The 72089-nt window shown below is 40.6% G+C and overlaps 1 protein-coding gene across 2 annotated transcripts; it reads left to right on the plus strand.

Moving 5' to 3' along the window:
- The first annotated feature begins 13897 nt into the window (after positions 1-13897).
- Positions 13898-59009, plus strand: lrrtm4l1 (leucine rich repeat transmembrane neuronal 4 like 1). 2 transcript variants are annotated; one of them, XR_004213064.1, is made up of 3 exons: positions 13898-14569; positions 34241-35938; positions 57655-57735. XR_004213064.1 is itself a non-coding variant. In XM_031855843.1 (3 exons), exons 1-3 carry the CDS (start codon positions 14566-14568, stop codon positions 57718-57720), a joined length of 1701 nt encoding a protein of 566 aa, XP_031711703.1. In that variant the 5' UTR covers positions 13898-14565; the 3' UTR covers positions 57721-59009. The 2 variants fall into 2 exon arrangements, 1 of the variants encoding a protein (XP_031711703.1); XM_031855843.1 differs by having other exon boundaries at positions 34241-35871; positions 57655-59009.
- Positions 59010-72089: the final 13080 nt, after the last annotated feature.

Raw genomic sequence — 72089 nt, forward strand, 5'->3', positions numbered from 1 at the left:
AAAGTATTCAGACCCCTTTAAATTTTTCACTCTTTGTTTCATTGCAGCCATTTGCTAAAATCAAAAAAGTTCATTTTATTTCTCATTAATGTACACTCAGCACCCCATCTTGACAGAAAAAAACAGAAAAACAAGAAAAACTGAAATATCACATGGTCATAAGTATTCAGACCCTTTGCTGTGACACTCATATTTAACTCACATGCTGTCCATTTCTTCTGATCCTCCTTGAGATGGTTCTACTCCTTCATTGGAGTCCAGCTGTGTTTAATTAAACTGATTGGACTTGATTAGGAAAGGCACACACCTGTCTATATAAGACCTTACAGCTCACAGTGCATGTCAGAGCAAATGAGAATCATGAGGTCGAAGGAACTGCCCAAGGAGCTCAGAGACAGAATTGTGGCAAGGCACAGATCTGGCCAAGGTTACAAAAGAATTTCTGCAGCACTCAAAGTTCCTAAGAGCACTGTGGCCTCCATAATCCTTAAATGGAAGAAGTTTGGGGCGACCAGAACTCTTCCTAGACCTGGCCGTCTAGCCAAACTGAGCAATCGTGGAAGAAGAGGTAAAGAGAGAAATAAGATTCTCTGGTCTGATGAGACCAAGATTGAACTTTTTGGTGTTAATTCTAAGCGGTATGTGTGGAGAAAACCAGGCACTGCTCATCACCTGCCCAATACAATCCCAACAGTGAAACATGGTGGTGGCAGCATCATGCTATGGGGGTGTTTTTCAGCTGCAGGGACAGGACGACTGGTTGCAATTGAAGGAAAGATGAATGCGGCCAAGTACAGAGATATCCTGGAAGAAAACCTCTTCCAGAGTGCTCTGGACCTCAGACTGGGACGAAGGTTCACCTTCCAGCAAGACAATGACCCTAAGCACACAGCTAAAATAACAAAGGAGTGGCTTCGGAACAACTCTGTGACCATTCTTGACTGGCCCAGCCAGAGCCCTGACCTAAACCCAATTGAGCATCTCTGGAGAGACCTGAAAATGGCTGTCCACCAACGTTCACCATCCAACCTGACGGAACTGGAGAGGATCTGCAAGGAAGAATGGCAGAGGATCCCCAAATCCAGGTGTGAAAAACTTGTTGCATCATTCCCAAGAAGACTCATGGCTGGACTAGCTCAAAAGGGTGCTTCTACTCAATACTGAGCAAAGGGTCTGAATACTTATGACCATGTGATATTTCAGTTTTTCTTTTTTAATAAATTTGCAAAAATTTCTACATTTCTGTTTTTTTCTGTCCAGATGGGGTGCTGAGTGTACATTAATGAGAAATAAAATGAACTTTTTTGATTTTAGCAAATGGCTGCAATGAAACAGAGTGAAAAACTTAAAGGGGTCTGAATACTTTCCGTATATACTGTACATAAAGGTTTGGCCTGTCTTAAGTTGTCAAATTGATTTAGTGCTGCTAAAACCACCCACGTAATGCGGCATGTAAGCAGTTTAAGTCGAATGCATTTTCTGGTTTCTGTCGATGTATTGTATATCTAAATAACTGAATGTGACAAAAATAAAATCTTACATTGAACACAAATGCTTGGTTTCATCCTCCAGTATGGTACCCTCCAGTAAACCTAATAAAGAATATAAAGCACACACGTAGACAAAGTGCGGACAATTGGCCTCTATTCAGTTGCTATACTGTTTACTAAAGGTGGAGAGTGTTTGTGTGTGGACGGAGGAAAACAACACCGAGCAAATTCATTTTTGCTGCTTCTCGGTTGCTGGTTCGCCTCTTATGTCTGGCACTGCACACGTTCATGACCGCAACCTAGCAACCAAATCTGCAGCTTATGCCTGCACATCATGAGCGGGACTCTCACTTAGAGACACACTGTGCAAAAATAGGAAGCAGCCCTGACTAAGACTCCTGCTGCATGTGAATACTGACGTGTATCCTGTGATTGACATTTCATTTTGAATCGTTAAATGACACGCTCGCTTATCGTTTCTCAACACGCAGTGGAAGGTTTTTGATGCACGGTGAAAGTGAATATAGCTTTCTAGCTGACCTTAATTTAAACAGCAAAAACAGCTGTTCCCTCCAAGTGCTTAAGTACACTTAGACTGTTTGCCGCGAGAGAGCCATACAAATGTACATTGATGACTGTCTGTTAGATTGATGAGAAATTACTTCTTTTCTCTTAGTCTTTCCCTGCGTTTCTCTCTGTCTCAGCTCGTTGAAACACGCACGCAAGCGCGCACACACACACACACACACATATACACACACACACACACACACACACACACACTGAAGATTCTATTAAGATTACCCTGTATGAAATGGTACAAATTGAAAAACTGAAACTTCCTCTCCAGCTCCAAATACAGTACACAAAGCGAGAGGTTCTGCTTTTATCAGTTCGCTGAAAAGGAAGTCCTTGATTCCTTATCTTCAACAAATTCAAAAAGAAATAAATAAAAGAAATCACATCAGCAATCTCTGAGTATCTGCCAACAAACTATGACAGTAGATGACACTGGTGCATTTATGGAATGAGCAGCATCTTATAACCCTTACATTTATCATTTAGTAAGTATAGTCAGGTTCAAAACGTGTATAATTGGCCAAAATATATACTATATGTATTTTTTTTTCGTGATGTAAATATGTTGCTTTTTAAAATGTTAGGAGAGCAAAAAGTAGACAAAAGCTTTCAAATGTTCGTGGGCAGTATCATAAATAATCTGTCAAGCAGTAATACATGAGGATTACATTAATCGTTTCATCTTTGTGTTTGAGTTTGCATCATTATGGATTTGAATTTGAATTTGTCTCAAACAGCACATAAACATCAGCAAAATGTGTTTTTTACAATTCTAATATATAGTTAATACACTACAATTATGCTTGGTGTTTGTGTTCTTAAATTGAGCCTATAGGTTCCACTGTATAATCCAGAGAACATATATATATTTCTGTGGTAACTACATTGTTTGAATTGGATCAGGTGAGTTTTTGTTTGTGTTGAGCAGCTTAATGCTAATCCATATCCTGGGCACATTTGGCAGTACCTGCTCTTCCTCTGTCATCTCCATCACCGTCTCTCTTTCTTTTTCTCTGGTTCTCCTCATCTTGTCCCGTGTCTCTCCACTTCCCAAAACGTGAAGAAAGTAAACGCATGTCGGCTGCGTAGGGGAGGAAGCGAAACTAACACGCACACAGGCAATGTGAAAAGATGAGCAAGTCCGACATCTTGGCGTTGTGCAATATCGTTGCCGAACCAAAGTCAACTTATTTTTAGTCATAAAAATACTGAAGTCCGATCAATGGTGGGTACGGCCATGGTCATTAGTTGTACGGCAAGTCCTACACTGTAGTTTGAATCAACATCTACATCCTGTGTCATTTGCAGTAAAGCATAGGGTAGAGTATAGGATATAGGATATGGTTAATGTTTATGAAACAAGTGAAAGGACAAGATGAGCATGAGCAACCTGTGCTTTCATCCATAGCCGAATACAACTGTTGCCGGCACTGAAACTCAAAAGGGCAGAGAACTCAAGCTAAACACTGCCAAGAGGCTTTGATCTGACACGGTTTTCCATCTCTTGAGTGCAGAGTATGAGCTACTTTTTTTTTCTCAACAGTGCCAACCAGCTTTTTGTGTGGTTCTTATGTTTTCTTTTTTCAGTAACTCTGTCTGTACGTCACCTTTTTCAACAGTCCGTTCTGTTCCGTACTTTCTGACAATCAGTGATGGGGCTTTGAAGGGTCCGGAGGTCAAGTGTCAAAGTCGGCAAGCTATATTTTTCACTGTGCTACAAATCACCCACCCTCCTGCGCCGAGATGATCGTAAATGATTGTACATTAGCAAAGGATTTCTTGAGCGTCTATAAATACGAACATCGGTTTGTTCCATACCTTTTGACTGCCAGAGGCAGTGGCAGAGCTGTAGCCAGGCCACATGTTCAACCATGATCCACCAGCTGCCATGGGGATAGTGGTATGTTAGCATGCCATCTATTCTTAAATGCACATCTAAATCTGTTGGAGCCTTGTACATACTCATCCTTATCTCAGTTTAAGCTGGTGGGGATTTTTCGTTGTCTCTACTCTCTCACCAGCTTCGAGAAAAAATATGATAAAGGGAAATACTTGCTAAATTCAGAAAATCACTCTAACTTATGATAAATGTGTTCAATTCAACATATGTTAAATCTGATTTATATATGTCAATGTGTATATCAAATTTGTATATACAGGACGTATACACACGTGTGATCTGAGGTTCGACAATCGGTAGAAGCCTCCTTTCAGGCACCCTGGAATAAACTTTCCTCCACTGTCTCCGACCTGCATGCGACACTGGAGAGACGTGTCGGCTGTGATCGATATATCTGCCTATCCAATTGATCGGGTAGGACTTTCAGTCACTTTCGCCTCTTGAGTCCACTGGCAAAGGCTGGAAGGGTCATTTCCCTGCAGCCACGGTAGCAATGGAGTACACTGTAAATCAGTTAGAGCCGTGTGCTGATTCGACGATTCCGAAAGAAAAGTAACCTGGGCGTTCAGGTCTTTTACTGATGGGCCTTGTGGGAAAGTCGCCTGCGATCACCGAGATGTGTATCCATATGTTTGCTTTGAGAAATGACATTACACACTAATTTGTGATGAAGCACTGAAACCATTTTGTCTGTCAGTGTTGTGTATTGATAAAACTTCACTGGGTAGGATGAGTGGTGCTTATTATGATAATGTGACCTTATCTGCTTCACCGACCTCTGAGCATAATGTTGAATAATTGATATGCGTGCTCACAATTTATGTCAAATCTAACATGCACTGTTTAGTGGTTAAGATTAGGCCTGAAGCCTCAGCTTGTATTTCTAAAGTGATTTACAAGAAAACGACATCACTCATACTTGACTTTGCATTGTCTTAGATTACATGTCTCTAAAGTTATACAACCACAATGTTTCATGTCTTTTCAACATCTGATATAAACTCTAGCATTGTTTAACATTTGTTAATCAGAGAGTCCGGCCTAATAAAGTATTTTATTCTCTTCATCTTACTGTATTTATGGCAGCCTTGTGAGGCGAGTGAGAAAGAAGCAATTCTGATTCTGTCCAATTTCTAAATGTGACCTAAATTGCTGTCTTTCCTGTGTTTATGACTTAAGAACAGGCGGGAAAAAAAGCTTTGGATGGGATAATATTTCTAACTTCATAATAAGAGATTACCAGTGGCATTTGTTTTTTTAACGCTTCACTTTTAAACTTTTGTCTTCACCAGTTATCACAGATGAAAATTATGCTGGCAACAACAACAAAACAAATCACCTGCCAATATTTTTTCCCCCGACCTGTTTCATTGAAAAAATTGATGAACTTTGAAAAATGATGCTGGCAAAACCTTTGTTCACCTGTTTACAATTTAGAACAGAGTTAGAAAATGGTTCACTAGAATCTTGTTTCTCTCATGCCTCTCAGGGCTTTCATATACATGTGTTGCTCCCTTTACCTAAATCCTTGCTATGCGTTTTTTTATTTTGTGTCTGACTTGGATAAATTGTCCAATTCTTAGCAGCATTTCACCATTTATCTTCATGAATGAATGAGTGATTCAAACATTTCATTAGTAGGTATTCATCTGGATACACCAGCAACAATCATGTATTCTGATAATTATGCAGTATTATATTATTAACCTCCCGCTGTATGTTCTAACCATTATCTGAGTTTATCTTGATCCTATTTAGGGCATGCTGTTCCGACAAGGAGGCACAAGAAAAGGATTAAATGACGGAATAAGATGCTGAAATAGAACAAAATAAATTGCATTCTGTATTTGTAAGCTTGTACAAAATGGCAAAAAATTACTTGTGTCACAAAAAAACAGTAGATATGTCGCGTCGCAGACATCACTTTTCCTTTTGGGACAATATGAGTTAATGGAACTTTCTGTCTGTAAATCCATTACACACAACATGGGGAGTAAGACAATACCCAGCTATCACCTCTGTGCTGTAAAACGTCTCCTTGCAGAACTTCAATAAGCTTTGATATGAGCTACTATTGATTTTTGCTGCAGTTTGAGTCCTCTCATGAATCATGAGATGTCATGAACCATGTCATTTTCACCAGTCAATTATAAGTGCTTTTAGTAGGTGCAATATGGCAGTTTAAGGTCACGCAGTTGAATTAGTGATTTTCCTTTTGTCCTAATGCAGATCTAATGTAGCGGCACGCCACTCAGAGTTGCAGCTAGCTTATATCATCATCTCAGAAATATGACAAAAGTGAGGTATTACACAGAGCTGGTGGCCCTGAACCTAAAGGTCCAGTATGTAGGTGTTGATGGCATTTAGCTGTGAGGTTTCAGAATGCATCCAACTGAACACACCTACGCTCACCCGCCGCTTTTTCGTGACTGCGGTGACGTGAGCTGCTGAGTGGAAAACCCTGGCCATGCCGTGGTGTCTTTCACGACTTTTGCCTCGCTCAGATATATAATAATACCACCTTAGGACCTTGAGATTCAGATGTCTGGCGTTAACAGGGTTTTGCACTCGGCAGCTCGTGTTACCAGAGTTCCACAAGCTTGTCGGAGAACTTACGGTGCCTTTCGAGTAACGTAAAATAAAGGAATGAATCTTCAGAGCCAGTGTTTGGTTTGTCCGTTCTGGGCTACCTTAGAAACATGGCGGTGCGACAGTGCAGACTCCGGGAAAAGGACCCTCTCCCTATGTAGAGATAAAGGACTCATTCTAAGCTAACAAAACACCATTCTTAGCTTGAGGTAATTATACACTAATAAATACATAGTTATTAATATAACATAACATTTCTGCTAATGGGGCCCCCAAAATCCTACACGCTGGACCTTTAAGCACAGATCAACTATGGAGACCAAAAGACTTTGATCAAGACTTTGGATATTGCATTCAGGGAAATAGTGACCAATTAAATTAGCTCTAAAGCTCAATGGATTGTTTCTTTAGAAGAATCGTTAACCATATTAGAAAATGTTCTTTGTGGAGAGTCATTAGCTTGGTTTATTTAAAAGACTTCAATGAGGGGAAACAGCTGTCTAAATTCAGTCAACAGATGAGCAATACTACAAACACCTGTAAATCTCACTAAGGAACACATTTCATATCTTTTGTTGAATCTGTACACATCTGTGTGTATATAAGGAGTGACCTGCCGTCACTATTTCTTCTCAGTCAGCGATCAGTCACAAATACTTCCTGGAGTCTTATTCACAGTGTTGCCAGGCAACCAGTGATCATGACAATGTCCCTATAAGTGTGGATCATCCACAGACCTCTCTGTCAACCATATTCCGATGAAAACTGCTCAGCAGATTTTTTTTTTTTTTCCGGTAAAACATCTTCCCAGTACAAACACAAGAATACCACTTGTAAATCCTTCGGTCCTAAAAGTTGTGAAATGAACCAATGTATTCCCATTCCTCCATTCATGTGAATGAGACCAACAACAAGGCTGGACCTTTGAATGAGAAGAGGGGTTAAAAAACCAAAAAGCAAGTGCACATCGGCCCCATAATGAATCCGGGTATTGTCTTCTGAATTTTATACTCGGAATTCAACTTTCACATGGAAGGAGTGATGCCTCCGACGATGCATCCAGTTCTCTTTAACCATCCATGATATTAATACATGTAGCGAGTCAGCTGGTTGATGAACACAAGGGGCATGTCAGTGATCACAGCATTGTGAGCTCAATGTAGAGATGCTCTTATCTCTGCTGCCTCTTGAAGAGTTTTTTCTCCCCGTTGAATGTTGGTGGGAATAATGGTGTCTAACAAGCCTTTGCACTTTGATGATGTGAGACTGACAGCAACTGTTTCATGTTTCAGAGAGCTGAGAAATGTTATTCAATCAAACTCGTTTTTGGTGAGTTTAAAATATATATATCATGTTTTCTCCTGATCTGTATTTTTCTGCATTATATGGAACAGAATACACAACTATTTATAGCCTAGAAATGTACTTTGCATTGCCAATATATTTCAGGTGAAATGTAACAATGGAACATCAGTTCAAAGTCTGGGTTCTGCATTAAAAATCAAAATGCAGCTCATTGTCTTCTTCAGACTCTCCCATGATCATTTTCAGACAGTAATGATTCACATCAGCAGGGGTGTAGTGATAAAGAAAGATGGCTGCCCAGTTGAGACATTTAACATCTGTTATTCATTTTGTTGTCCCAGATATGACCAAATGTTTTTACCCCCTGACATAAACTTGCAACCGATTCCAGAGAATCAGGAACAGATCCTTACCCTAATCACACCGAAGCTACAGAGCACTGAAAAATGTTGAGAGGTTTGATGTCAACTTTAATCCTCAAAGAAATAAATGTCATGAGAGAAAAGCTATTTTTCTTGCCATTCTTCTTGCAGCTTTTTGTACTTTAAAGTAAGAACATGGGGAACAGCATCATGCATAATGATAGAGCAGCAGCTTGCACACAATTTGCGAGATGGTTTCATCATACACACCTATAGGGGGGGGGGGACTTTGAAGGTAATCTCAACAAAAATAAAGCCATTAGCCAATATCTTCATCACAATGCTGTCTTAAATCCACTTACATATTAGGAAAAGTCAAGTCACAGACAATATTATCACATGTGGAAGCCAGTTATGTATGTAAATATATTTTCTGAATTTCCTCAGTGTGCCCATACAGTGTGAACATAAAACGTGAACATAAGTTTAATTATGAAACCACATCAACATTCCAATTCCCAACAGGTCTGTTATTATATTTCGTCTATATAGGCAACATGCCTTGCAATATTTCAAAAAAATGTTTTTCTCCCATCATCCTGACAATGTGAGATATAAGATTATATTATATATGAGAGCACTATAAAAGAAAGTTGCCGTCTGAATAAAAACAGCCTCATCTGATTTGAAATCATTCACCCCTCCAACCTTCCACCAGTCTTCTTCATCAGTAATAAACTTAAAAAATTCTGTGAGGAAAGCAATGAGTACCAGCCAATCAGAGGCAGAGTAGGGCGGGTCTCCCTGGAAAACGGGTGGGGAAAGAAATCCTTCAAACTACCGTTAATAACAGGCCGCATTACTGCCAATGGCTGTGAAAGAGGTTGACTTGGCAGGTGGATGAGACTTGCATGATTATTGCAGTGCCGTTGGCTAAGCAACAGTGTGCCAATGGTGGCACACAAGGTTTCCCACTCCTGTTTTAAGAAATTATTTACGCACGTGCTGACATAAGATGCTTTTCTCAGTTTAGTCTGGGTTAACTTCTCCAGACATAATAGTGATACGAATAAAAGCAGATTTCTGTTTAAAGTAACATCTAAAATAGCACAGACAAACTGAATGTTCTTTTTTTTTTTTCAATTGTTGGACCTAATAATGGTCGTAACATATCCAGCCAAGGTCTGTTCACTTAAATCACAAAAGTAAACATAGCCGAGGTGAATGGGGTTGTGTGTGTGGTACTCGGCACACAAAAAAACCCTTTCTCAGAAACAGTTTCCTGGTTTAAATGCTGTGAAGCTAGAAAAAGAAAATGTCATTCACCTCAAGGCAAGGCCGGTCAAGAAGGCAGCGCCATTCAGACACAGAGGAATCCAAAGTGCTTTACAGGCTGGGCTCGAAGTACATTTTGAGAATTTGGCAACAAATTCTTGGCCTCTGGTTGCCATCAGTGGCAACCACTGTTTAACATATGAAACATAGGGACAGCAAAAAGCTAAACATGAACAATCAAAATAATTCTGTCTCAATTTCCATCAGAAGTGATTCATTTGTTCTGTCATAGTCTGTTTGACAGACTAGCGCTAGAGCAAGAAAAAATTGACGCACCAAAAAGAACCAAAATTCCACCAGTTCTGCTCCGAAATGTTTATCCGTAAACCACTAGCAGCATGTGCTAAGATTAACACACACAAAAAACAATGATCAACCTACTTATGTGAATAGAAATACATATAAACATGCGTACGTACATTTGACAATATCACTCAGATGTGCCAATCACCGAGACAAAGGAAAGAGAAACCGCTACCCAACTCCTCATCCCGGCTACTCTCAAGCAGCTTTTAGATGCAAAAGCAGAACGGTATACAATAGTTACAGAAGTAATTGCCACTTATATTGTCATACAGCTGAATTAATTGAAACTCCTCCTAATGCATATTTTTATGATTCTATTCATCTCAGATTTTCCCTTTCATAACATTGAGAAATGCTTTTCAGTTTTATAGTCTATAGTTTTATCATTTTGACTTGTTGCCTTTTTGGAAATTGCTTGTTCAGCGGTTGTTACGGTATAATAACAAAAGAATGTGTGAATGAAATGTTCCTTCTGTTTATAATGAAAACAGTTTGGGCAAAGTGCTATATCAGTCCTCATGAGGAGGATTGATTCTCTCTTTGTCTCTCTCTAATGATATATTAGTAAATATTAACAGTGTACAGTCACATATGTGAATATGACAAGATATTTCACTTTTTCTTTGGACGGATGTAGATTCTGCTCGCCTTTTTAAAGTTGATAACAATATTAAGTCCAGCAATTTTTGTTATTCTTTTTCTAAAATAGTTGGGTAGTTAAAATGAGAACACTTTTTTTCTTCAGTAATACGACTTCCACCACTTGTAGCATACTTTTCGAAGGTAACATGTTTTGTTTGATACTTTTCATGCATAAAATGGGACCTTTGCCAGCGTTGTCATGCACCAAATTGCACCATTAATACCGTAGGTGGGATCACTGCTGACTTAAGGCCTGAGACCATTTAGTGCTTTATAGACATGGAATAGGACTTTGGGGACTATCCTCTCACACACAGGAAGCCAGTACAGTCAGTGATTCAAGGGTGTGCTCTACTTCCTTGGTTTTCGGTGAGGACTGTGGCAGCAGTGTTCTGGACGAGCTGCAGCTGGAAATAAATACATGAACAAGTTTTTCTGTATCCTGTTCAGATAGAAATCCTTTTAATCTTGCTATGTTATTTAAGGTTGTAGGAGGCTGATGTTGTAATTGTCTTGATGTGGCTGTTGAAATTTAGCTCCGCGTCCATAACTACACCACAATGTCTGGCTCGATTTCTACATTTCAGTGTCAGGGACTCTAGGTGAACGCTGACTCTCTCTTCTTTGGTTATCGTTTTGCGATAACCAAAACTGTCCTCACAGCAAGTTCTTCAAATTAAATAACAAAATAAATTGTTGTTAACTGCCCTGCAGATTTTTTTATTAATCTACGCAGAAAAACAAAGAGTATCGGTCATTTCACCAAATGCTGACATGTTTATGTCTAAGTGACGAAGCCCCCTAGCGGCTGTGGGAAGTATGTCTCTTGTCCATCGGGAGCAAAGGTGTGTATTGTTGTTATGGAGCCACAAATTCTGCAGAGGGAGAGTGCCGCTTGTTTTCTGCTTCACGCTGACAATCATTGTTCTTTTACAAACCATGTTCCCTTACCTGAATAACATGGTAATTATTGTAAGCACAGCAACAGAGGTTCCTCTAACCCAAACATATTGCCCATACCATGTAACTTTTGGTTCTAAACCCTTCAACCACAGCTCCACGACAACATGACAGTATTCCCTCCTTTGCTCCCAAAGGACAAGAGCCATAATTACTACGGCTGCTAGGGGGCTTTGTCACTTGAACAAATGTCGCTTTTGAGAATTTAATGAAATTCTTGGGAGGACAGTCTCGCATGCCTCATTTTTTCTTACACACTCAATGTGTAGCATTAAAGAAGCTATTCCCACAAAGACTCTCCACTAATCTGCCTTCCCGGCTCATCGGAATGGCATCACCTGTCCTTTCCACTGTGCTACCACTGTTCCGCCTCATCTGTCGTGGGGCCCTTCCTCCTTGTATTTACCTGACATCTCTGTGCTGACACCGCACTTTGTCGCAGTTCAACCCTCCTCCTCCTCCTCCTCCTCCTCACCAACAGCATCAAGGCCCCGTCTCTGGTCAAGGAGGAGGAGGAGTAGGCGGAGAAGCGAAGGGGAGGGGGAGGGATACCAATAGCGCTGCTGATTTACGGCCCTGCCTCCTTGTGACAGCGGCTCCAGGCAACGGGGCCACCGTCAGACTCCGTGTGCTTGTTACATTAATTTCTTGTCGCCCCTTGTCCAAAGCGTCTTCCCTGACTGAGCTGCACTGCACTAAATGTTATCGCTATCACTGTTAATGCTATCACTATGTTATCGTTAAAATATGTGCGAAATTCCGGAAAATGCAGCCGGAGCTGCTTCACAATAGCATCACCCCATCGCAAAGCAAAGAGCTGAGGGGCTGAGTCCCGCACACACCTGGAGGAGTTTGTAGGAGAAATGCTCGGCTCGTTAGGAAACATCCATCCAAAAATAAAGACGTGTCGTTGTTTGTGTGTGACTGGCCAAAACAAACAGAACAGGTCTGACGGCCAAAAGAGCTCTGAGCTCGATGAAAGACTATAGTGACTACACACTATAGTGGCTACACACAGGCAAATACTGCAGCTGTTTTGCCCGCAGCAGGAACACACACAAAAAACAACTAGGTTGGAAGGATGGGTTTTGTATCTCTGTGGCTCAGTTTGTATTGACGTCTTTTCGGGTCTTCTTGTTACATGTCCTGCTGTCACATGCGCACACTGATTGTGTAAATTTGAGATTGAAGTCAAAGTAGAGATTGAAGTCAAAGGCTCGAGAAAGGGGTTTCTTTCGTCAAGGATCTTTAAGAAATGCTTTGAATTGTAATCAGTCTGCCTTTCCGATAAGTGGCCTAAACCTTTCTGGCGTGTGGCAGAAAATTTCATGAAATGAATGATCGTGGACAAGGGAGCGTAACACCGACACCGCGAGGGATTGCTGAAATTGTCATTCCAGATCCGCAGGCTCTAATGTGCTGCTATTACACCCTCCGCGTTTTATTCTCAGTGTGAAACTCAAAGCCTGACTAAAGACGGAGTTTATCGTCTGCACTTGTTCACTTCGAACATCGTACTTTCAATGCCATGCCGCCATCAAACTTTCACTAAGTCACTAAATGGTGTCTGCCAATTCTGGAGCCATTTCTTATAATAGGCACATGTTTATAATTGATAGTCTTTAGACCAAATTCAAAGAAGGATTAGACTTGTATAAGCTTTGTGATCAATAAGTCATAACCACAAAAATATCAAGGCACACTGCTTTGCAAAAATTAAAAAAGGCTTTAAAAAAATGGAACAAGTGACAGCTGGCGGATATACCAAGGCCGCCAGGCAATTGCAATGCAGGGTAGCAATGGATGATAGAAAAAGGTGCAGTCAAGCAGTATAGGTGTGCAATTACAGCAAGGAGCAAAGTATCAAAATATCTTTAAGGTTAGCAAGTCCAACATTGCGTTTTCACAAACATTCACACACACTTTTATTGTTGCTCAAAAAAAATGTAATCATACAAAATCGAAAAACGTATTGGGAGTTGAAACAACCTCAAAGGCATGCTCCCTAATGAGGGAGACACTGAAATGCTTCACTACAGTATACATTTTTTTAATGTCTCAAAATGCATGTCCAGCAGTATCCCTGCTCTAACAGCACTCTTGTATTTAGCCTTGCCATCCGCAATAATTATGCAACAAGATGTGGGATCGGGCCGGCTACCCACTCATGCTATAATGATGCCCACATAGAGCCATCAGCATATCCTCCACAACACCTGCACAATAGACTTCCATAGGAACAGCATGGTAAAACGGGGGAGACGGCATCCTGCATTGGGTTGTTTGTGTTGGCGGTGATAGAGACGGCAAAAAAATAAAAGGCAGATCTACACAAAACAAAACCCAATAAAATCTCACATTTGACCAAAAAATGCCTGCAGCTGTTAAACACTGCATCGAATGCTTTCTCCCTCATGCCTTTTTTTTTTCCCTTTCTCCCACATGCGCGCGCCTGCACACGCTCGCACACGTTCCCCACGCAGCCGGGCGCGCGCACACGCAGACCTGCTCGCTAATGCACAGCACAGCACAGGAGCCCCGGACAGTGCCAGTGCCTGCCCGTGAACGCAGCCTGTCGTCTCTACCGCTCCACTGGATGTTTGCGCAGAGGACACCTACCTCCGCCGGTGACTGCACCGATCCACGCAGCAAAATCCACCTCGTGTCCACCTCCTAACTTTTGCAAATTGTGACGTTTTGTTGGTTTCTTTGTATTTTTCTTGTATAGTTTGTTTTGTAGCAGGGCACCTGTTCCAAGACTCTGTTTGCATCGGGAGAAAAAACCCTGTAGAGCCGTGCGTTTGACATCCAACTTGGCACTTGATGGATATTTGTGAGTGACGGGTTTGGAAAGTTGCCCTGCGTCAGGGAGCATGGGCGCAAAGTTTAAAAGCGGTTTCCTCTCTTTTTAATTAAAATCGAGAGACAGTTTTTATTTATTTATATGAAGGCAGGTGAGTCACCCCTCGCGTGAGAGACGCGCAGAGCTCGGGGCTCTCTAGGTACGAAAGGAAAGGAAAGGCGACGCGGTGGAAGTCGTGCTCTGTGCGGCGGATTGCGCCACGGAGGACGGAGGGGAACGGGCCGATGAGACATCATGGGTAAGTAAGTGGAGGATTGTGTCGTTTTGACACGATTGCCGCCAGGGATTGACGAACAATCAGTTCCGCAAATCATGACTATTGTTAGTTGAGCGCAGTCCTTGCAATGACATTATGGGTTGTTTTTTCTCCTCTGGCGCATCTGTGAGTGTGTTGGATTTTCAGAAAATCCCCCCAAAATATTTTCGCGGCTTATTCTTGCGCTGCAAACTGACATCTCCAGTGTCTCAGAGTAGCACTTTTGCTCCATTTTCCTTCAAATATTCCCTGAGAATTATTTTTATTTTATTTTTTAATTTGCATTCAAGAGCATCTCGAATCACCACTGAGAGGTTCTCCATCTCTACTCGCGAATAAAAAAACAAAACAAATAGCCTGCTGCAGGAGGGAGTGCTGGTGCCTCTGAAAATCAAGGGGGAGGAGGGAGACAATAATGCTCTCACCTTTTACGATGTGGAAGAGATGTAGCCCATTATCTTAATCAGTCGACTTGGGTCTGTCTAGTCTAGGCTCCAGTGAATGCACAATGTGTTGAAGCTGAACAATAGCTCCTGATCTGTCAGGTGACATCCTTGTTGTTATTGAAGCAACTTTATACCCTAAAATCCCAAACCGACTTTAAAGGGCAGAGATGTGATGATTCTGTTGTTTGTGGCCTCCCCCTCATCTCCCCCTTCAGCGCTCTGACATGTTTTGACTCCATTCTATTCCCCCCCTCCCTTTTCTCCTGAAAGCTCAGGGCATCTACAATCTCATCCCACACTGCCTATCACCTCCACCATTTTACTGACTCTTGGTGCTCCAAAGCTAAACGCACCGCTCAACCTCACAAACCCACACTTCTCTTCAGTGTTTCATTTTTTTCAATTATTTTTTTGTGTGGGGGGGGGGGGGGGTGCTCAAAGAGAACAGTGGGTGTTCACAATTGTCACTCTCTATGCGATGAAACAGCGCTGACTTTCGGGCACTCTGCAGCTGTTCGAACACAAAGCCGCACGATTGCTTCGTGTCCTTTCTTTCAGTGGAACTTTTGTTGTTGAATATCTCAGGGAAAGACTGATATTGTTATACGCCCGCACACACGCGCACACACTCGTGATGGGTGGCGAGATGCGGAGAGAGACGTTTTGAAACTACACCATTCATTTTCATTCTGTCTGTCTCGACTACTCGCTTCATTTCTGCTGCTGTTTTGTTTCTTTTTCTTTTTCAAATTGACTGAAAAGCTGAGACATTCTGGAGAGATGCCTGCTGCCCAAACATCTGTGCAGAAATGTGGCACTTACCCAAGTAATGAGCAGCTTAGTGCAACTAATGAGCACATGCTAATGCAGTTTTAATTATGTCATCACAATTACTATAAGCCCAAATAAGAGGCTGCATTTGTTAGGATATCAACACTTCTAACTGAAGCTCTCTCACAGTATCCACTCCATCTTCATCCATCGACATTGGTTTCCACCGATTAAATGGGAGCGAAAACTTCATACCGTCTTCAGTGGTGATGTTTTTTTTTCCTCCCTGAATTCGCCAATAAAACATGACAACACAATTTGGTTATCACAATCGTTATCACAGAAGGGCACCATCAGCTTTGGCTATGTTTGAGAGGATAGCAGCTAGAGGTTTTTTTTTTCAATATTAATAAATACTTTTCTGACTAAATGAGAATAATGCCCATTGGAATTTCCCCCAAATTACTTGCTTTGCCCAATCAACAATTCACACCACCAGGATATTCAATATAAAGTGGTACAACACAGAGCAAAGCAGCGAATCCTCACACTTGAGAGGCTAGAGCACGTTTGGCATTTTTGCTTGACAAAACACTGCATCTGTTGGTTGGCAATTCATTAAATTGACTGGTCATTACAAAACTTGTAAGAAGTAATGTGGTGTTATTTTTCAAAATTGATAACAAGTAAGGAGAAGCATAATTTTGACTGACAAGCCCAGCTCTGATACTGTGTGTGCTGATCACATATTTGTGGCCCAAGCTGTGAAATTTACCTTCAGCCCTATACCTACCACAACAACGGAACTGTGCACATGATGCAAAGAGGGCTACATTTCCAGCTGGCAGAAAGTAAGGGCAGGGAAAAGCAATACAGGAGTCATTGTGAACAACACAGGGGGCTCAATAGTCTCCGGTCTGACTGTACACACTCGTCTGCTGCGGTCGTACTGCTTGGGTAAGAGCAACAGGGCAATTACGCTCAAATAACCTTCAATTTATTCGATAATCCATCAGCTTCCTAGGGCAGACAGAGACAGTAATTGCCCCAAGACCACAAGCCAGGAAAAGCTAAGCTGAATTACTATGGACAAAATAACAAACCTGTGGGCACTTTTTTTTCTTCAAGCTTATAGTGCAGATAATTAGAAGATGTTATTCACAGGTTTCCCACTGGCACAAAATGATGTACTTTTCATGCCAATTTTAGACCATTATGCAGTGTTAGACAATAGATGTGGATGTAGTTTCTCAGCTCTATAAGTTTATCATTAGTAAAACTGCCAAGTCGTAATTAAATCAACGAATTAGATTAACACTTTTTTGTTGAAGGACAAGGTCTCTCTAATCTACAGATTAAAGCAGCAGCTAGAATGTGGTTGGTTTTAGGGGCTTCCTCCAGAGCCATGCAATGTATGAAGACAAAGCCTGCGTATGCTTGAATTTAAGACTAAGGGGGAAGCTAGTTCATGGATGAACAGTGTTTGGTCAATGTGATAAATTGTGGTCAGATTGTTACAGGGATATGTGATAAATGCTCTTCTGAATTTTTATGTAGCGGTTAACAGTAATAATTGTTCTCCGACTACCACTGAAATAGCATATCATATGGCATGGTTAGGCTATATTCGAGACAAATAACCGAGGACTGCTTCAATTTATTTTAATTCAACAATATTAGCGTGCTATTTTTAACAATTTGTTGTTCTGGATTACTCACATGTCGCGTGATTGTGTAATTAATGTTACTTTTTTTAACAAACTAGACCTAGGTTGCATCCCAACACAATTCTGATCCTACCCACAGCTTTAAATGTTGGTCTTATAGTAAACAGAGCAAGATAACATTACTGCTTCGGCTTCCAGACCGTGGTTCGGGAAGCACAGGGGAGACTTTGTTTTGCCTCCGGGGCCAAAGCTGATGCTCACTTCGGTGAGCTGCAGCATTTATTCATGGACAAACACTGAACATTTACTGCTCCTTGACAACTTTACTGTTAATCTCCTCTCTGCTCTGATCGCCAACAGCTGTCTGCTCCGAGCGCGTTCACCGTCACGCCCCCCCCCCCCTCTCTCTCTGTGCCGCTCGACCACACAGCAACGCCCACACTATATGCTACTCTTATGACATACGCATAGGCCTGTGTCATCCCCCTACAAATGAAGGTTTGAAACACATATGCAAGAAAACAAACGTGTGGGAGAGCAACAAATATTGCGTAGTTATTGAAGAAGTGGATTGAATGATTCATCACCGAGGCAAAGACGTCACTTGCGAGGAACACCGTCGCGCCTATCCATTTTGAAAGAGCAACGACCAATGGGGAAACTCCAAGTCGACCGGCCAATGACGTAACTTCGTCGCTCACTCACTCGCACACTCAGCGACAGACTTTTGAGTTGACACTGCAGGGCTGGCTCCTGCTTCGCCGTGGTCCAGTGAAAACAGAGAGAAGAAAACCTAACTAACCTTGAACAGGCTTCAGCTGTAGCTCCTCTTCAGATAGCTACAGCCATCAATAAGGATTATTCTGTCAGTGTGAGGCATGTTTCCTCATTCCGAGCCTGACTGGAAGCCCCCATCAGGCACTTTCTTGCTGCAGTTTAGTAATATTCACTTCACCACTACCCACACACGCCATCAAACCATCATAACACAGCATGTCACATCGAACTCTTTCCCTATATACCTCAAGGTCTTTCATTTCAAGTGTATTTGTCCCCGTCGTCGTGCAGCGAGCCAGACTGTCTTGAACTGCAACATTTCCTCAAAGTTTCTTCTTTACTTTTTTGTTTTATCTTTAAAATTCTGCGAAGATACTTCCCCAAGTAAGGTGTCCTGCACATTGAGCCCATGCGGTGAAATATGGGCAGAGACACATAACTGAGAACAAAGCCTGGCAGTAAGCTGTGGGAGCTGAGCATGCACAAAAAAGAAGACGATGCAACAAGAAGCACATGATAAGGTATTGTGTTTATTTGTACGCCCCCAGAGGACACTACAGCCCACGTTTGCTTGTCATGGTCTTCCAGCCTCAAAGATAAAAAAGACAATGTGTCAGTCTCTTCCAAAACAACGCATATGACCTTGTGGTTAAGTTTAGGCCCCTAAACAACTTGGTTAAGGTTGGGGGGGGGGAGAGATTTTGGCCATGGTTAGAAGAAACCAACACACTGTTGGTACAGTAGATGACGACATGTTGACAGTGTTTTCTGGTGTCAAAGTCACATTGTAAAAAATACTTCCGCCTTCATTTCTCAGTCATTATTCCCTCAATAAGAAGAGGCCGGTTGTCAAAAAAGCCCCTGAAAAGTTACATTTTGTTGTAATTCTCTGTCATATAAATATCAATGACAAAATAACCAATGCTCAAAGTTAAGGTTCTGAAAACAACATCCTCATTGTTTATGCAATGTGACACAGCTGATCTGCTTGATCGGGACGCGGTGTGATTTGATTCGATTTGATTGACAGTGGCATGGCAACACTGCCTTGGACGGCAGCGGGATTCTCAGAATGTCACGGGATTCGGCGAGAATCGCGGGATTACATATCACAGGAAAATCCATCTTGTCAGGCTTCAAGAAATGCATTTGTGTCCGGCAAGCCAGTGCGCTGACCAATCAGCATCCCGGGGGGAGCTGCTGCCAGCTACAGCTGTGGCTTAGGTGTGTGTGCGGCGACAGGAGAGGCCACTGTTTGCTCAAAACAACAATGGCTATAGATTCTTCAAAAGTGTCAGTTATATCCCAACTGAAGGCTTTTCTTGATAGAAAAAATGATGTACCGACTCACTTCGGTAAGAGTTTGATTGACAGGTGGGTCATCCAGTAAGCCGCCACATATACCTTTTACTAGTGGACTGCTCTGAGTTCAGTGCTATTCATCGCCTGACAGACATCATCTGACAATAGCTCCTGTGCAGTCGCACTACGTTAAGCAGTGGTCAGTGATGCCGGTTACTTGGTTTCACTTTCACCCATAATCAGCCTACATATAGTTACTTTCTTCTTCACTGAGACTGACCAATCAAAGCTCAGTTTTGGGAAGGGAAGAGATACAAGATGAGGGAACCCAGAGAAAGAGAAAGAGAGAAGGTGATGGAGATGGAGTGAGGAGGACCAGGTACTGCCCACTGGGCCCAGGACAGGTTCTGTTCAACACAAACAAAATCTCACCTGATCCAATTTGAACTGTTATTGACACAGAAATACATGTGTATTTGGTTTATACTGTGGAACCTACAGGCTCACTAAAACACACATGTACCGTTTGATACACATTTCTATAAAAATAATGCAAACTCGAGCACAAAGATAAAATAAAGAGGGTGTATTTTATTTCACTAAATTATTTTCAATAAACTTTCACAGGAGGGCAAGTGAGGAGTCAGTGAGAGAGAGACGGTAGGTGAAAGCACAAGGTGAGAGAGAGAGAGCAAAGAGTTAAGGACTAAGAGAGAAACGATCAGAACTAATGTAATGTTGAAGGCAGAAAGACGAGAGGATACAAGAGAGAGAGGGAGCACGTTATGGAAAGTAGAGAAACAGAGACACTGTCAACATTCATTTTCTGATGTTTTGTGATCATTTTTTAGCTTCATCTGTATTTTCAGATTGTAGTGGGGATCATTCATTGCAACATTTAACCTTATGTTCATGTATTACTGCTGACAGGTCATTTATGCTACTGCCCACTGAAATGCTTTCAAAGCTATTGTTGTACCACTTTTGTTGTCCAAACATCCTAAAAGGTGACATTTAGGTCAGGGAAATCAAAAAAAAAAATATATATGGGGAAGGGGGCATGTCCCCAACCCCATTAAGCTCAGTTTCTGGACCCTGGTATATCTGAATCCCTGCATATGGCCAAACCAATAACTGTCATCATACTTTGACCCAAATATTGCTGCATCCTAATCGCTGCTAGGCTGCACGTGCCATCAGCTTTTTTTCCAGCAGAAACCCCGCTCCCTTCAAACCAGTGAGAGAGTTTAGACAAAGACACATGTGAAATAACCTTAACTGTGCTGACTTTGTCAAAAAACAAATGGGAGTTCATGTAAAGCCCCTCATAGCTCACAGTAAGAGGCTGATCTATAAATGAAGTCTACAGGGCTTTCAAACAAATGACTGTTGCTTTCATTTTGCTGATGAGGTTCAGTTTCACTCTGTAACATGTGAAGCCCCAGAAGGAACATGGAGACAAATATAGATCTCAAAAAAAGTTTCAACACACAGCTTAATGTTCTTTTAAGTTGATCGGACATCTGGGAAACAAAGTCAAAACAATAGTAACATGTTTGTTATGTACCTATGGTACTGTGATTAAGGTTCAGATTAGGAGGAATATTTTGATATATAATCTGTGTCGTTTTTTAGGGATACACCGATATTGATTTTGGATATCGGGCCAAAATCAATATTTTCCTCAAATGGTTGAATAAGGTGTCAGTGACTATGGGGCGGATCTATTAAATGTATCGATCATCAATCAATCCATTATCTGTAGGATTCAGGATTGCAGGATCACTCAATGTTGCCCAATACGGGGTGGAGCCCATCCCAACGCAAGCAGGGTACACCTTAGACAGCTCGCGGGGCTATCACAGCGCTGACACATATTGAGAACCATTCACTCTCACAGTTACATCTACATGCAGGAGGAAGCAGGAGAACGCCAGGAAAACCCCATGCTGACACGGTGAAAATATCCAAACTCCACAGAGAAGGCTGGCCCCTCTTGCTGTGAGGCGGTAGTGCTTAACAATATACCATATTAAACAATTTATGCTGCATTAAAAAGGAAACTTAGGACAGCAATGTTTAAATAATACCTCAACACTTCAATGTGTTTTTAAACTATAAACCTCCTTAGCCCAGCAGCTCTATACTATAGCAGTAAGAGCTGTACAATGAATACAATGGCATCAGTGCCAATGGAAGCAAAATAAACCCTTTTTAGGGCCACCCACTTTCTCTAAATAGCAGTTTCCTCTCAGCCGGTCTGCTAATGCTCCCACTGAGTATTTTTCATCTTCACAGTACATGCTCCCCAAACAAAACAGCGGCTTGCCTCTGCACAAACAAAGCAGTAGACAAACCCAGTCATTTCATCACATTTTTCATAAGTAACAATCCTCCTTATTAACATGCATTACTGACCTTAAAGTGTTATCAACCTCTTCCCGCTAATCGGAGCGAGTTAGTGGTGATGTCCCGGCCCCGACCTGTGTCAAACTCAGGGTTTGACCTCGGAGTCAAACGCTGACGCTGTCATGCATCTCCCTTTCGAGCCGCTAGCCTAAATCTCTCTCAAGATGCCATCTGTCAAGACAGCGCAGAATGCTGGTTCAACCTGGTGAAACGTAGGGCGCAATGCGTCACAATGTGCACTGCACCCAATGCAAACTGTTGTGAAAGGCCCATGAGTGACATATGCGTGCTGTCAGTCTGGTCGAGAATCGTTTCCCTCGATTGGCTCTCCCCTTTTCCTCATCAGAATGAGGCAGAAATGTCTCACCAATGAGGCAGAAATGTCTCACCAACATTGCCCAGTGTGCCCTTTGTCTCAGTATGTTCTATGCACAGAATTATGCAGACACAGCAGCTGTTCATTGAGTGCAAAATCGCCATCTCACAAGCCTACGCTGCAGGGGGAATGGAGCCTCCGTTGGCCACCCAGCCGTACTCCAAGAGACTTTTATCCAAGCCGCACCCTCCGAGGCTGAACAATAAAGCCAACGCAGAATTGCCAAAACTGCAGTTCATCAAATGGCCACTTGAGGCTGGCTCCAAAAGTGAGTCAGTCCTCATAGAACCCCAGGATAAATTGCATAGCCTATGTGATTTGGCAAGTCAGTTAGGTATTGTAACTCTAGAGTCTATGAGTATAGGAGTAGCCCTCTAAGCTGTGGGCCGCTTTGGCTCGATCTGTGCCAGCTGAAAAGAAATGCTTGTTTAATTTTGAAACAGAACTATGGGCGGGATGGCTGTTTTGTGTTACAAGTGCGAATCTAAGGGAGGTCTCTGTTGAGCACAAAGGCGCGACAAGAAATATTCATGACTGCTCATGTGCACTGGGCTAAACCCAATAGCAACAGTTCTCAGAGAGCTACGCCTATATTCATAGAACCTGGAGTAACAATTCCTAAATAACGTGATTGGGTATTGGCCAATACCCAAAGTCCAGGTAATCTATTTGTATAGACTGAACATTACAGTATGTATGTTTATTGTTCAGTTATCTTTAAGATCATAACTGGATTTGCACCAAAATGTAAAAAAAAAGTTATTTTCTATGATGATTTCCTGGCCAACCCTTCCACAGCCAGGGTCAGTGTGAAGGCCTTTTAAAAGCTCAAATAATTAAGAAATGACACATACAGAAAGTTTTTGTAAAGCTTACGTATATATACAGTGTATATAAAATGGCATTAAGTGCTGAATTCTTACTAAAGGTAGATATTGTTTTTCACAATCCTGAATGGGTCCACTTTTGACCTTTACTGATTACCAGCATACCACACACACACACACACACACACACACACACACACACACACACACACACACACACACACACACACACAGTCATCATCCATGATGTATACTCCTCAGCCTTTACAACAGGCTTACTTCTCAGTGGCCAGCTTAGACATTTTGGTTTGTGCTGATCTTTTGACACCAGCTCTCATATCGATCAATGCAGCTCTCTGCCTCTCTCCACAGATTTCTAAACCAATAATGTGTGTGCGTGCATTTGTGTGTATGTGTGTGTCAGTGGCGGGCCGTCAGGGCCTGCAAGGCCTTCTCTGCTGGCCTAAACAGAATCACAAAGCTATATCTATTTTATAATTTAATATTTTTTCTTAAATACACTACATGTATTATAATTTATAAAAATATTTTTCCCATTATCTTATTTTCTCATTGCACAGCTACTGTCTTCCTCAGTTGCTCTGCTTCCAGTGCAGCTTGTTTTAAGTAGAGCTTTCATCCAATCAGATGTCACCTCTGTGTCTCTAGGTAAGAACAGAGGCAGAGGCCTGCACACTCTCACCTCTCAGCCAGTGCAGATTAAAGTAAATGGGGACGATATTGTTGATTGTCATAGTGTTCAACCAATCACATCTTTAGTTTGACATGTTGGGCGTATTCTTTGACGTGTCAGCACCTGCTAGCCGGCCTATAATGACGTCAGCATTACATGCCGCTCAGTGTCCATGTGTAGTTTTACCGCGAGGTGCAGAGTGTGCTGTGATTGGTCAGTGGGCGAGCACGTGACTATCGTGAAACGAAACTTAACAGCCAGCAGAGGCTGATGGGTAGTGAATCCCATCACGTGATGCAGCTCAGCCAATCAAATGTGGGCATTCTGACCCGAGTAAGATGCAGCACACACCATGACAGAGGAGACTGAGACGAGGAAAGACATTGCAGAGCAGTACATTCAACACTCGGGTTGTGAAAGTAAAATCCTATGTTAATCTCTTTGTGTTGTGGCTTGTCATTAAGGCATGATGGTGGATCCCACAGCCAGACCAGCTGAGAACATATTTTCCTGAATTTAGGCTTTTGAATTTTCTAAATGCTCTAGCATTATTCAAGCGACTCGTACCCAACAGTTTACTATGAAGATGTACATAGTTACAGCATTAAAAATGAATAATAGCTGTGGTGCCATCATGTGGTTATAAGGTGGTGTTTCAGCTGCAGGACAGCAGTGAAGGCCCAGGTATAAAATGCACGGCCCGCCACTGGTGTGTATAGATCCATAGGAAAGCCAGTGTCAGTAAAGTTCCTGATATGTGTTGTATTATTGGCTTGTAAAGAGTTTCGGCTGTCACATTTTGACACGCTGAGTCTGGATATTAAGCAGTGTGGGTGTAAAACTTTAGATTTATAGGGTGCAGCTGCTAGAGCAGCAAAGTATCTTCCTCATGCTGCTGTAAGAGGCACACTGTATTATGTAAGCAAATATAAATATATAAGATAACTAAAAGTCAGACCTCACCCCAATTAGACCTCTTAAATGCCACCATATTCAAATAGCTTCCATTAGACTTTAATCACTTTGAGGGGAAGGAATCGTTAAGTGTTGTATCTTTACAGCAAAGGAATGAAGCTACTGCCAGTGTCTGAGGAAGATAAGCAGCACACTAGCTGGATAAAGACGCAGATATCAAGCCAAAAATAAAATCGCTTTACTGTTTCATAAATGTAATTATCTTTTGCTGCAGTTTTTCTATCTTTGATAGATCTTCATCAGGCATGAACTTCCTGTTAGATCAAAACACTGCAGCAAGAGATAATTAAAGTTTTAATGGGGATATAAAGAAGTGTCTAGATTGAACTTTTGCTCTGACCTCTCTTAAGTGCAACATCTTTTATTTTTATGTTTTATGTTTGTCTACTCTGAAACGTGATGTTTTCATGTTTATATTTAAATATTCTACACAAACATGCTTAAACAGATCTACGATTATTGGATATTCATGGAGATCTTGTCCCCTAAAATGATATCCGGTTTAATAAAAATGAAAAAAAAAAATAAACTTAATATCTTTCGGCTCGGTCAGACACTTTAGAGAGAACATTTAATCGATTAATAAAAAAATAAAAAAAATAGTCGTCAGTTATCGTAGTAAGTCATTTACCTTGACTTGTTATCAGAAGCATGCTCTACTGAGAAAATACAATTTACAGATAAAATACTGAATTACGGAAGGAAGAAATCCCCCTGTTTTTTTCTAAAATCATTTTTTATTATGTTTCTCATTAACATGATTTTTATATATCACGGTTACCGTCAAAAGCCACCTGCTGTGTGGTTACTACAAGTTAATCCATGCCTGCCAATAGCAATTGAGAATTCACAGTGGTCTTGGTATGTAGAATTATAGACATCTCAGTCAATAGACATGGCGGCCAGCTTGGCTGCACTACACTTACAGTGAGAAGTTGATGCACGTTACAGGCAGTCTCTCTTAAATACGAATTCTATAAACCCTATGTTGCTAATCCCATTGATCTGCATGTATGTGCAGCTCCAGTTGTAGTAAGACTTAGCAAATCAATACACCTAATCATGGCATTAGATCTTTAAGTGGTAATAATTTAGGCCTCTCTCTTTTTCCTATAAAAGGGCCCAGCAGGCAAAGCTAGAGCAATCTGTCTGTCTTCATTCCCCTTTTACACTTTTATTCTTGAGTAGGTCATAGACTCGCCAGACCTCAATTACTACATCCCTCGGGAATCCAGACAGAATAACTGAGCTCCCAAAATCAACTGTTCATTTCATTTCAAATTTTAATGGCTGCTGCCCCATTTAAGTTGTACTTCGCCATTTCTACTGAGATATTAACCAGCCGCGTTCTACTATTTTATCATAAATCGGGCCGTTTCACACTGGTTCTTGCTTTTGCTGAGTTCAAATTACAGCTGACTCCAATTTTCAAATTAAAGGGTGTAAAATAATTGGTTTTAAGTGTGTAGAAGGTACTCCATTTCAATATTGGAAAGGCAGTGTGTCCAATTTATCAGTGTTGCACGGTGGGCTACGTGACTGGTAATGTGTCACATACTTCAGTGCCCTGAATGTATTTTTAATCCTATGTGCCTTAAATCTGAGTGAGCACACTCAATAATGTAATATGTCACACATGCTGTTGTGTCCTACAGTTCTGCTTACCTAAGAGCTTAGATCGCACTTCACACAGTTTAAAACCCTTGGCTTCCGTTGTCAGAGGGGAAGGCAGGATGTTGGTTTGGAAGAATTACCAAATCTCTATCTGAGGCAAGTTATGTAAAAATACAGATTATATATCATACAGCCTCTTAGTTCTGTTGTTATCAGTCTCTCCCTAAGAAGGCAACATGTATACATTTTGTACAGTTTTAGGGAAAGGACATATACACAAGCAAGTATATACAATCAAGTATAGTATAGTACATAATGTCTTAAGTAAATATACAAAGAAATATAGCATGCCTGCAATAAATTCATAAAAACGTTGACTGTACAATTCTGCCCGTCTATAACCTTGAATAGCTTCTACAAAGAAATGCTTAATTGTAACGTGTATAACCTGTACTACAGTAGACCATTTAATAAGAAATATTTTGTTTTCTTGCGCACTTTTCATTTCTTTGAAGTGCCCCATCGTGCGGCCTTAGCCCTGCTGGCCAACCCACCCAGGCACTCTGGGTAATAGCCTCTGCATCAGTGATCAGAGCGCCGTGCATTCAAATGAAATATCAACTTTGTCGCACCGCCAAGGAAGACGACAGCTGAATCTGTTGGGCCTGCCAGAATCCACTCTTTCCCTCGGGGGGGGGGGCGCAGGGGAGCAGTCTCATTGGAAGTTGACCTTAGGTGAGGTAATCGGGGATAAGATATATTTTATTAAATGATATAATGATTCAACATTTGCTGTTTTGTACATTTGCAAGTCCAGTTCAGTTGACATTTAGTGTCCAACTGCTCCCAGTTAGTGAGCAGTTTAGCCCAGAGGGAAACTGGGGCACAGAGCCTGTTCTTTAATGGATATATTCATTGGCTGCAATTGCATCTTCATGAGATGCAAATTGTGTTGAAGCATTGTTCGCCGCACGCAATAAAGATAAAGCAATGTGCCCCAGTTTTCTTGAAACACAACCACCCATCTTGTCCTTCTCCGAGAGCTCTGTTCTACTGGATCAAGTGCAATACACTGGGCTTTTGCCAACAAGGTTCTAACTTAAGTCAGTTTAAGAATAAAAGGTTTTTCTGTTGCATTGGGTGGAATGCAGGCATCGGGTTTTGACATGGGAGAACAATGCATGGAATGAAAAAACCTGTCTCTGGTCCCTTCTAAATCAATTTTGATTCTTTATTTTTTATTTTACTGTCATACATGAGTCTGTCAATGTGGTTTGGGGTCGCAGCACTAAATTGGTGCTCTTAAATACAGTATTTGGAAGATGACAACAACACTTTTTTGGTTAGGTGTAATAGGAGGATACCCTGATGGAAAAAAAGAGACTCTGTAGGCTCAATCCATAGATGTTCTGTGACAGATATTAATCAATGCAGAATGATAGCATTAACAGCATTATTAGACTGCCAGCCTACCACACTAACCCCATCCACTGCCATTGAATACTTAAAAAGAAGTGGAAAAAAACAGAATTGGGACTTGAAAGTTATTAGAAACAGATTTATCTTTGTGATAAATACTTCCGTATTGCTGCACTGCAAGTTGCTCAAATCTCCAAGATTTAACTTCTGCGAGATATGAAATTTCCAAAACCCTCCGGCTCTGATTGGTCATGCTCTACTAAGAAGAGAGAGCCAGGTAAACAGATGTGTGTAGCGTACCACATGAGATCAAATCTCTCCTGCTGGGAACTGATAGCAATGCCTGCCGAACCATGGTTGCAGCATTATATTCATATTTAATGTTCCTACCTTGCGGTCTTTTCCTGCAGTGACACAGATGTAGGGATGTAGATCTCTGTGGAGTTAGCCGTAATGGCCGTTCCAGGTGGCTATTTTCTCTGTTTGCTGTCGGTCAGACTCAGAGACAAGCGTTTGAAATGATTCATGTATATTTGGAAAGCTGTAGGAGGCTTGCACAGCTTGCCCCGATACACTGTATGCTGTTCTGCGGGAGTCCTCGTTTCTTGCTTCCGACTGACTGGGTAATCAATCTGTACTAAAGTGGAAGTCTCTCTTCATTCTGCTCTGTATAATGTCCCCTGGGAACCCGCTGTACACATGTCCAGTTAGTTGTTATTACTCGTCTGTCTACGTAGAATTCCATTGCTGAACCAATGTGTGCTAATTAAAGATAATGTCTTGCGGAGGCTTCAATGAGCCAGTGTCTGAAGGTTGTGGCTTGCTATCACAGCGTACAGCTTGGAGTTTTTTTTTTACCATCTAAACTATGTGCACACCCCCTTCTCAGTTTGATCCCTAATGTAGTTTTAGTGATATGACATAATGAGGTTTCCCTAAGAGCTCCACAATGGACACATGACTACTATGTGTGGTGCTGTGGATGCTTCAGTTCACAGAGTTCCTAATGGAGGTGATCGGTATGGCACTCCATCTGTTTGGGGCACTCAAGGAATTTATTTCTTTGCCATATGTTAACATAGCGTGCATCTACATACATGCTTATGGTCTTTTCAAAATAAACTTCTGTCCCCACAGGAAGTTAGAGTTAGGTAACAAAACCACTTAGTTAGGTTTCGGAAAGTGCAAAAAACTAGCAACTCACGTGACTAACAACACTATCAACTCACGTGACTGGTTTATTCAGCTTTGGCGAAGCTATGCACTCTTTGAGTGCTTTGTTGTAGTCACATTGCAAATGTAATTAGGGCCGAGCACACATACCCTCTATCCTATTTAATGTTGCACATTAGCTAGAAACGTACAACTAGGTTGCCACCTTCAACTTTCATCCATGTAATTCCAATCAATATGACCTGACCTGTGCTTCTTTGGTAACGTTGTGGCTCAAAACAAACCCTGCCTGTACCGAGGTGTAGCATAGTGACACACCGGAAGCTTGTGATAATTGTAGATCATTTGTGACAGTGCATGTTTGCTACCCATTTTAGCAAGAAATTGTACCAGTGATGTGTGACACCCAACAATTTGTGGTGTAATGATGCATAATAATGTGTTCTGCACACTATCTGCCACAGCGGAGGATTTCTTTTAGTTACAACAGCAGGTCAGCACACAGAACAATTGACAAGTCATTTTCTGAACATAAAACACACATTATTTGATACATTTTGAATTTGCATTTCCATATTGAAGTCCCTCCGTCTGTTTATCTTTAACAATCTCTGTCTGTTTGTCCACCAAGTTCTGGAAAGCAATATGTCTCTCCAAAACTTATCTATACAGAGTTGCACATTCTGCCAGTAAAATGATCAGTTTCTGTATTTGTATTCATCTCATTCACTTGCTATCATTTTATTAACCTTGTCAAAAGTCAAACTTCTTATGCATATACCAAATCAAAGCATTTGTGTGTGTGCTCTTGTACTTCTATTTTTGTGAGGACCAATTTGAGTGTTAGACCTTGAGAGTGAGGACATTTTATTCAATCCCTAACAAGACCAAGAGCTGTTGTTTCGGGGTTAGGACTTAGTTTAATGGCTGGGGTTGGTATTACGTTTAGGTTAAGGTTAGGATCAAGGCTTTTAGGGTACAAATGTGTGTGTGTTGTACACGTAGTCAACTCCTTCCAAATCAAATGGAAGCTAACATGGTGGTCAGCTAACATCAGGTCAACAGTTCACTAGTTATATTCGAATATGCATGAATTGATGCTAATGTTTAATCATAACTAATTTGATTTCCTTGATCTGTCAATATTAGGGATCGTTAGGATTTTATCGATACTAGTACTATTATCGATACTGCTTATCGGTTCTTTTTGTGTATTTTGTGAGAAAAAGAAGACAATTAAAAAAGAATCAACATTGATTTATTATTCATATGTAAACAAATAGTCTTTCTTAAATGGCAACAGCAGAAATGTTTAAATAACTATTGTTGACTATACTATTTTAATGCCAACAACAAATATACTCCTACAGGGAGGAATATACAGTAAATGGAGTTGAGAGCCATGGCCATCTCCCTACAGTAAAGAAACAAGCATTGTTAAGGTGTGTTGACTGGTGTGGTAGTGGGACTAGCAGCTTCAAAATAACTTACTATATACTACTAATATACTAATAACAGTAATTTATAACAACACAGCTGCTCCCCTTATTAATAACTATGTCTCAAACAACTCAATATACACTGACAGACTTATTAGTTGTCAAATCCCTTTGACTCCACTGTTGAGAAGGGGTGCACGCCTTCAACAATAAAGCTGTTACTGGGTAACAGCCCTCTGACACTTGTTCACCCTCTCCTGTGCCATCTTCCCTGTAGCTGCTCGCATGAAGGGAATTGGGCTGAGGAAGGGGGGAATGGGCCTGATCATGGCTGCAACTTCACCTGACAATCTACAAGAATTTCCCAAATCCCTAAAATACAATCGCAGCTAAACAATTCGCGAACCTATTAGCTTTCATTTATTATGTCTGTGCATATTATCAAACTATGGCATCGCTAACTTTACCTGCAGAGGGCAAGGATGGACGGCGGCTCGACAAACAGTAGAAAACTGAGCATTTCTGCACAGTTGTGTTCTGCTTGTTGGCCAAATGTTTTGATAAACTGCTGGTATTAACTCACACACTTTTCAGGGTTTTATTGCATTTGAGACGACAGTTATCAGCATCTACTGTCGTGCAATGTAGCCGCACTTTCAATCATTTTCTTCTCTCTGCCATGATGTGTGTCTCACGCTGTACTGAGCCGGAGTCGGTGTGGGTGTGTGTGTCTCCGCCCCTCGTGCAAAGACAGGCACAGAAACAGAGAGAGGAGGTTTTCAACACTGCTTTTTTACACATATACCTCACACCATAACTTCTAAAGTACCGATAGCAGAACCGTTAACTCCGGACCTTACCGATACTCCGTGTATAAACTACTGTCTTATCGGTTCCCGTTTAGAACCGGGTATAGGGGGGGATCCCTAGTCAATATGTGTTTTCTCATATTTGCAACCCATGTGTATGAGAATGGATAGATGGAGGTATTTTTTGTTCATGTATAATATATGTAGAGACTTGTAACCTAAATCTTGTGCAATACCAGCACTTTAAAAACAAAACTCAACTCACTAAAAACAGGAGGGAAAAAATGGAAGGCCACCCACCATTAAAAAGCTCATAAAAATACTACAATATGCTGAATATGAATATCTTGCAATGTAATTACATCTAGCATTACCTCTACTCCTGTTGCCAATGCATATGGAACTCTTAATAGTCCCCACTTAAGGAAATCATTTTTCTATCTCTCTCTGAGATATAGCAATCACGCACACAATTATGATCTTAGTAATTCAACAAATGATAGTTCTCCCAACACTCAAATTACGAATTGCCTGTGGCAGCAATTATTATTAAAAACCACCAGACCTTTAAACCTCCTATAAAATAAACTAATTAGATATGAGCTGTAACTACTACTTTATACATCTCCACAATGAAACATTTCATTCCCACCCTCACCTTACCCTACTCAGAACCATTGTCATTTTAGCCTTGCCAAACAAAAACTGAAACCCTTCCTCCCTTTATGCCTTTTTAGATGAGCTTCTCATTGTTAATTTTCAAATCTAGCTATTAACAGCAAAGCAGCTGCCGCAAAACCGAACAGAGAGCAGATAGGTGCCTGGGGGGAGGTAAAAGTATATTTGAAAGCAGCGTTGTCCTGAGATATGAATATCCTTAGTCAGAGCATTATTCAGTGTGAGACCAGATGAGAGCCCTCGGTCAAGGATGTGTGTCCTTGACATATAGTGCAGTCAGAATGTATTAGGTCAGTGACACATCCTGTAACTGTTGGCTCTGTACTGCAAAATGAAGAATTTGAAATTTGAAAAGGATATTTTGGGTTAAAAGGGCCAACTGTCAGCTATCATTTGAAGTGTTTTGCATCAGGTTACTGATATGGACAGTCAAAAACATTCCACTCTTTGGCTATAGAAAATCTTTGATTGCCTTGCCTGTATCGAGGATTGTTGTACAGCTGCATTGTCCTATAATTGTAGGACTACTATAAAAAGGCGCCATACGCCCTCGATTGTTCACACAGTATAAGTAACCTTGAGTGTAAAGGTTAAGGTTGCCATTGATCCAGATGGAAATATATATATATATATATATATATATATATATATATATATATATATATATATATTCAAAGACTTAATGCTGGTTCCTTCAAGAGTGAGAAATAGAAATCAAGACTGTCATATCAGACAGAACAAATCTTGAGTGGAAGGGTATGGCACCCATCAAACCTTTATATTTCTCCAAATTTGATGGTCTGTGTCAAGGTCCTGGAATCTTGACCCTTAATGGATTTTGAGACTCAGCTACTGCTATTACCCAAGTCTCCTTTTGTATTAAACTTCTGTATATACCATTATATGCAGGATGGTGAAAACCTCTTAAAATGGGGAAAAAAAGGAGTTGAAGAGTGCTGGCAACTCTGAAAGAAAAGTAAGAAATATATGGCCAGTTTCACATTTTTTAAGGGACAGCTCAACCCAAAAACCTCTTACCTGTAGTGCTGTTTGTAAATCTAGATTGTTTTGGTCTGAGTTGCCTAGTTTTGGAGATATCAGCCACAGAGGTGTCTGCCTTCTCTCCAATATAATGGAACAAGAAAGCAATCGGCTTGAGGTGGTAAAAGCAGAAAAAAAGATATATTTAAAACTCAACCGCAATGTTCTTTTTAGAAATTATGATCTGGTTACTCAAGATAATCCACAGACCTGGTTGTGAGCAATTTCATGTATAGGAACTATTTCTGTTCCACCGAACTACAGCCGCCAACTGTGTAACTGCACAGAAACGTGCATCTATACCTGCACCACGTCACAGCTCAGCGATGCCATTAATGTTTACATCTTACAAGCTGGATAATATGCAATTCGAGCACCACAAGCCAAATGCCATCTTGTTCTGTTATATTCAAGACATGGCAGACATTTCTAAGGCCGATACCTCCAGCACTTGGCAACTCACACCAGAACAATCTAGATTGATGAATAGCACTACAGTTAAGAGGAAAATATTTATCAAAATGTATGTATGTATTTATGTATGAAAACCTTCCCTGTAAAATCAACATAGGGGTCAAAGAGTTCTTGCTGTGGCAAATGTTCAAAACTGAATGTGGAGGGCTGGTGCTTATCCTGAAAAAACAGTACTTTCATATGATCCTCTAAAACTTCTAGACTGCTAGTTGGTTTTGTGTCCTTGACAAGTCTGGGTTCAGAATATTAATATGTTTGAGGAGAGCAACATCCTCAATAAGTGCACTTTTGCAGAAACCAGCATTGTGACCCATAATCGAAGGACGACTAAAAAGCGTGGTAGGGAAGTATGTATTGTGATTCTTGCTATGGCTGCGTTCAGAATGAGTACCAGTATTGAAGCAAAACAATTCTCACACTGCAGCCATTATTCAATTTGCATTACCGCAGAAGTAATTTTCCAAAAGTCAATATTTTGCAGAAAGCATTCATGATGTTCTTCTGAAGATCATTCTTTCATTTAAATCACCTGAGAGCCATTCCTCTATTTGTTTCATATGCTTCTGGTACTATGTAACAATAGGCTTTAAATTATTTTTCACTCCCCAAATCTGTTGGAAAAGTTGTGAATCCTTTTTACTTCACAGACGATACTGACTTTTTTATTTGTACATGGCTTGTTTGCATATAACATCTGAAAATTTGACGACAGTAAAATCCTTAAATTGCCCTCTTTCTTCTGTGTCTTATATTCTCTTATAGGTCCATTGCTGTGTTATGGAAGACTGAAACACCTCCTCTTTCCTCTTCTCCTCCTCTTGCGGGCTCCCCTGTTGTTCAGCTTTGGTGAACGCACCTGTCCCAATAGCTGCCGATGTGAGGGGAAAACCGTCCATTGTGATTCAGCTGGCTTCTTAGATGTCCCAGAAAACATCTCGGTAGGCTGCCAAGGCCTCTCTCTGCGCTATAATGAACTGCACACCCTGCTGCCATATCAATTTGCTCACCTCAGCCAGCTTCTCTGGATATACTTGGACCATAATCAGATTTCAGCTGTTGACAGTCGAGCATTCCAGGGGGTCCGCAGGCTTAAAGAGCTGATACTGAGCTCCAACAGAATCACATCCCTACACAACTCAACATTCCATGGAATTCCCAATCTTCGCAGTCTGGACTTGTCCTACAACAAACTGGAAATCCTGCAGCCAGGTCAATTCCATGGCTTGCGAAAATTACAAAACCTACACCTACGCTCAAATGGTCTCTCCAACATCCCAATTCGAGCATTCCTGGAATGCCGAAGTTTGGAGTTTCTGGATTTGGGCTACAATCGAATCAAGGCTCTTACCCGCACCACCTTTTTGGGGCTGCAGAAGCTGATGGAGTTGCATCTGGAGCACAACCAGTTCTCACGGATCAATTTTTTTCTGTTTCCACGATTAGCCAACCTAAGATCACTCTATCTGCAGTGGAACCGCATTAGGGTGGTCAACCAGGGCCTTCCATGGACTTGGTATACAGTGCAGAAACTTGATCTGTCTGGAAATGAAATCCAGACCCTGGACCCAGCTGTGTTTCACTGCTTGCCCAACCTTCAAGTCCTCAACCTGGAATCCAACAAACTGTCTAATGTGTCTCAAGAGGCGGTGTCAGCATGGATCTCCCTGACCTCTATCAGCCTAGCAGGGAACATGTGGGATTGTGGAACTGGCATATGCCCACTTGTGGCTTGGTTGAGGAATTTCCGGGGTAGTAAAGACACCACTATAATATGCAGCAGCCCAAAATTTCTCCAGGGAGAAAAAATTATGGAAGCCACGAGGAGCCATGGTATTTGTGAGGAAACTGATTACGTTCTGACTGAAACACCTTCACCGATGTCAGATCTCATTTCTGAAGCCACTGGTGAACCAACCTTTGCCCCTACTAGCGGCTCTCCATCTATGCCACCAGCCAGCACCTTTGGTCCTGTCCCACCGTTCAGACCTCGACCGATTCCTCATCCTACCCTGCCTGGGCATATGAGCAAAGACCCAAGAGACTCAGTTGCTCGCACTCGACCCACTCCTATACCACCCCCAGAGATGGAGCACATGACTCTGCACAAAGTGGTGGTGGGCAGCGTGGCACTCTTCTTCACCATGTCCCTAATCTTGACAATTATCTATGTGTTCTGGCGGCGCTATCCAGGAGCAACCAGGTTGCTGCAGCAGCGATCCATGGTGGGGCGGAGGCGTCGCAAAAAGAGTCCAGAGCCAGAGCAGAATCTGAGCTCCCAGCTCCAAGAGTATTACATGAGCTACAACCCTGCAGCCACACCAGAGGCATTGGATGTGCTAGGCAATGGCACTGGTTCCTGCACATGCACAATTTCTGGCTCCAGGGAGTGTGAGGTATGATTCATCGCCTCAGCCCTAAAAATCAAAAATCAAAATCAAAATACAAAGGCTCAACAGAGAGGTAAATCCTTTATCAAGTATGCCCTTTAAAAAGACACTGTTGATTCACAGTTAAGCATATTTGACTCTTTGCTCATAACACACTTGACTTAAAATGTTAGATGTGTCCAATTATTCAGGTTTCACTTTTAAAACAAGTGGAAAACAGAAAATTACTAATCCGATTCAGGGAAAGCAATCTACAAAATGGGTTCAGAGGACCACTGTCTAACATTAGTACTAAATTGTTGTGTTCTCTGAGGTTAATTGAGTGTGGTTTTAACATGGTTTTCATCTCTGTATCAAATTTGTATTGCCAAGCTACTCTTTTGCAAATGTTCTTTGTGGTATGTTGACTTCAATGGACCATGAATAATTGGACGCTATCTAACTAATTTGACACTGCATCAGCATGGCATGGCTGATATGCTATTTGTTTGCTGTGTGTTTGTACTGTGTGTGTGTGTGTGTGTGTGTTTAGGGGAGTTTTGAGGGTGGTCTACAGACCTTAGACTCTCTGGAAATGTGTATGTTATATACCAATGCAAACCTCTAAAGTGCCATAACTTTTGTCAGTCTCTAAGACACAACATCATCATTTTTGCAAAATTCACAGCAGTGGTGGATGAAGTGAACTGTAATGGTTTTGATCAGGATTTGACAGTGTCGTTATCATATGGCTAAGTGAGATATTTAGCTTGAGAGGCAATTGATGCAACTGAAAAGCTGCTGTTAACTTGTTCACTATAAGGTTGAACATCAATCACAGGTGACTATGGTGTGTATGGTTTTGTCTGTGGATGTGCACTGTAACTGCCCTTTATGTTCCCTGAGCTGTGTGGGAAGATTTATGGTAATCTGTACAGAGGAGAGGCACTACAGTAATCCCAAAGCGTATGATATGTCTTAACTGTGGATCCCTCTGCTATGATAAGGAGTATATTTATAAACCAGGGTAATTACAGTCACGTGTCTTTGTTTGATCTCAGGAAGCATGGTTTAGGTGCACACCTAAGACAGATTTATTCATGGGTGCTATAGAGTTTAAAGGTTCAATAACAAAAAAAATAAGTAGTTTCGTAAGATGTGAAGAGAAGTAACAAAACAAATCTGACACCACGGGGTATATTACCACCTCAAACTGTAACTTCTCCCTAGTTACAGGAAGTTAACATAGCTTTGAAAGAGACTCGATGTGCAAAGCCTTAAATCTTGCATATTCTGAACTTTGGGCTCAAAATGTATTATATCATTAGAGTAAAGGTACGGAAATGTATACAAATGTCGATAAGACAATTATTTGCAACTTTCACAAACTTTTTGAAATGAAAAGTAAAGATTCCTTGTGATGTTTAGTATTAATGGAATTCCCTGTGCTGCATAATACAGTAATCATACTCCTTTTTTTAAATCCTACACATTGCGCAAGCCAAATTATTGTTGTTACTGTACCTTACTGAAGTCTTTCCTTCACCGAAAAAAAAATGTTAAAAGTTGTTATTATTATCTTCGACAGTTTATTACGTGCAGCACAGGATATATGATTTAGCTGTGGGGTCATCATCTTTAATGCATAGGAAAAGTAAAATGGATGCAAAGCATGTCATCCCACTTTGTGAGAGTCATACATCTCTTGATATTCACAGTGGAGCAGAGCTAGCTTTTATCTTTTTGCATTGACTATAAACATTTTCCCAAGCTCCTTCTTGCAGTTACGGCAATTATTGCTTGTGTCCTGTGTTCAGAAAAAAGCTTGACAGCCACAACAAAGTGGGTTTACTTACTTCCTTATGATAAAAGCGAACATTTGGAGCTATAGAGGAATTGTAGTGATTGTGCTGGATTATGATTTTATGTTGACCATAAGCAATTTTGAAAAGGCAATGTTAAATAACATTATTGTGAGACCAAATTGATTCCTGTTTTATTCTGCCTCACTGAGAGATTTGACTCCTTCCATGTACCTTCCTATTTTCAACTGTGACGCATGGCACGGTATAGAAGTTTTGATTTTTAATGTTTGCTGAGCAACTTGCAAGTTTGTGCTGAGTAAGAAGAAAAAAAATCACATTTTGATGTATTTTTAACGAGAAAGAAATACATTGACATTTTTACATATAATCCTTTTGAAGCTGTTGCCATGCTCTATTATAAGTATAATATAGTATGTCATAAGCAAATCCACATTATGACGGACCGATTTATTTTGGGTCCGGCTGCAAACCTGATGTGACAGTCATGCATCTGGAGTCAATATGCAGCTTGACGACACGATGCCACATAACAAAAGAGGTGTTCCGATTCTCTCCTCCAACACTGCAAGTATTTCTGTAGCAATCAGCGTGATTGTATTGTCTCTCTCTCTACATAATCCAAATCTCCTCATCTGAAAAACAATCTCTCCTTTTCAACATCACTGACAGGTGTTCTCCGGTAGTTTCTTGCTGGGTGGGTCTCTACACTGTTGCTTATTTCAGGTGTTTAATAATTGAGAAGCGGGCGTAAGCTGGGTTTAGTTTGATGAAAGGGCCATCTTGCTGGCCAGCACAGCCGACTGTGCTTTTCATTATGGGTCTGTGCAGCGCCAGCAGTCTCTGTGGATGGCAATGTGGAAGAACAAAAGGCAACACAACACATTCACCCTGCTGAAGGATTCAATGAGGTATTGTCATGATCGGCATAGAATGGTATCAGAGCCCAGCAGGAAAAGAGTTTGAAGAGAACAGTCTGTTTCACTTTGGGGCTGGATACTCGAAACCTCAAAGCCCCCTCAAACCCAGAAGGGGATATCTACTCCAGCTGATTTGGTCTTTCGCTCATGTAAACGTTTGATGCAGTTATGCTGGGAGTTTGCTGAGATCGCCAGAATCCATTCACTCATACCAAATTCTCATCATATTGTACGAATGTAAATGTGAGCAGTTGAATGGGAAATGCAGTTAAGGTCGTCTCGCGTAGGAGTAAGTCGGAATATCTCACAGCTACAACATCTCCACTTTGAGAAAAGAACTACAGAAGGCTCTGAACACTAATAAAATCAGCTAATTAAAATGTGGCCTGCACTGGTTATATCTATTAGGGCTGGACAATTAAGTATTTCAATATTCAAGTGCAATTTTCAATTCGCCAGAGCCACAATTGTAATTGTAAATTACATAATTAGCAGTGCTCTTAGAAGTGGGGGTGAGGGAAAAAGCTGATATATATATTTGAGTTGGGATGTTTGTCTTGTTCGAGTCTGAATCAAGAGATTCCAAAAGTAGCGTTGGTAATCTCCAAAGCAGGCCAGTGGTTGAGCACACTTTGGATTTACGACCTCGAAAGTAGCTTTGCAAGAAGAAAGTCAGCCAGAGATTAGCGTTAGCGAGTGGATCATTGAACCCCAGCATTAACAAATGAGCCAGCCAACAAACACACTCTGCACCACTTGACAAATCTTCAGCCAACAGTGATTCAGTAAAGAAAATAACTCAAAGTTGTGGCACTGCTAGAGATATAAAAACATAGACAAACACTGTTTCCCCACCTATCTCCAGAGCATGTAGATTAACTTCTGTTTAACAGAAAGACATGTAGCCAGTGGTAACCAGTAAATGAATGTGAAGTGTAACATTGACATAAGCTGTCAACTCTGCCTTTTTGGTTTAGGTTACTTTTATAAGGACCAGTTAGCTGAAGTGCCATATACATTTCATTGTGCGTTTCTGTGGACTGAATCACTTTTGAATTGAGATTCTATTGATGGTCAGGTTCCAAAAAGATTTGTACATAACTTAGGTGATTGCCTAACAGGTAGCTCTGCAGTTGGTGAACATAGTTGTTGGAATTTCCCACTAAAACATTTAAGAATGTTGTTTTATTGCAGGACGATATCGCCCAAACGTCATGTTAAGCTACTTTTAAAACAAAAGATTGAGGATGACTTTAATTGAATTCAACAATAGGCTAAAGTCATGCTATTTCAACAATTTTGATGTTCTGGATTGCTCATATAAAATGTTATTGCGTAATAAATGTTGCTTTTTTTGAAACAGACCAGACCTAGGTTGCATCCCATGATGAATATGAACATGCTCACTGCCTCAAAGCTGCAGTGTTTATTCATATACAAACTGAAACCTACACTGTACATTTACCACCTCTAGACAACTTTACCGCTCGACCACACAGCCACACCCATACGCTATTCTCAAAGCACATGCAACAAACTGTGTTGTAAAAGTCACATATGCATCAAACTCTTTCAACATCCTACAACTACGAGATGAATCACGTTTAAAACCCATGTACAGGAAAATATATATTTTATAGGCCTCTGGGGGGGGAAAACAAATCTGTGCATGTATTGAGGAAGCGGACGGTACCCATTCATTTTGAAAGAGCTAAATTATGTAACGTTATCACGCTGCGGTTGAGCCACAAAGATCGAGTAGGGCCGGGTTGCGCGTAATCACAAAGGGGAGGGTGAGTTAGTCCTTTTCCTGACTGAAAAATATCAAGCACAGTCTCCACACGCCCACACAGTCATTAGAAGAGGTCTAATCAGGCAAAACAAGTGAAAATACACATGGGTGATCCATGTTTAGGAGATTTAAAATACGCCAAATACACAATTAGTGGTACACTCTGCAATATGTTTGCAATATGAGCATACGGTGATACTATTTTTACTCAACTTTGTATTGAATGACAAATGTATAACTAGACAGAATGAGGTTCACTCTGTTTTTTCTGTAAATTCTTCTTTCATGAGCTGATAAAACACAGTGGGAAGCTCTTTATGAACTGATAAACCAGGTTAGTATTTAAATATTTAGTGTTGTTTTCAGACAAAAATGTCTTTAGAAAATTGTGGCTGCATTGGGATTTGTCTAAAAAAAACACATTTCATGGCATAGTATTCCTGAGTTCTTCAGCGATATCTGACTGTATTTCAACCACAACACTAAAGAACACGTATTATTGGTATGTTCAAAGCCTAAATAGTAATACATTTCATCCCGAAAAATAAGCTTGTTGTATGAGGTTTTTCATTAAAAAGACTGCATTCTCACTTTTAGATTATGGAATAGTTTTATATTTCTTTCTTTGGACGAAAACAAAAAGTCTTACTATTAAGAAACCAACATCATATTGTAAATAGAGTTAATGACTATAATACAGTGAATTACAATTGAGTTACATTCTGCCTCCTTATAGTTTAACACTTTTCATGTGTGGCCCCATAATGATGACGGTGCCTTGAGAGATGAATAAAAATGTCAGACTGCGTCAGTTAAAATGACACCTCCGATGACTTAAAAGAAAAGCAACTGGAAATACCTTTGTTTGATGTTGCTTTAGAGATATATACCGATGACTGATCATCAATAGGTACTGGTTCCAAAATGGTAAATTCAGTAATGACTAGTAAGCTATAGGACCAGTTGGTACTGCTATCTTTATTTGGTTTCATTCATTCATTTAAAATTCAGCATTTTCAGATGGTATTTTGCAAGACAACAATAAATCAATTTTACGAACTGACAGTTGTAACATTTTGGTCTCAAAATCCAAGATGGCGCGGCAAAAATGCCAAACTCAAGGCTTCAAAACGGCAGTCCACAAGCCAATGGGTGATGTCACAGTGACTACATCCCCTTACTATATACATATTTAATGTTGTTGTGCTTTGGTAGGTTTAGGCACAAACACAACTTGGTAAAGATTACAGCTAAAATAACCACTTAGTTTAGGTTAGTTAGTTAGTCATGGTACTACTTGGTTATGGTCAGGGACCTAATGGGACAAAATGCCATATACAGTATTTGCATTGTTTTGCAATTCTTCTGTACCATGTAGGCTAGACAGCCAATCACTAGATCTAGAACTCACACATGAATTATCTCCACCTCCCTGTAAACAGCAACTAACAATAGGCCATGATCACATTGCAAAAAGGAAGTAAGCAAGGGCACATTGATCAGTGGTAAATTTGAATCCCTTTGGAATTAAGGAGTATTTATAAGAGTACTTGTAATCGTTGATATTGATCAGCAGCACAGGCATCAATAGTGGTATTGATAGAATCCTAGCAATATCCCCAGTCATCATTTTTCTGATATGTGATTGATGGTTGAAATTGGTCTTCAGCTTACACAAATCTGAAAGGAGAAGTAGATGGATAGAAATACTTTATTAGCAAAAACAATCACAAAAACAGTCTAAAAGAGCAGCAGCAGGTAACTGACAAAAAAAAACAGATTAGCCCGTTCACCGTCTCCCTCCGGTCTTCTCCTCAAGTACTCCCTGCCTTTTGGAGATACTGTGACTGTACGCCTCCTCCCCTCAGACCACTTTGAAGAGAGGAGGATGTCACACAGCCTTCCACAGCACTCACTTTGCATGTCCCCTGGCCAATTTCCCCTCCAGTTCCGTTCCACTCGATAGGCGTTCTGCCAAAAAAAAAAATGTAGAAGAACACTTTCATTTTACGGGTCCCTCTCCCCTTTACTTCATCAGTTTTAAGGAACTATTAAGCTCTTAAGTGCAAGCAGGCGTGTACCACGGAGCGAGGTCTCAATGACTATACACCTGGTCTCATAGACGTTTGTTCTCCGATCCCAGCCCCCCAAAAGCTTTGGATGTGTACATCATGAAATTCTTTATGGCCTTCAATTATTAAATGCATCATATCTGTGATCAAGCAAGATAGAGCTTTAAAAGACTGAATTATTAAGTCTTTTACAGTTTAAAAAAAGCTTTCCGTTTCTGTTCAATGCAGCTCCTAAACTCCCAGTGTCTTACACTGGAGTTGGAGCGAGATCATGCTGCTCTTGTCAGCCAATAAATGAACCGCTATTAAAGGAAACGGGGGGGCTAATTAGCACGAGATATATGTTTTTCTGTGCTTGGCTCAAGTGTTTTTCTGCTCGACGAAACAGAGGAAAACTGCAAAACACCTTGTTTTATCATCATTTGGTGAACGAACAGCTGCTCGGATGACAATGCCGGCAAAGCTCTTGGTGAGACATATTTCCACTTATTCAGTGCAACTGCCTCTTAAATATCTCAGAGGGGCAATTTCATGCCCTCTTCCCTCGATTGCTGGGTCATCCTCAAAAGAACTTCTCCCTGCAGAGGCTGTACTGGATGATGATGCATGTGCTGAAATGTTGGAGACGTGGCTCTTTCTGCCCCAGGCCCTCCTCCATATTGCACATGCAGAAATACAGTCACACGTACTCACAAGCCCCAATGAGCCGTGTATTATTAGCAGCATCTGGAGCTTGGCTCGGCCCTGCAGCAAAGACAAATAGGGATCTTCTGTTTTGCTGGATATCACAACAAAAACACAGAGAGAGGAGATTCTACGGCATAGTTTTGAAGCCGTGTGCATGCATGTCTGTTTGTTTCCTGGACTGAAAAGGGAAGCAGCTTTATAAAAAGAGATTCACCACATCTATCGCCCTATTGCCCAAAATTTAATTTTATAACCCCCTCCTTTTTACTCTTGCCACGGGCTTTGGCAGCCCCTGCATGTTTTGTCCTCAGATAGCAGTAGTATCAACCCACTCACCTTCACTTGTTCTTTCAAAAGCCCACAAACATCTTATTCTGCCACGGTTCACTGGCATGAATACATAACCGTCCCTAACATGTACAGGTGCTGAGAGGGGATAAGTAACTAGCAGTATCATGACACTACTCCACTGAAAAGTGTAAGTGTAATTAAAGTGAACAACACTCCTGCCTACACTCGCTCACACAGTCTCTTTCCAAAGTGCGTACAACTTTACGGCTAGTAAAGTATGGAATGTGGGATACAGCGCTGAGACAATAAACTGATAAATTGATGAGTTGGTCGACAATGACAACTGTACCTCTTTACAAAACATCCAACCTTGACATAAAGTGACTGGGGTAAAGAAAGATACGGAATGACATGCAACAAAGGTCCCTGGCCAAACTCGAACATTGCAATTACACAATTAGCATGTCAAAAATCGTTTGGGTTTACAATAAATGTGGTCTGTCTGGCTCTGTGACAAAAACATCAATGTGAAGATGTCCCCTTAGGCTTTGGGAAATTGTGATTGACTCTTTTTGACATTTTCTGACACTTTATACACCAAAGGGATTATTGAGAAACAAATATCCACAAGCTGCAAACAAACTCCTGTCCATACTGGCCATGAAGTTTTTCAGAAATTCCTTTCTTCTTCTTTTTTTTGCAGCTACTCTGTATATGGAGGGCAACATCCTCAGTCCTTGTTCCATACTAAGTCCAGCCGAGGTAGATACGAGGCTTTAGCAGTCTTAAGTTTGAGTTAGTATCTTCCAATCTTTCACACTCTTGCCATGCCGGCAGCTGTTTAAGGCTGTACTTAAGGCACAGCGTATCTTTGAGCTAAATGCTAATAGCGCGCCAACATGCTCACAATGACAATGCTAACATGCTGATGTCAAGCAGGTTCAACGTTTACCGTGTTCACCATCTGAGTTTGAGTCATGGCAATCCATCCAATAGCTAATATGGCATACCAGTCTGCACCCAAGTGGTGGACAGACTTACAGACTGTTGAAATATTATAATTTGTTGAGCACAACAAACTTAGAGGAATAAACTTACTTACAGCCATGGACCCCTTTTTCTTATTTAACCTTCGCTAGTTTGCAGTTTTATGGGCAACTGTGAGCCAACTGAGTTCAGAGGATGAGGGGGAAATAAAGCCTGCATGAAATCAGTTGGAATCACACGAGGAAAGAAGGAGGCTCCATGCCATTTCAATTGCTATTGATACCATTATGACGTTGGTGGATAATGGGCAAGAGGTGCTTTGAAATTACCTCTATGCAGGGAGAGCAGGGCTGCAGCTCCTTAAAAAGGGTCACAGCAGTGACCAGCTATGAAGGGTTGAGACAAAGCTGTCCTGCCATGCGTCCTGAACCTTGAAACCCTGAGGCGGTCCGGTTAAAAGCCCTTAAATGCTTCTACTCTTCAAGAGTCGGCACACTCCGAAATGTTTTAGCCTTTCATAAATTTGACAATACAAGCCCTTTGTCAGCACACTTCAGCACAGTTCATTGGTTTGTGCTCCAAGGTTTAAAAACAAATCACCTTTCAGTTCAAGTTAGAGAATATCAATATACATTTCACACCTTTTTTTAGTTTTCTCTGGAGTGCCATATTGTAAGTTGCCAGTATTATCAGAATAATATTGGACACTGTCTATATTATATAAGTTTGTCCTGTCTTGATCTTTTTGTTGGCGCTTTTGCTGAAAATGAACTGTATTTGCAGTCCTTTTCTTTTCTACTAGTCACATTACTTTTAATTTCACAAGGCTCTCGGTCCTCCTCAGCAAATGTTTAAATTATTAAAGTGTTTTTCTCAGAAGGGAGCTGCGACATTTGTGGAGATCACATATTTCTGAATAGGCATGTTCGTTTTGCTAGAATCAGGCAACAGCCGCCCACAGAGGCCACAGAGTAATGACGTCTACATTTGCTTTTCTGCTTCGGCGTAATGTTTGAAAAGCTTCAATTTGATGCCATCGTAGGGGGAAATAAATATGGAGGCAAAGTTTTGTTTCCTCTTCCAAAGTTCTGACTGTCATCTAGATCATGTTTTTTGTACACAGTGTAAATGACAACAGCCTGATTATCATGTGTCATCAAGCATTCATTAAGTGGTTATACCACAGTTATGAATGTTAAAATATGTCTCCATATCAGCTTAAAAGTGCACTATAATGTTTTATATCGTGTTATGAACCATTCGTTAATTGTTTGTATACTGCTTATGATTCTAAATAGACCTCGTTGAAATGAAGTGTAACCATATCGATATTAGGTCCGATTTAACTTTCAACTGTATTGGTAAGTAACTGTCCAATGAAATACAGTTTAGCATCTTACCAGTCTGTAGGAATAATATATAGATAGGATTTATTATACATAATGAAGTAAAGACCCTGGTGGGTAGTGACAAAAATAAGCAATGCGTGATACATACCAAATAAACAATAAAAATAATCACTAAAAGTAAAGCAGCCTTGAATTGTCTGATTGTGTTATATGTGTACGTGGTGAGTTTTGCTAAATTCCAGATAACTTTTCCTAAACTGCTTGATATTCACTGTCTCTGTGATGACAAGTCCTTGGTTTGAAGGTAGTTTTACCAAATATGCAGTATTATCCAGCCCTGATCATTTGTTGCTTTGTTCTTCTTACCAAATTGATACCTCTCTCCTTTAATCAAGTCTTGTAAAAGAACACTAATGATATGAGCAAGCCTTTAAAGAGGTTCCTCATCATGAGCTGTACAGCCTTTTACTCCACTCAAGGTGCTCGCACGCTAAAGCAACACCAAACAGGGGCTCTGCGCTTATATACGTAGATCAGCATCCCAGAGTCTGATGCCATAAACTGCAGACCCACTGTGGGAAAGAAGTAGTGCTGGAACCCTGTGTGAAGAAATACTTTTAGTACATGTTATGACATAATATTTTTCTAAATGTATTCATTTAAATTGACGTAGTTCCTGAAGGAATCTGTGCTTTTCCTTTTAACTCCTTTTCACGTTCCATTTGTACGGTTTTACGTTTGAATAAAAAACCCTGACAGCGTTTTCATACCAGGGTGCTTGAAAAAGTTCAAGAATCATGCTATCATTTGCATTCCATATTCTGTTAAATGTCACATTATGCCTGATATTTTTTAACAGAGTATGACACTGTCGCTAGCAGTTGCAGTAGGAGTGCTAATTGCACAATTGCACCCTCTGGCAAGTGTCAACAGCCACTCCAGTGGGAAGGGGAGGGAAATGGAAAAAAGATGTCTCCTGTAGCTATTGCAGTTCTTCAGGATCAAATCCTGTTATATCAAAGTCTCAGCTGATTCGGGAACATGTGAACAGGATTGAAAAGCATTTAACAAAAGGATAGAAAGACAAACAATTCCTACGCCTTGTAGTTTCCACTGGCAACATTAAACACAGCAAAACACTGGCACAGCTTCGGCATGGCACGGTTCTCTCTGAAACTAAGTCAATTAATTACTCAAGCTGAACTATAAAACTTAACTAAACATGCTTTTCCTTTTGGCCAGAAAACTAGAAATTAGAGGCAGAGTAGCCTAAAGACGGAACTGTGTTTGTGTTTGGTTGTATTAATAAGAACACTCAAAAGTGCTGTTATATTTGGATGCATTTAAATTTCCGTATCATGTCCCACCAACCCTTAGACGTATAAGAGGAGTTTTAGGAACGTCACTTTTCACGCCCTCTCATCCAAGCTGGGAAACTAACGTGGGTTCATAAACATTTTGCCCTCGCATTACACAAAGTATTAAAGGTGGCATCTATTTCTGAGATAAAAATGATACTCTATCCAAAAGCAAAACAGTTTCATGAAAAAAATGATACATTCTGACCCTGATCCTTATCAGAACAATAGAAATCTTTCAAAAGCAGCCATTTTGATCAAAATGTCTGAGCCGTTTTAGCTTCGAGAGGTGTGAAAGCGTATATGTAACGCTTTGACCTCTTAAGTACCAGAAACACAACTGAATGCAGCACCATTCACTCTGAGCCTGATCCGCTTTCTTATTTCATATCATCTGACCGTTGTCTTCAAAGACAACAGCTGCACATCCTGTATGAACTGCTGGAGCCTTTTTTTCTGTTTCTTTGATAAGACTAGTGTACTTTTAGTGTAACTTCAGCTGCTATCTGCACTGTTAGTAACCATTTCCATAAAGATGAAGATGCATCCGTCTCTCCATTTGGCCAGATTCAAAACACTCCACAAGATTTCAATCAGTCTCGAATGAACCTTGAGTCCATTTAAATTGAGCTTTTTTCATGATCAAACAGAGCAATTCATCCAAGATGCATGAGATAACATCAGCCATCGGTCTATATTTCTTGGGTTCCAGTGCAGCCAGCGGATACCCAGGCCAATGTGCGCTGCTCATTGTTTACAGTCCAATTAGCAACTTGAAATGCTGGACTGGCGTTGGAGACTATGTGTACAACCAGATTGTTTTTACAAGTAGCCAGTTTATAAACTCATTTTAAACCACTAAAAATCTGACGATAACCGGTGGAATCCCAGATTGCATTTCAGCGAATGCGTTCCGCCTTTATTGCTCTCCACATGGACGGAATTACCTGCATTCAACCAAAGCCTGCTCGACGGTGATTGATCGCCGCTACTCGGACTACATGCAGAATCTGTCGATAGAGATTGCACATGGAGAGACTAAGTGTGAATGGGGCCAATGACACTGATGATGGGTCAAATTACTCCTTCACTAGAACGTCATATTGGTGAGATTTAATTTCAACTGTCATTTTTCCATGTGGTTCACATTATCTACAGCCAGCTGTAACAGTGCCATCACAAAGCTATCAATATACATTGTTTTCACTCACCAACAACTTTGCATGGTCAAAATCAAATATTGAAGACACAGCATATACAGTGTATACACTACTTTGAAAGGCATCATTTTAGATTTCCATTTTACTTCTAATAAAATTAGATTGTAACAATATCTGTCCAAACGGAATATGATTAATCATCTAAAAAGCTTTTTATCATGATCCTTACATTGAGTCCATTGTAATTTACATCTTCTCTCGTACCGATGCCAAAAATGCCCCCCTTCAACCAGTGGCCAAAATACTGTCCAGTAGAAATAATGGAATAATAAAAAAGGTTTACAACGACTACATCATACTTAATCATATTCAATTGTATTGCATCAAGACAGGCCTGAAGGTAATTTCATTAAGTCAACAAATACAGATTAATATTCCATATAAAGATGTCAGTGTCAGAAGGAAAGATACAAACCGCAAAATATGTATTATTGGCAATATAACCTACTACAACTAAACTAGATCGCTGCACATTTTAGCACTAAACTGTATGAAGTCATGAATCAACAGTGTGCCGGTGGTGATAAGTTATTCATGCTTATGAAACGTTGATTAATTGAATTGTATGTGACAACAGAAACTGTACACATGAACTCTAATTGGGAGCGACTTTTCCTTTCCTCAATAAGTGATTATTGGGTCATTTCACACATCAAGTCATTGTGGTCTGTCAGATTTGTATCAGTTTAACTTCCCATGTAAAAAAAAATTAAGTCACTAATAGAAGATTAGAAAAATTGACTTTAGTTTTGAGACACCTTTGCAGCTAGGGCTAATCACAGTATTATTGATGCCTTATTACATGTTGCTCAGATATGACCCAGTATTCCCAAATACAACTGAGATGATGGACAAACTGAGGGAACGTCCTGAGCTGAGATGAGAGGATTTTGCAGGGAGGCGGCATGACATAAAGCTGAACCCCATAGTCGCTCAGTTTCCTGTCTGAGTCTTATAGCAGCACAGTGCGCAGTAGGGTTGGATGATATGATGATTTATGCCAAGAGAAAATGGAAATTTGTCAACTATCATAGATTTTTCTAGAATAAAGGCAATGCATATCTGTAGCCCTTGTCATAAATTAGCTTGAGGGTAGGACCTGCAATAGTATATCGATATGGTGGTGAGGATCCTTCATAATCCTGCTAGCACTGGTTCTGCACCTTCTGGTGTAAATCCTGCAGAGTGGGGAGTTCAGATCAGACGGTCCTCCATTCTCTGCAGGCATACGGTCCTGAGTGGTGATCCCTTCTGTTAGAACAACCCGTTCTCACTTCCCACCTTTTCACATATTGACGCACAAAGCACCCTTTAGCGTTTGTGTGAGATGCACATGGTGTTCAACTCACTAGAGTGGAAACCCCACTGGGTCAATGTTAGACAGTCAGAGCTACTGAAATAGTATAAAGAGTGGGAAAGTCCACTTAGAGAGGAGGTTTGGGGCGGATGGATGTGTCAGACACTTTGACCCAGGAGACCGCTCTTTGTGTCCTGTACGAAATCAAGTCAAAGTTACTTATTTTTACCTTAGTTTTGTTATGTAAATGCATGTAACATACATAAGTTATGTGACAAGTGTACTTATTTAATGTGACACAGATACTTATTTCAACACAAACCATGATCTTTTCTGTCCATGCTGTCCCTGACACATCTAACACCGACACCAAAGGGGTACCTAGTTTGAAGTGCAGGGCCCGTGACAAAGCGTCGGTATTTCACGAGTTGCACGTTTTATTAAATGATTATATGGCCTTTAAAAATAGGTTGTGTACTTTGATGAACATTCATTTGTTGAAATGAATGAAGGAAACATACACATAAGCTACACGCTAGTGATGCACGGGGACAGGGTCAGCACCTTGGAGAGCGCCGCTCACCACTACAGCAACATGGCTCACAGTAAAGCCAGATTTACACAATAAATGTCGAGGATAAAACACATAAACTAGGTATACAAATTAAATGTAGGCTACATTTAATTTAGGTTCATGTCTTTATTTAATTAACATTAGCCAGGCTATTTCTTTTATTTTACAGTAGCCTATATGCTCAGTTCGCACAGTTTAAGAGTTTATTCTGCTGACTTCTTTTAGTGAAATACTTTTGTTTGAATACGCTGTTGTGGATGGTGCAACACTATTCTGTATTCTTGTAGCGTCGGAGCAGGTGGTCATTGAAGCTTTGTGGGATGAAACTTCTTTTCAAAGTTGTTCAAGACATTCAGAAACCTGAAATCCCTGCATAGTCATGTCCTTGTCAGCCCTTTCATGTTAAGCTAGACTACATGTTGCCTAGCAACACACACCCGAAGGCATTTTAAGGCACAGGTATCATGTTTTTTGTGATATTTATAACAAAAGGGAAAGATCAAAAATGAGTCATAAAACAAAAAAAACAAAACAAAAACATAAAAGATGTTTCATTGAGGACTAGGTTTGTTACTGTGATAATACGAGTAATGGATGTATCCTAACGAGGGTAAGAAATCATTTTCTTGCTTTATGTATTCATTTACATATGTTTTGGGGTTTTTTTTTATTCATTGTGCACCACATGTAATATTCAGAAGAGAGACTTGGGGGGGGAGGGAGGGGGGGGGGTGAACCTGCTGCTTCTAATGTGGTCATCCATCACCTGCATGAATCACAATCATCATAAATCATAACGCTCCGAGCACAGATAAACATGCATGTGCATGCACTTATACGTAGATATGCGCACACACTGAGACGTGTCATCGGTTTGCTCCCATCCACAACACACTAGATCAGATTTCCTCGGGGAGGTGTTGGAGCTCTATACCTGTACACCATGGTTTCCATCTCGTGCCTAATGCCTACAAACAGCAAATCGCTCTCTGTTTAACTTCAAATGAGTCTCCTTTAGAGGAGCTTACTCTTACTGGCTCACTTGAGTATGTGTCATTATGCCCTTGCTTCTAATGAAATGTATTTTGTGTCGGTCGAGACAGGGATAGTGTAGAGCGTGAATGCATCTAAGTTAAGCTTATTTATTTTACCCTCAGATACTGTGGTGACTCAACTCACAGACATAATAGAATATTAAAAATACATTTCTGTTGCACAGAAACATGTGCATTTTTAGAATAGCGTTGGCTACAATTCCATCGTGGCGGGATGGTAGTTGTTCTTACGGTTTGAATTAGGTGATGAGGTCGCTAAATATAGGTTTTACCCTTCGACCTGCCAATAAAAGTGACTGCTCAGCCTCTGTTCTCTGCACATCCAGTGATTCAGGCTGGACTCATCCAGCAGCATAAGGATACAATGTGTGAATACATGAACGCTGGGATGATACTTGTGTGTTATTATATCCGTATTGCGTTCCATATGTTTTCCTTAATTGGTGTCTTGTCTGAATGCCGTTATTGGAAATCTAGGTCATAAAGTATGGCTGGAGGCAAAATATTGCACTTGCTGTCAAGATCTTTTATATACGTAGATTCATGCTCTTGGCATATTAATCTGGGTTCATATTACCGAAACAGAGATGGCCATGCATTTCAAAATGAACAAATATGTTGGGCACTATACTACATGTGTTTTATACTACCTAAAAATTTCTTGTAGACATGAAATATCATCTCAGACGCTTGTGGAAATAACAACTTTGATAAAATAAAAAAAGACAATTGCATTTTCCCATGATACAAGTATTGCATCATTAATGTTTTATATATGTAATAGACCAGCATGGCTGATGTGACCTTGGTGAGATCACAAGTAGAATTTTTGTCAGACCATTAGCAAGAAGTCCATTAATCTACCTTTTATTTCCACTCAAAGCTGTCTCGTTATCAAAGAGAGGATCCCAATTACTCCAAACCAGCTTCTACAGACGTTTACAGACACCTTTGTTCACAGTGGCCAATCTACAAGTTATGTTCTTTTACCAGCGACTGAAACATCAAACAAAAAGTGAACCGATGCTGCGACTTGTAAAGACAGAAACATCACTTGGTCTTGGTTAATCAGAGGATTGAGAGTGTGTTCGTGTCAGGGAGAGAGCGAGGGCTTAAGAAAAAAGTGTCTGTTGCTGAGATCAAGAGCTTATACAGGCATCAGCTCCCCAGGAAGAACACCCTTAACAATTGTTGTGTTTTCTTTAAGAAGGAATGAGCTCGGTTGTGATGCTTTAATTTGCCATCCGTTGTCTGTGTCGCTTGTTTGGATTGGAGCTGATCCATTTCTAACATTATCTCATTTTTTGTCGGAGCGTGTGAATCTAAAACAGACATGTGGCTACGCACTATATGTGCATATGAACACACATGAGCAACTGTGTTCATACATACATACCGGACTAAGTTGCAGTGCACACAGTATTTCAATTGTTTCAAAGAATTGACACAGCGGGACTTTTTCCTATTGTCTGCCTCTCTTTTCATGGTCTATAGGGGAACATGAAACGTAACATGAACACAAAGGCAAACTGGTGAGGAGATAGAACAGGCTAATTGAACAGCCTTGTGAACCCTTTGAGAGTGGCTGGTATATGTCTGTTACTTCCAGCTGTCCTTAATCAGAGCAAAGTAATTACATCATGTTTGTAGCATGCTAATTAGCCTCCTAATTAAAAGCACATGAAGATGTTTAGTAGACGTGGGTGTTTTGCAGGGACCGATCTGGACATGTAACCTGAGTTCTTGAAAAGACCGAAGATTGAGTTTTGGAAGTAGTAGGTTTCCCTTTGGAATGCATCCATAGCAGGGGAACAGCATTTATGATTGATAGTGTTGTTTTGTTGTGTACGCGATGATTTTAAAGCAGAGTGGATTGACGACAAAGGCCTTCTGTTTTTAGTTTTCACCAAAAGAATACCTGGGTTTGTTTTTGAGAAGTAGATGGATTTTAATTAGATTTTACGTCCCCACAAACCCCAAAAGTTGGTTTCCTGCTGTAAGAGGACTTATCACTGTACTTCTCCATAAACAAGGTTCTTTTGTGGTGTTCACAGTCCTGTACGTGTCATCTCAGCTGGCATTTAAATTGAACAGATAATGCATTTTGGAGCTTTGTTCTGATAATATTGCTTGGGCCAGTAGGGCTGGTGCAACTGCCATCTTTAATGTTGCTGAGAGTTGGAGGGATTATACAGTTTTACTGTTATGTTGCATCTGATATCTTGTATCAGAATCAATGGTTACACATTGTAACGCTAAATCTGTGAACAAGGGCAAGGCCAGAATACTTTCTTTTCTCTATTTTTTTCTGTCTTCATGTTTACAGCTCGACTATAACCAAGTAAGATTTGAAGTCATTTTACTATCTCATGCCAAGCTTAAATTAAGACGAGGTCCTAGTAAATGAAGTGCATAACCCTACTGTCCTTGACACATGATTGAAAGTTTCTAAAGAAAATAGATGAAAGGTTCTGCCAAAAATGTACAAATTGAGATTTGAAACATTTTCAATTGCAATATAATGAATATTAGAAAAAAAAATTGAAGAATTGTAGCATGCCAACCTCCCTCCAAAGTATATCATTGTATTCATAATGAATATTCATGTGAACAGAACTTCTAGTTATCCAGATTTTAAATTTTTTAGGAATCCCGTTGTCGGTCAGTTTTCAGTTTCAGTTTGTTTTCACAGAATTCTGTTGTTTTAATGCGTGAGACTTCAACAAACGCTATGCAGACTGGAGAAATATCAAAGATGAAGAGGACACAGTAGTACAAAGAATGAATAATTGTAATTTTATTTTTATTTTGAATTAATCATTTCATCCTCAAACATTTTCAGAAACAAACAAACTCACAACAACATGGTCAAACCCACAGCTGCTGTTGTTAATAAGGTAGCGGATATAAGACACCAACGTAGCATTAGCAGTGTGCAGGCAGTAGAGTTAGCTCAGCTACCAATGTCAGAGTCAAGTGACCCTTGCCATGCAGGTCGCAGCAGGTCCCTTGTACAACGCATGTCCCTTCACCTGCAACATTGCATACAAAATTACACATGCATTTCCAGATTTGCTCTGACTGTAAATGCATCTATCTCTGTGGCTTTTGTTGGCAAAGGTTCAAGGTTCTTCGAGAATTACTTTTATATAGTTTGTTAACTTTGAACAGTACTTTGAGAGCTATCACACCAGAGTCTGGTTTAAATTAGCAGGAGGCTGATAGGATGTAGAGGGGCCTCCCAAGGGTATATTGTTATCGGGTGGTCCGGGATCCACAAAGGATTGTGTTTGTGTTTGTCCGTGAGCAAAATAAATCCTGTGTCACTAAGACTTATTCTAAATCAGACTCAACTTTTCAGGATGCTACTGGCTTGTCTTTGAGGCAGAGCAGATTACTTGTGGCTCAGTGACACAGGTTCTCCGAGATCTTGAACAGTGTAAATAGCCAAAGGCTACAGTTCTACAACGCGCTGCCATGGTGCATTGTTGGGAAAGAAGGACCCCTGATCATAATGTCTGCCAAGTTCACCCTGGGCCCTTGGCAGCTTGTCGTAACTCCCACTTTTGCTATAACCGAGGGAAGCTACCCTCTCCTTGCTTTTTTCAGCATTTTCAAAAGGCTGCCACTGGGAGACAATTGCTCCTTCTGATGTATTAAAGATGTTGCTCTGTTGTGAAAGGCTAGTGCAGTCCACGTGACTCCGATATCAGTGCCAGTGAACCGGCAGCAAATCACTTTAGTTCCCTTTTTACCACTGGAAAGCTCCACTGCTGAGAGCGCAAGAGTGAAGCGCGTGTCCCTGGTGAAAGATGACAAAACCTCCTCGTGGATGCGCGGCGGCACAAATTCCTTGTCGCCGTGAACGAGGCCGGTCAAGTCTTGACTGCCGGCAGCAGACGTGATGAGGATTGGTGGAGTCTGGGGACAGAAATATCCACAGCCCATCACGTCCTTTCATGCAAAGTGATGTAAAAAAAAGTGCTGTCTTCAACTTATGGCTGAAAGCCGTCAAAAGACTTTTGGCTGTTTGCAATGCAAGTGTTGAAAGAGGCACAAGCAGTAGAGTGAATTCCAGTGCTCCTCATTAACGAAGCACTTGAAGAAAATCATGTTGGAGCATAATGAGTTTTCGCAAATAACAGCTCAGCTGTGTCCATAAAGCACACATTTGAGCGGGGCTGAAATAACTGCATGATACATTATGACAGCAACAAATCCACAGAAAGGGAAAAACAACAACACAATAAAGGAAATGATTGCTTGTGCGCTCTTGTTGTGAAAATTGTGGGCATTTACCAACAAATAAAGCACAACGAGGCGCACAAGAGTCGGCCCTGTAACCACCACCTAACAAGCAATGCAATCCTGCAGTCGCTCAACAAGGGGTGTGGGAAACACCGCTTTGAATTCAGATACGAGAGACGTGACAGCGAATTACTTTCAATTTGCTGCCGGGTCACTGCATTTGACCACTCACCGGATCCTACAAAGCACCGTGGAAAAATGATTTTGAGCCGATGAGAATAAAACATTTGAATAAACAAACATCAAACCAGGCAGAACGTTTGATAACTTGCCTATGAGACTAAACGCTAAATAAGACTATTCGTATATATAACAATACATATTGTCATTTGTGCGACTTGCCGTGTGTTACTTCTATAATAATGGATTTCCTATATCCACTCAGTTATATGAGATAAACAAGGCTGTCAAGGCCAACTCATGCTCCATTACCAGTTGTAATGGGGCAAAGAAGTGTAATATTAAATCCTGTGTCATGACAACATTTAAATGGGTAGACGATCGGCTAATTTCCCCATTTGTTGCATCTTTATTCCACCTATGCTGAAGTGTTTCTGTTTAAGTGTGAGTGTGTGTGTGTACCTGATCAGAGGGCTGCACGGCTCTTTTTTTGTGTCTGTGTCGCTCGCTTCAGAGTTCACCTCAACGCGCATGTGCTCACAAACGCAGCCTGAGCTTTTTTTTGCTGCGAGTTGCTTCTGTTTTTGTGCTCTGGTGGAATTGTCTAAGGTATGACAATTTGTGCAGGCAGCTGTCTTCGCTCCGCTCACATCCACCTGAGACGGAGATAAAGAGTTGGAGTGAAGGCTTATCAGCCTGTTTGATAACGTTTAAATAAAAGTCGTGCTCAGGGCATACTCATCTTGAAACCCCGCGTTACAGAGATCTGCTTCACACCGACAACAATCTCGGCTCGAGCAGCAAAAAGTCGAGCCGAGGTAATTTCTCGAGCAGATTCTGAAAACTTTAGAAATTGCTGAGCCTGGCAAAAACTCACAGCACTTGTGTTATTAAAGCGATGTGGATTTACCTGTAGCCAAGTTGCAAAAAAAAGGCTCTTTTAAAGGTTAAGTTGGAAAGTGGAGGGTTTCAGAGCACAGATGCTCAGAGGCAAACTTGGATATGCGAGTTTGACTCTGCATCCTGCAGTGTGAAGATCAGTCCAAAGCTTGAGGCTCTTAAATAAGAACAACATGTTTGCAACAACCTCTCAACAAGTTTGAGTTGTTGACCTGTGGGAAAGCACTCGCATGTAAATGCCCCGAATTATTCACTCGTCATGATTTCTAATTTACTATTTCTAGTGATACCAACATGCTAAGCGATATGAACGAGCCTGTTTATTTTTAGTAAATGTATTTTATACTGACTCTGGAAATGTAACCGTGTACTGCATTGGGGATACATTTAAAATATAAGCACTCTATTTCTGCATTATTGAAAAAATGTATTGAAACATAACACGATGTGTTCTTCTGTATCACTTACATTTTAAATGTAAATGCAGTATCTAAGGAATGTCTTTCTAAAGATAACCATCCATCTGAAAACAAAAGTCTTGATGGCACTTGTCATGTAATTAACTTGCATACGCTGACATAATGACAGTTGCTATTCCAGCTGTTGTTCAGATGCCGATCATTGCTTGACGGGAGGATAATTAGAATATCTATTGTTGCAAAAAACCTGACGTAATGTGACAACATTTTTAGGTGAGCGGGTTCAATTGAACAAATTTTCTTAAGTGAATTATTTCATCCCAAATTTACAATTTTCAACACAAATACTTGTAGGAGTTCTCTGTGTTGAGCTTTTATTTGATCCCTGTATAAGACGTTGGGGAAGTCTCTCCACCTCAGCTTTCTAAGCTATCTGAGTACATTGGATTTCATCTGCTTAATTGCCGAGCCTAATTTCCTTTGCTGGCTCTGTCACAGCCCCATTGTGCCGTTATCAAGTCACTGGACACTGCAATTAACTTTACATTGTAAGCACCACCTCTGTAACTGGCACAGACCAGCTGTTAAATGGATTTAACTATATTGCCTTTTTCTTTTTTTTTGTTCTTTTCTTGCAGAATGAGTACACGTGCCCACGCCCCCTACCTGGTGCCTGGCTGGGAGATGTGCCTACCATTCATTAACCCCTAAAAGGGAACTGCTTTGGGTGGTGCAGCGAACCACACTGAAACAGGGATACAGGAGAAAGACATATGGAGAGAACCCATCATTCACATTCAAGGATACATTTAAAAAACATCCTCCACGCTGAGGGCGTCCACTGACCAAGACAAACAGGAGATAATACTGTCCTTTTCTTTTTCCTAAGATTTTATAATGTCTTCTTTTTCGACCTGTGGTCATCCGCTTTGCTGCATTCCGTCGTGCTTCATCACTACACAAACACTGACGCAGAGGGTTGCGGGTATGCAGTCCTATGGTGGGTAGCAGAGCCTTGGAAGAAGACTCATGGGCTCTAATGGAAGGTTATAACCAACATGGAGGCTTATTGTATAGACATTAATAGCTTATTGTCTCCACGAGGACAATGTGGCATTGTGTTGAAAAAAAGAGGCAAGAGACTACAAATTCAAGAGGCTTTAAAAAGTGTAAACTGAGCAATGAATCACTAATGAAAAATGCACTGAAGAGGTGGCTCCGACCGTTCTGCTAACACAGCTGTGTATAATTTAAAATGGGTTTCCCTATTTTGATTCCATATTGAGCGTCATGTTATCACCTTTCAATATATATATTTTTGTTTAAGAAAGACTAATCAAAGGCTAGGATGGTGTAAATGTGCCTCACTGGAGCAGAAACATTATTAAAAAAAGGAGTGTCTGTGCACCTGTCATTTTCGACGATTCCGCTCCATCAGGTGGAAATCAAGGCGGCAGCTGGGGGATAGTTTGAAGCCTGTGAAAAGTTGCCAGACGGGAAAGCAAACTGTCCCCCAGCCACTGACCTTTGGTGAAGTTTTTTTGTTTGATTGTTTGTTTGCTTTTTGTTAAGAAAAAAAAAGAAAAAAAAAAAGAAAACATTTTTCCAAGTTGTTTCTAATTGCAATCAAACCTCGACTACTTAGTTTGATTTTGAGGACAATCGGAAGCAAAGGAAGGGGGGGAAGAAAAAGCTCCTATCAAGGGTAAAATGTAATTTTCTGCAATTTTAATGTTGTTAATGTTGTGCTTTATGAATATGTGTTTCTGCCATTTTCAACACCAAATACCAAAGAGCCAAATGGAGCATTTTTTGGCTCTCCTACTCATGGGCTGTAACATGTCCAGGAGTTGCTCTTTTAAAAGAAAGCCTCAACTTTCCCTCATGTCCAGCAGTACTCTGGCTTTCTTTTTTTTTCTGTGTGTAATGTGAAAGTCTTTGTGAACAAGCGATCTTGCAGCGGCAGTCTTCATTAAGAGGATCTTGTCTGAAAGATAACCTCGAGCACTGTTTACATTTTATGACTTATGTTCAATACGTGCTTCACTTTCCTTCCAATAATCTGCCCATCTCTCCCCTCGAAGACACTCCAGATGTTGCTGTGCACGGCTCCCTGTGTGCTTGTGTTTCATCCGTTATGAGTTCCGAATTAGGTTTCAAGACGCACTGAGTTGTGAATTGTTTGTTTCAACCTTCAGACATAATCTTTCTACACCTGAAAATGATGATTTTCTATTGTACATTGCTTTTCTCCCCCCCCCCCCCCCTTTGAATTTGTTGATATTTAGTATGCAGCTGTATTCTTTGTTCACTTTCAACAGTATGTTTTATAATGAGAATAATGACTTTATTGGTGAGCAAATTGAATTGGTCAAATTAAAATATTCATTAATCATTTTTTTGTGTTCAAGTGTGTATGAAGCATTTCTTATTGTGTGTGTGTTTATGCTTGCTGCCCGCTGTAATTTAATAAGCTGCTGCCCTGTTTCGCGTCTCCATTCACGCCTGTTAGAAATCTTTCCTATCCCGTCGACGAGGCCGTCACATCAACTTTAGCCTCATTAATTTAGAGAGCAGAACATTGATCTCTGTTCGACCGTTCTGTTCACGGTGACGCTCACTGCTGGCCCCACCAGCCCTCTAATTACGCTTCCTGTGTAATGTGTTGCATATCTCAAGAGGGGGGCCTGCTTGGTGAATTTGCTCCACGTTTGCTGCACTTGGAACATGTCAAGCTGTCAGCTCAGAGGTCCAGATGGCCAATCTGCCCGACACTCCCTGTGGTATTTTCGCATACTCCTTCTCTACCTATCCCCCCCGCTGCTACACTTCTCCCTTGCTCTTCTTGTCTTCCCACAGTATGTGCCAGGTGTCCACATCTCACTGGCTCTCGGTTTCTTAACATTATTTAAGACGTTTTTGGACAGTTTTAGGCTATTTTCTTCTTCTGTCTTTAAAGAATACTTAAATCACAAACTGATCATTGTATACCAATGTTCACCCCGGTGTTACCTTGATTTTGTGAAAAAAACTTTCTCGCATGTCTCCACGATGAACGAAAAATCCAAAATATGGAGAAAAGTCTTGAAGAATTGATGTTAATTGGGGCAGTGTGCAAAACGATATCAAACTATATACAGGCTCTCACACAATAACAATCATATTTATTAATAATAATAATCCAAGTCTCATTAATCCGGTCATACTTGCTTTTTCGCTAAAACCGTATACTATCTAAAACACTTACATAGACAGTACTCGCATGGACCAGAAGCGCACCTGCACATGCATGAGAGTTTTTGCAGAAGTTTTTTCTAAATAATCATTTAGTCTAAAATATTTTCTAGAAAATTGTCTCAACCACTTTCTCAAGTATCCAAGGTCACATTTTTAAAACTATTGTGTTTGTCTGACCAAAATACCAAAACCCCAAAATATTAAATTCACAAAGATGAATAAAAGCAGGACATTGACCTTGTTTATCATGAAAACGTTCCCAATATTTCCTTGTAAACTGAATATCTTAATATAAATTAATCCAAAATGAGATTATAGCTTTAGTGGTACATGAGGAATGTTCATTTGTAATTTGAGTGAACTGACCCTTTCATAGATTGACATGTTTGTTTGGCATCCATATTGTACATCTCTGTGATTGGTATTATCGTCTGTGTTTCTCTGTCCCCCTCCTCTCTGTCTCTCTGTCTTATCCGCCGCTGTTCTCTATGATCTCCGTAACTCAGTCCCCGGTGCTGCATGTGCAGTGGCAGCACAGACAGGGCTGTATGCCTGAGAGCAGACTCCATGCATTATTCATGTAGCTTGGGCTCCCTGTTGACCCGTGTCCAAACAGTTGGCAGTCTACAATCCTTCCACAGAAAGGCCCCAGGAAGAAGAAGTTAAACTATAAGCAAAATACACTGATATATCAAGCCGCTGCAATGGCATAGACATCCACCATCTCAGATTGGATGCTTGTTTAAAGTGTGTGAAAACCTTTGAAGCAAAAGAAAAAGCTTAAATTCAGACAAAGACGATTTTATAAGAAAGATTAGATTACTTTAAGATGATTTAAGAGATGATCAGATTGTATGGCACATTACAATGAAGATCATAACAAATACCACGTAGGACAATTTTTAACATGTATGAACCTTGAGTCAATATTCAAAGGGACCAGCTTCTGATAGAAAGGATTATGTGCAATAATAACTTTGCCTAGCCTCATGACGGCTGACTCATCAACGAATCATTCTTGTCATGTCAGGCATATTAATTGGATTTGACACTTAAATTTGAAGTTTCATTCAGTAGCTTTTTTTTTTAACAGCAACTCGTACGACTCTCTAGGAATGACTTTGAATCACTCATAACCTCATATAATCTCCAACTCAGAGTGCAGCTCACTGGGTGGCTTTCATTTTAATTATGACAGTTGGAGCAATTAGTCAGCGACTGCTGAAGAGAAATGACTTAGAAACCAAAATGCCAAACTCCATCATCGAATGAATGTCAAGCCTTTACGTAAGCACCCGTTGTTTCAAAAACAGTCACATCACTGCTTTCGCAGACCCACACCAGAAGTGGCTTTCAACACGTCATGTTTGTCAGCCATCTGCTCCTGACTGGGGGATCGCAGAGTCCTTGCTGAGATCATCTCTGATGCCATCATCAACCAACTGCTGGTCTGGTGCTTTCTCCTGACCTCCGACTCCTTTCCGAATCTTCAATCAGGATGAGCAAACACTGCCATGGAAACCAAGGAAATGTTTGCTTGTTGCCCATCATTGATTCAGAGAATGCAGCCTGTAATGCGTGTCCCAATTCCTCAGCATTCATCAAGAGCCCAAGAACTGTTAGCTTTTTTGAGTTTTCAAGAAGTATTCCAAAATGTACATGCATGGGCTCTGGGAGAGAATTGGAAAAGGAGCCTAATTTCTTTTAGCTAACTCATAAGGACTGGATTTCTTGAAGTGAGTGTACTGAGATTCTTTTGAAGAACCAGGTCTTCCTCGGCAGTGTGCATGCACGCAGGAACATGTTTTCGCTGAGGGGTGCTGTACAGTGTAAATGCTCTGCAAACACCGATGGCTGCCGTGGCATCTCTCCGGCAGCTGGAGGTGCCACCGGAGGTGACATAACTACCTGCGGCTGCCGCTAAGTCGGCTTGCTCTCTCTCCTTTCCTTCCATGCATTTGCAATAACACGTTACTTCATTTTTTTTTCACTTTATACATACACAAATAAAACAAAAATACAATATCAAAATTTACAACTGCAAATAGGATACAGTTTACAACTAGTGATGTGTTATACAGTTTATTAAAACTTTTATACCATAATTTACATTGTTGTCAATAAAATGATACAGTGCTGATGTCTTTATTTCTGGTAAACTCATCTTCTTTTACTCTGAGAAGTCTTTTGTTTCCATCACACATATTTCCTGTACTCTATCTAACACTGTGTGTGTGTGGGAGGCTCAGTTACAAGCCCGTTTCTTGTGATGGCCTTCCTGCCAGCTGTGAGAAGGATTTAGATCAAGTCATTATATTCCTTCTGTACCACTTAAGTTATATTGCCCAGGTATAAAATGGAACACTTCTTGGAGATTATATATCCGAATACCTTTTCGGGAAAGTCAAGAAGATATATGTGCATGATTTGAATCTGTATGGCCACATTGTCCCCAGCATGTCTGTTGCCTTAGAAAGAGTTAGGGGCGACTGTCAGTGGTAGAGCAGGGTCGTCCTTCAATCAGAGTATCGGTGGTTCGATTACCGGCACTGCTAGTCCGTGTCGATGTGTCCTTGGGCAAGACACCTTATCCCAAATGACTCCTCTTCCTGCTGTTCGATGCAGGCTGTTCCTGCGGTGTGTGAATGTGTATGGATGTAAGTTAGTCCTGATGCAGGTGGCACCTTGGGTGTTTGCCCCTGCTAGTGTACTAATGCGTGTGAATGGGTGAATGATGAAATGTAGTGTTAAAGCGCTTTGATTGGTCGGAGGACTAGAAAAGCACTGTACAAGTACAGTCCATTTACCATTCTATATTAGGCTTAATAAAGAAACAGATTTCAGTTTTCCAATTATATACTCTCCATTAATGGGAATTTGCTGATGTCTTCTGTATTACCCACACTTCAAATGATGATTTTCAATTCCTTTTACCACTAAGTTTGACATAAAAATGTACTTTCAGCCTGACATTCCATTAAAGTATGATCAAGTTTAGAAATAATCCCCAATGTTTTTGGTTGATACATATTGACCATCACTTTTACCACTGGATCCTTTTCTTCAGCTGCCTCCATATTTACTTTTTTGTGAACCAGATTTCAAAAGTAAATATTGTTATTGGATCGATCATACTCATGATATTGTCCAGGACGAGCCTTTACTCCCAAGAGTGTTTGGGTGTGGTAGCCAGGGATATATGTCTCAATCGCATTCCACCCAGCCATAAAGCTATACTCACACCTCTAAATCAGCGGTTGAAGTTGGGCTGCAAAGAAATACATCTTAAAATCCCACCGTTGTCCTGTGGCAACTGGAGTGTAGTGTATCGGACTCTGGCTTTCTTCCCTCCCCAAATAGATTTAATTTCCCCCACTCTGTAAATAGTTTTAGTGGCAGGAATTGAAATCAACAACCGTCTTTCTGTATCCTTTCTAATGTTTTGCTTGATGTGATTATAATTGGCCCCAAACAACATTGATACATTCTTTGCTACATATACCCCTTGGTATTTTTGACTGATTTTGAATCCCCTAGCTATCCTGAGGTGCATCATTTAAAAATAGAATTTAAGTTTTTGAAATATTACAGTTATGTACTGCATAGAAATTACATTTCTGTATGATCCCCATCATCCTCGAAAAGGAGGCATTGACATCTGTTAGATATATATTCACATCATTCACAAAAAAAGGCCAATTCTATGTTCCCTGTCCCACATAGCTACTCCCCTCCGTTTCCTATCTTGAGGAATCGCTCGGGCCAATGGTTCAATCTAGATAGCAAACAGGGTAGGGCTAAGCACATCTCTGTCTCATTCCTCTTTCTACCACAATCCTCTAAGTTAAAGGAGCCATTCACCGTTATCCTTGAAGTAGGTTGCTGGTAAATGGCTCCAATACGCTGAATTGATTATTTAGTAAAAACAAATCTTTCTAGTGTTTGATATAAGAATTCACAATTAACCCAATCAAAGGGCTTTTGTACATCAAGGCTCCTTTTGAAGCGTATGCATTATATGAAAGGTTCTTCGAATAATGTCCTGTGTTTGTTTGCCTGTTATAAACCCGATCTGGTTTATATCAATCAAATCTGACATGAACGTTTCAAATCGTTATAAATTGAAATAATTGAAAAACACATTTCTTTGGGGATTAGTTTCATGATTGCTGTTTTGCCTTCTTTGATAATCCAGGTAAACTAGTCGGTATAGCGCATCCAAAATATTTGGTACCACTCTATAGGGACTCCGTCGCTGACTGAGGCCTTTTTTGTCTTCATCCTGCTGATTGCCCTCTCTATCCACTGATATTGGATTGATATTTCTGCTGGGATTGTATTATATTGTATCTCTTCAAGATCTACTCATAGATACTCCATCTACTGTAGAGGTTTGTGGATATGTTTCTTTATATTACTCCTGGAAGATATCTTCTTTTTAATTTGGTTCACTCTTCAATTTACGTGCAGAGGGGTCCTTCATTTTGTGAATATTATTGGCAGCCTGTTTTTGCCCTAACTATTGCTTTATGAATTTTTATCTTCTCTACTTCATGACCCAATATCTAATCCATTTGTGCCCTCAAATCTTCTGGTCCTTGTTATTTTTGCACTTCTGTTCTAAGTCCTTCCAATCTAAGATCAATGTACTATATGTTTCCATCTTGGTCTTCATAATACAGTATGTGTTGTCTCAGCTAATAACCTACCTCGTATTACAGCCTTGGATGAGTCCCTTAGTATACATGGTTCTACCTCACCATTTTCATTTTCCTCAAGATTTCGTATTAAATGTCATTAACGGTTGTTTTTTTGCTCATTATCCCAACATTTAATCCCCACACTCTGTCTTTTCTTCTACTGTCCACTTGAATTGTTTGTTTTTTTGCATTATGGTCAAAAAACACCTCAGCTATGCCAATTCTGCAATATGTTACCCCATATTAATCTCCTTTCTGCATTAAAAATGGTCAATTCCGGAATAAACTGAGTCTGGTATTGAATAGTGTGTATTGTCTCCTTTGGAGGATGAACATTTCTCGAGATATCAAGAAACCCAAAACTATATTCATTATTACTAAATTTAGCTCGCCTCCACAGAAACTAATTCCTTCTGCTTCCATTGCAAGAATATCAAGTAGGGATGTGAAAAAAATGTTTATCACTATCAGGGCGGTGGGGGGTTGGGGGGGGGGTGCATGGATATTCACCGATGTCAGGATATTATATTCTACCTTGCCCTTTACAATGATATTTATCTCTTTCTATAAAGTTTTTAAACTCAGTTTGAGATCATGATTGTTACCCCCCTTTTGCGGCTACAGATTCTTCCAGATCTGTTGAGCTTCTCGTGATCTTCTCATGTTAAATGGGTTTTAATGTATTTTAAAAATTGGTTGTCATAATTTTGTCTCTTTACCCAAACCATTAAAATGTAAAGACATTAAGTCCCTGACAATGCATCATTAAACTTGATATGATTGAGTTCACTGATTCCCCTCATTCAACAATTCTGGACTGCGAACCTGAATTATATCAACAAACAAAGCATTACAAAACTACAAAAAAAGATGGACTCCAAAAAAAGGGCGTTCTACTTCTTCCTGCGTGTAAACCTAAACTATAAGAATTCAATATTCTGACATACATTGTGGTGAAGACCATTGTATTATCCATGTCCATGCACACCTTCCTAATCACTTCTCAGCTCAAGAATGAGTCTTTCATTAAATGTTTTGGAGGAAATTTCCTTGTGTCTGTTTGACTGTTTGACTTGTCTCCTGACGTGCTGCCACGGTGCCTTTTTTGTCGGAGCTGTTCAAGCATTGGTGGCACGTCTGTTACTCCCCGTGGCTCTTACACTTTGTAGCCTATCCGTTGAAGCTCTTGCACGGCTTCACTTGCTTTGTTTTAGGTTTGGGGTCCAGGGAATATGCAGTTTGGTGAATGTTATCTAAAATTGGATTCCTTCCTGTTCTAGGATGTTTTCAATGTGTGTGTATGCCTTATGTTGATGTAATAGAGCTGAAGCATAGTTGTGGTCAAAAGACAGCATTTGTTCTCCAGGTTGGACCTTGCTGTGCCGTGCCGTTCTGAGAACCATCTGCTGTACTTAAAATTGGAAAAAGTAGACGATGGATCTCAAAGGTGACTTGAAGCTAGTTTTTTGCGTCAGGGCTCTCTGTGCTGGCGGAATCTGTAAATCTGTCGTTTCAGGACTGAACATTTCACACTCAGCAGTTTCTCCACAAACTGAGGTAGCCTTCAGCCCCTCTTCTTTCATATTCAGCTTGAATTACCTTATTTATCTGGTCTCAGGTTATCAGGTTCTCAGATTTGTGTATTTGGTTATGTAATGTGTATATATATATATATATATATATATACACATTACAGCCAAATTGACCTCGTGTCCATCATCTTTCATTAAGCAGGTGCCTGGAATGTTTGTTGTTGTTACCTTGGACATCTGGGCTTCAGATTCGAATACACAATTGCAATATTGTTAAGCCGTGTCTCTGGAGACTCTAGTGTGACAGTGTGTGCGTGTGAGCGCTGTATGTGTCCTGTGACATTCTTGCCATAGCAAAGTGATTTAAATGTTCACTCAATGAACCTCAGGACTGAATCATTAGGGAGACTTGGATGTTTGAAATGAGACTGGAATTATTAAAATATGCATCGAAAACAATAATGGTAATGGTAAATGGTAAAATAATAAACTCAATATATTTGATCACACAAGCACGACACAAACGTTAATACATTCACAGCCATGCCGACTTCCATTGAAAATAAGTTTTGCAGATTTTGATTTAAAAAGGGTTCTTCCACAGCCTAGAGCCTGAAAACCTCAAAAGACCGAGCCCTCTGTGGAATCACTTTGAGCTTTCTATGAGCTAACCCAAAAGGTCCGGACCATCCGGCCCATTTTAAGCCTTCAAAACAATCAGCAGCAACCCTTAAGTCAACACAGGGTCGAACTGGGAGACAGTGGGGGGAATGAAGTACCAGGATGAGGTCATGTTATCTCCCTGAGCAGCAAGAGCTGAGAAGCAAAGTGTTCTCCAGCAGCTGTAGACACGGACAGGAAACCAATGATGTTGAAAAGGGGAGTTACTTGCGGATTGGGACACATGTTAAGACAGTATACATATACTTGTATTCAGCTGTTCAGGGCCCTATAGGCAAAAGACTGAATGAATAATGCAAGCTGGCACACTCAGCCTTCTGTGACTACCAGACCAAAACAGGTCACAGCATCGACCTGGGAGGGGTCAAAGTTATCAACCAAGAGTCAGCAGATGGCCGGAGAAAGGTCACAGACTCCATCCACATCCAAGACCAAAAAACATCACCGACAGAGGTTTTGATCTCTATCTCATCCCCATATATGAACACTTATCTTGTGACTGGAGGTCCATTCTTAGGTCACGAGATGAACCAACTCCATTTGTCTGATGAAGACTGTGTGATGTGGTTGAAAGCTCTGACAAATCTATGTAGACCTTAAAGTTGAGATTATTTTGTCACTCATACTCTTCCAAAGTCATAACTACAAAGGGGTGTGTGTAATTACCTCCAGTATAGACTCTGATATGGCTTTTTTGTGTGAATTAACTGTGTTTTGAACATTGAAAATTGGCAAAATTACTTTTAAATTGCACTGATAAAAAACAAACAGTAAATACACAAAATGTATGTAATGTATGCATTGAACTTCATTCATTATTGTCATCTCCAAGGCAGGTTGTGCATTTTAGGAAACCTTTCCTGAAAATAAATAACTGCGTCCCTCTCTCTTTGTCTCTCTCGTGCTCATATTCTTTGCAATTCTGCTCTAAAGATCCAGCCTCAATCCGAATGACCTTAGAAGTTATTGAACCAAATAAATGTCACTCACTCTTCAATAATTGGTTATTCAAAGCAACCACATCCATAGTAGGTTGAATAAGTTAAACTGAAAATAAATATACAAATAAAAAATCCATAGTTTTTTGTATCATATAAAAGTTGATACTGTCTCTGTTTTAAAGCGATAGCTTTTTAAACCTGTTCTTATTGCACCTGTGACGTGCATTTCCCTATATGGGCCTTGTTCAGACTGCAAATGTGTTGTTTGGCATATCCAGATTGTATCCAGATTGATTTTAGAAAGTCCGGATAGCAAAAGAAACGTTCTACTCGCATCGAAATCACTAACACCTAGCTCCTATCGTCCATGTGCATACTGCATAGGCATAGCGTTCATTTAGATGTGCACAACCAACACTCCAAACTGAGAACAGTCTGTGATAACTGAAAGTGACTCATAATTCTGTTAATTTAATCAAAAACCAGCGGTAGAATTTTATGTAAATGAATCAGAATCAGAACTGTTTATTGCCACGGTATGTTGCGCATACAAGGAATTTGACATGACGGGTGTTGCATAACATTTAACAACTAACAACAACTACAGTCAGGGCCATAAGTATTTGGACTATGACAACATTTTTTTAATTTTGCTTATTTACACAACTCCAATGGATTTGAAACTAATCAGTCAATATGTGGTTGAAGTGTAGACTTTCAGCTTTAATTCAATGGATAAAACAAAAAAATCACAATAACCGTTGAGGAATTACAGTCATTTTTACACAGCACCCACATTTTCAGAGGCTCAAAAGTAATTGGACAATTGTCTGACAAACAGTTTCATGGCCAGGTGTGGCCTATTCTGTCACTATATCATGACAAATGATGCCAACAATAGGATTCAAAATGTTATATTTGCATTTGGTAGCTGGTCCTTGGAACTCTCAGCATGCGGACCAAAAAGGTGTCAATGCAAGTGAAGGAGGCCATTATTAGGTTAAAAAAAATTGGTGTACCTTGGTGAAGAAAAACCTCTTCATAACATCTACTGAAGTCAAGAATGCTCTGGAGGAGGTAGTCATTGTCATTGTCAAAGTCTACAATCGAGAGACGCCTTCAAGAATCTAAATACAGAGGATTTACAACAAGGTGCAAACCACTGGTAACACTGAAGAACAGGAAGGCCCGATTAGACTTTGCCAGAAAACATCTGAAAAAGCCTGACCAGTTTGGGAACAAGATTCTTTGGACAGATGAAACCAAGATGAACTTGTACCAGAATGATGGAAAGAGAAAAGTGTGGAGAAGGAAAGGAACGGCTCGTGATCCGAAACAAACCACATCATCCGTCTAACATGGTGGAGGCAGTGTTATGGGCATGAATGGCTGCCAATGGAACTGGGTCACTGGTGTTCATTGATGATGTCACAGCTAACAGAAGCAGCAGGATGAGTTCTGAGGTGTTTAGGGTTATACTATCTGTTCAGATTCAGCCTAATGCTACAAAACTGATTGGATGGCGCCTCACAGTGCAGATGTATGACCTAAAACATACTGTGAAAACAACCCAAGAGCTTCTCAAGGCAAAGGAATGGAATATTCTCCAATGACCAAGTCAGTCACCTTATTTTAACCCAATTGAGCATTATTTTCACTTACTTAAGATAAAACTGAAGGCAGAAAGACCCACAAACAAGCAGCAGCTGAAGGAGGCTGCAGTAAAGGGCCTCGCAAAGCATCTCAAGGGAGGAAACTCACCGTTTCTGGTGATGTCTATGGGTGCAAGACTTCAGGCAATCATTGACTGCAAATGATTTTCCTCCAAGTATTAAAAATAATGATTACATTCACAATTATGTTAGTTTGTCCAAATACTTTTGAGCCTCTGAAAATGCAGATGACTGTAATTCCTAAACGGTTATTGTGATATTTTTGTTTTATCCATTGAATTAAAGCTGAAAGTCTACACTTCAACCACATATTGACTGATTAGTTTCAAATCCATTGGAGCTGTGCAAAGAGGCAAAATTAGAAAAATTGTGTCACAGTCCAAATACTTATGGCCCTGACTGTAACTCCATTCATGGAGTGGGCGGCTTTTGGCTTGTAGTTGGTGATCTGTCTGAGACCTGCAGCCTTATCTGTCTGAGTTATGTTGTAAATTAGGGTTTGTCGTTGTTATAACTCACGCTGGTGCTTGTTGGAACACAGCTGTCCTCACAGAAGCTGATGTATGACGTCGCATTGACCTTGACTGAAAACTCACTTGATCAGCTGCCTTTGATTTTTCCAGTATTTACAAGTGGCAGACAATAAAATGATTTTAGCTCAAATGAAGTGCAATGGGTCCAACAGCTCCATAAAACAAATAATAATTATTTTTATGACTTGATATCTTCAGTGAACAGTATTTATGATTACATGTGCCCTCCTGAAATAATGAATAATAATAATACATTTTATTTATATAGCGCTTTTCAAAATTCTCAAAGACACTTTACAACCGTTTTAAACACATTTTAGATGAATAAATAATCAATGCATACGCTGAAATCTCCTATTGAAGCAGGTGGGGCAGGGGCGGAACTCCAGAGCGGAACGTCCGCTTTTTGCCCACTCAGGTTATTCGCTGTGTCTATAGGTCCGTAGCAGCGTAGGGCTAAAAAAAAAAGGAGTTTGCAAAACGGCTTTCTCCCCAAAGTACACAAGCAGCTATAAGGTCAGACGTTGCAGCATGTGACGGAAGAGTTGGGACCCAGGCTAGTGTAGAAATTGGCCTATTTTAGCAATAACTGCTGCAGAGAAGTTGCCACCTTTTGGCGGCTAGCGGTGGACACAGGTGCAGCTAATTAACTCTACTCCTCCATAGCCACCGGGCTGCTTACACCTGGACCGAGACCTGTTGGAGTTCTCTTTCAAGACCAATGATAGCGTACATTGTTCTCCCAGTTACCGGAGCATTGCCGGGTACCGGCCATTCTTCACTGCATTCAAACCATACTGTTTTCTTGACTGCCACATGAGAAAAAGTTGAAAACAAATCCCATTCTTGCTGAACACCACGGAGCCACGTTTAACTCACGGGAAGGCCCAGTTAGTGCAGCTAGCTGTCAAGCGAGAGAGAGAGAGAACTTGAAGAGCAATACCAGTAATGACCGGAAAGATGTAATCGTCGCAGCTCGGCGCAGACACTCGCCGCCTTCAACTATTCTAATGGTGAGTGAAGCTTATGTTTAACCCCTTGGCTCCGCTGTGCTGCTGTTGTGCTGTTTGTTCATTTGTATGTCACTCACGTCCTTGACTGCCTGCTTTCCTGTGTATGGCCAACGTTGTCGCTGTCCTTGGTGCTGAATCGTGGATGTAGTGATGTGTTGGGAATGCAGAGGCATGTGTCTTGTTTCTGTCTTTTTTTTCTGTGTTGTAGTTGGCGTTGTATATCAATGCCTGTTAGTTCCGGTTTGGTTCCGAATGCCTTTGAACGCCTGGAGGCTTGGCCATTTATTCTTGTTCAGCAGCATCCTATAGGCTGCCTATCTATACACCTAGTTGCTCACATGCAGTGGCTTTGTGTGTGTCCCCCATGTAGAAATCTGAGTGGATATCTGGTTGTTTTATTTTGTTGTGGCTTGGACACTGTACTGTATATATAGATGTTGGGTTGTTGGCCTTGATTCAGCGCGGGCTGGCTTAAATGAAACCGGGGAGAACAGGCAGTTGATCCAGTGCAAGCTGGTGATAACAAAGACAAATAGCCATGTTGCCAGACTACTGTTCAACGATCAGTGGGTGTTGGTGATACTCTCCAGGAGAGAAATTGGGACTGACAAAAATCCTCTCAATCAACCATGCAATCAAGAGATAACGATTAAATCCCTTTGTCTGAGATGTTTTCATTGTATGATTGGTTCGTGCAGTTCATTCTGACTAGCTGATCTTGTTGTTCCCCTGTGTGTTGCCTAATATTTCCTTTTAAAACAAC

This window comes from Anarrhichthys ocellatus, unplaced genomic scaffold (genome assembly GCF_004355925.1).
Source record: "Anarrhichthys ocellatus isolate YVR2014 unplaced genomic scaffold, GSC_Weel_1.0 scaffold16, whole genome shotgun sequence".
In the NCBI taxonomy this organism is placed as follows: Eukaryota; Metazoa; Chordata; class Actinopteri; order Perciformes; family Anarhichadidae; genus Anarrhichthys; species Anarrhichthys ocellatus.

Coding starts and splice junctions, on each gene's coding strand:
- lrrtm4l1 (XM_031855843.1), top strand. Junction 35,872..57,654: donor CTGGCTCCAGGGAGTGTGAG/GTATGATTCATC, acceptor CTTTTCTTGCAG/AATGAGTACACGTGCCCACG.